We start from the raw sequence: 72,089 nt of genomic DNA, 5'->3' as shown, positions 1-72,089 counted from the left end.
CCTTTATTGGTCCTTCTGAACAACTCATTTTTTATTCAAATATCAATTTCCATTTATTAGTTTCAATTTTGTATCATATTTGATACATCGGGTCTCAATGCTCAAATATTATTATTTTTGAACAAACAAAAACATAATATAACACAAACATGTCCAACTAATTGGTAATTTCTTTTCAAAATTGGCAAAGTTCTGCCTCCTTTCTCATTAATGACAGTCTTATACTGTCACTGGAAAGGCCTCTAGTGAACAGATTCCTCCCCCCTGGTGGATTATCTGTGTATTGCATGTATCTAATTGTATACATCAGGTTTAAAAAAATATATATATATCACACTGATCATGTAGAGGACTTAGGAACTCATGTATCAAATATAATGCATTTGGCGTTATAGGGTTAATTTTCAATATCTGGCCATTAATTATCACTTTTATTAATAATAAATCTTAATAACACTGTGTTTTAATAAATAAGAAAAAAGCCAAGTGGAAGTTTTTAGCGTATTTATTAGCAGAAACAACGCCAATTTTTGAGTTTGCAAAAATAAACTTTCAACTAATTTACATCTGCTCAAACATGCTTTTTGGTCTTGAACATTGAGTATCTATATTATGACTTCATATTTTTGTTATTTCCAGGCTTTTTTTTTTTTATCCTGTGTGGAAGTCTCTGAAACAGTTCCTTTCTACTTGTAATGGAGTCCCACATTGCTGCCATAAAGTGTTATATAGTGTTGGAAAGCTCATGATTTCAGCTTGAATATTGTGGATAGCGCAAACGGTTCAGGAGTTACAGTAAATTGAATGCTGTAAAGTGCAAAATGCAGCACTGGAGAGACTGCAGTTGTTAAAGGGTTAATGCAGAAAAGATCAGTCTATTAAGGAAATACTGTTTTCATCACAGATACAGCTGAGTGCTTCTAACAAACACATCCAGACACACTGTGAGTTGCAAGAAATCTCAGTTTTACTTCAGAAATTAACCAACAAAGACCTAAAATGCCATCGACGGCCAAAAGCATCTCCTGATCTAAAATGTTTAATAACTTCTGAACCACTGATCTTATCTATTAATGATATATTTTGCTGAAAAAGTCACTTCATCATTAGTTTAGTTGTGTCTGGTTTGATATCATAACCTTTAAATTTACTCTGAGCTTTTAGAGTATCGACATGATTTTCGCAGAAATCTGATGTTAGAATAAATGGCAATGAATCACCTATCCATCCATCCATTCTCTTCCGCTTATCCGGGGCCGGGTCGCGGGGGTAACAGTCTAAGCAGGGATGCCCAGACTTCCCTCTCCCCAGACACCTCCTCCAGCTCTTCCGGGGGGATCCCGAGGCGTTCCCAGGCCAGCCGAGAGACATAGTCTCTCCAACGTGTCCTGGGTCTTCCCCGAGGTCTCCTCCCGGTGGGACATGCCCGGAACACCTCCCCAGGGAGGCGTCCAGGAGGCATCCGAAACAGATGCCCGAGCCACCTCAGCTGGCCCCTCTCGACGCGGAGGAGCAGCGGCTCTACTCCGAGCTCCTCCCTGGTGACTGAGCTCCTCACCCTATCCCTAAGGGTGCGCCCAGCCACCCGACGGAGGAAACTCATTTCGACCGCTTGTATCCGGGATCTTGTCCTTTCGGTCATGACCCAAAGCTCATGACCATAGGTGAGGGTAGGAACGTAGATTGACCGGTAAATCGAGAGCTTTGCCTCTCGGCTCAGCTCCTTCTTTACCACAACCGACCGGTACAGCGACTGCATCACTGCAGACGCTGCACCAATCCGTCTGTCAATCTCACGCTCCATCCTTCCCTCACTCGTGAACAAGACCCCGAGATACTTAAACTCCTCCACTTGAATCACCTAGTAAAGGTTAAATGTAGAGGGACAAAAATAATTTAAAAGTTGCCGCCGAATAGTTCTAGGTGTTTAGGGGTGAATAGGTCTCAGATATATTGCCAAGATAACACCCACTTTAACTTTTAAAAATGCAGAAATACGTAAACATGCTTTCATCTCCTATTTTATTACCTATTTCTCAAGTTTTAGCTTACCGGCCGACAAGCTGTAAACTATTGTCATCATGCGGTGTCTGTCATCGTCTGTCGTTGTCTGTCATTGTCGTCTGTTGTTGTCGTCATCTGTCGTCCTGCATAAAGAATTAGCAACCCATCTCCGACTGCTAGCATAAACGAATTAGCTTAAACATGCTAATAATACATTGTAATAAACACATCCAAAATAACGTCTTAAACATTTTTCTTTCTCTATAAATGAACTAAGACTTGGTTGAAAAGCAGAACGGCATTAACGGGAGATAAAAAAAAAAATTGTTGGCATTTTTTAATGAATGCGTTAACATGGTAATAATGTGTTAACTTGCCCAGCCCTAATTATAATTAGTAGTAGTAGTAGTAGAACTGTTATTAGTAGTATGATTGTTATTATTATTACAAGTTTGCAGAAAGGATATTAAATGTATAATTTGCAAGGTTATATTAATTCCAATGTTAACTTCTACCATCAGCAGAACAGGGCTGACCACTATTAGTGCACACACTATCTAGTATTTACGCATTAAAATATCCAAAGGTAACCATATCTGAATTCTACCCCTGACTTCCGTACTCATATTTTATCATGTTTGCCAGGATGTTAAACTTGGAGATGTACTAGGTTTACTTGCTTGTTCAACCAATGTCTTCCTCTTTAAATAGATTGATCTAGATTAAGGGTGTCAAACATGCAGCCCGGGGGCCAAATGTGGCCCGCCAAAGGGTCCAGTTCGGCCCCTGGGATGTTTTTGCCAAGTGCAAAAATTCCACAGTCTTGAATTGAATTAAGTAAAAAAGATTTAGCTTGAATTAAAGAAAAAATCTTGAATTAAGACAAAAACAAAAAATCTTAAATTAAGTAAAAAAAAATCTTCAATTAAGCCGAAAAAAATCTCAAATTTAGCAAAAAATCTTGAATTAAGCCAAAAAAATCTATAATTAAGTTAAAAAAAGAAGCTTGAATTAAGCAAAAAAAAAAAAAAAAACTTCAATTAACCTTCATCCTACCAAGCGGGGTCATTTATGACCCCAGACGTTGTTTCATGTGTGTCATTGTGTGTTAAACTGAAACATTTATTCATGGTTTCAGGAGTTTGTTCCTTGGTGTCATCCGGTGTTTGTATTGTACAAAGTTTTGGATCATCACATCAACTGAACTTGTTATGATGGACTGAGTGTCTGGGGTCATGGATGACCCCAACATTTTTTTCCCAAATTGGCAGTATGTGTCTGATGACACATATGTTTTCTAACATACTTACCTGTAATAATCTATCTGTAACATGATATTCTTTTCCTTTACAGTGAAATATGGCTTTGAGAGGTAGACCTGCTCGACATACTGCTGCACAAGCATTTGTCAGATTAGTTGTTTGTTGATTGTTCCATTGACCATTTCACAATAAACATCACTACAAAATGTATTTTTATACTTTGGTTACATTGCTGCATACTAACTATTTGACTAAGTGACATATCATGACAATTTTTTTCAATTCATACTGAATTGCATCCAAAATAAGACTGGGGTCATAAAAGACCCCACTTGGTAAGTTTTGTATGTAAACTGTCATGGTAGGATGAAGGTTAAGTAAAAAAAAAAAAATCTTGAATTAAACCAAAAAAAATCTTCAAATAAGTAAAAAAAAATCTTGAATTAAGTTAAAAAAAAAAAAAATCTCAAATTTAATAAAAAATCTTGAATTAAGCCAAAAAAATCTCAAAATTAATAAAAAATCTTGAATTAAGCCAAGAAAAATCTTCAATTAAGTAAAAAAAAAAAATCTTGAATTAAGCAAAAAAAAAAAAAAAAAAATCTTAAATTAAGTAAAAAAAAAAAATCTTCACTTAAGCCAAAAAAAAATTTCAGCTGAATAAAAAAAATCTTGAATTAAGCCAAAAAAAAAAAAAAGTCTAGAATTAACAACTTAATTTTTTTTTCTGTTTTAGTGCAAAAAAAAACCATTAAATTTTGAAAATCTTTATATTTACAAACTATCCTGTAACAATAAAATATGAACAACCTGAAATGTCTAAAGAAAATTAAGCCCAATTTTAACATTTTTTCTGCCTGTTCCTCAGTGTTTAGTGTCTTTGTAGATCTGATCCATAATGCACATGTAGAAATGAGAAGTTGAGGAATAATATTGTTAAAATTGCACTACATTTTCTTACATTTTTTTAAATTTCAGTTTTTTCTTTTTTCTTTTTGGATAGTTTATAAGAGTAAGTATTTTCATAATTGAATGGGTTTTTTTTTACACTAAAACAAAGACAAAAATGTGGAGTTGTCATTATTTATAGGTTATTATGTTATTATTTTTCTAGTTCAGCCCACTGCAGATCAAATTTAGCTGAATATGGCCCGTGAACTAAAATGAGTTTGACACCCCTGATCTAGATATTTTTGGTGGCTTAATAGCAACAGTAGAGAAAAAGATGTTCCACTGTATTCCAAATATAAAACTGTGCAGTAAACACACTGAGTCTGTCCTGAGTGGTAACAAGGATTGACCAATATTCCATAAAAAAATATTGTGTAATTTGCCTCAAGTTTGTTTGTGGTATTTGTGTCAGGGATGTTTTTGTACAGTGTGGGTCGATGTGATTGGGAGAAAAAATACAAACCTGCACAGACCATGACCAAACCCAAATACCCTGCAGACAGTGAAGAATGGGCTCCAATTTGTTCTATTGTATCAAAGAAAAAGAGAGACGAGAAGAGACGGACAGATTTGGTTGGAGTGTGTATCTCTGAGTGTATCTGGTGCTGACTTGGCTTTTTCCCGGGGCTCGGTTATCCGTGCAGAGGTAATGAATGGAGTCCAGCGGTGGAAAGTTGAGATGAATGGAGATGAGTTCTGGATTCAGCAAAGTGGCCTTATCATCAGTGGACTATGAAGGCGGCCATTAAACAATGCTTGTGCCATACTTTGTACAGGAAATGACCTTTGGAGATTCAACATTAAGAACGATATTTCCATTAATGTTGTACCAAGGAAAGACATTAACACTTATATATTTTATATTCTTGATTTTAATGTTGTAGCTTTGTGCATCTCATGATTTTTGTGATTATGAGAACTAGGGCTGCACGATTAATCGATTTTAAATTGAAATCAGATTTTTTTTTTTTAATGAGGACGATTTTTAAAAAAGGGAAATCGTAAAATCGATTTCATCTCTCTTGTGCCTCCGGGCTGCGTGCTTGCGGACTACCGTAGGCTCTTCCTCCTATCAGTGACAGCAGTCTGTCACAGAAGTCCATGTAACGACCGGACTTTAAATGTGTTAATGAGCCCACAGTACTTATAGCAATGTAAGCCAGGGCTTCACGCACGGATCCCGCAACTGAAATAGAACTGCATATGGATCATTCATCTTCTGTTGTCCCGGATCTGTACCGTACTGTCTTCTTCCGATCCGGGTCCGGGGTTGTGGGGACATCAGCCTAAGCAGAGGAGCCCAGACAGCCCTCTGCCCACACACATCCACCAGCTCCACAGATACAGGGGTTGGACAAAATAATGGAAACACCTTAAAAAATCAGCAAAATATAATTTAATATGGTGTAGGTCCGCCTTTTGCGGCAATTACAGCCTCAATTCTCCGAGGTATTGATTCATACAACTTGTGAATTGTTTCCAAAGGAATTTTAAGCCATTCTTCAGTTAGAATACCCTCCAACTCTTTTAGAGACGATGGCGGTGGAAATCGACGTCTTACTTGAATCTCTAAAACTGACCATAAATGCTCAATAATGTTGAGGACTGGGGACTGTGCCGGCCATACGAGATGTTCAACTTCATTAGAATGTTCCTCATGCCATTCTTTAACAATTCTAGCTGTATGGATTGATGCCAAAATGTTAGGTGTTTCCATTATTTTGTCCAACCCCTGTAGAATCCTTCCAGTGTGTCCTGGGTCAGTCTGTTCCATGCACAGATCCCTCAGTTTAAATAGAACCGCATGGGGATCACTCATATTAACATGGTCCACGCACGCACGACTGATGCCTGTCACTGACTTACATTGGTATCACTTCTGTGGGCCCAGATACCCAGAAAAGAGAGAAAAAAAACAAACATTTTTTTTTTTTTTTAATAATTAATTTAGTTCTCTTACTTGCTAAATTTTTCATTCACAAATGTAAGTTATTTAACACAAAACCAAATATTATTTATTTGAAAGATGTTGAACTTTATTTAAAGCTGTTAGATAAATCTGGAAACAAAAAGGCTATAAAATACCTAAGTACAGTCTACTCTCGTTACACCGCCAACTTCCGTTCACGGCCAAATTGGCGGTATAGCAAAAATGGCGTTACAACGGGTTGCGTCCATAATGTGCATGTCTTTACTATATGATGTATACGCTGCCTCCGTTAACCCGTTCTAATTGCGTTTCTAAATAAATCTTGATTCTGTTATGTTGTAAGGGATCATTTAAAGTGGGGAAACATTTTAAGCATTATTATACCGTGTCAGGAAATGACACCCCATCATCTTGAGGTTTTGGCTTAATCCCACGTCCTCTTCCCGACATCCTGACCTACTGAGTGTTCTGCGATAAATGAATGGTGGCCGTTCCGTAGACCTACTCGTAGCTTGTCGCGATCAGCGTCTGGCACGTTTGTTTCAGTGCATTGTTAAAATTTATGTGTACTCGATGGCAATCACGCTGGCGGTATAACGGTCGGGAAATCAATGGTATAAGTGTTGTTTGTGCATGGAACTGGGCTGGCGGATGGCGATAGGCGGAAATGGCGGTAGCTTATGGAATAATGCATTGGGGATTTTTGTGCAATGGTTTTGGTCGGCGGTGAGCGAAAATGGCGGTATAACGGCGGGCGGTTTAACGAGAGTAGACTGTAGTTCTCTAACTTGATAAATTTTTCATTCACAAATGTAAGTTATTTAACACAAAACCAAATATTATTTATTTGAAAGATGTTAAACTTTATTTAAAGCTGTTTGATAAATCTGGAAACAAAAAGGCTATAAAAAACGTAAGTATTTGCTCTGATTTGGACATTGGATTATAGTGTATTCCCCCTGGCAAACTTATGTTATTTTCTTGTTGTATATATTGTTCGTATACTCTACTTCATTCAATAAAGATTTAATTAAGAAAAAATAAACTTCTGTGGGTTCATCACATGATACCATCACAGATTTAAGGTCAGAGCAGTGCCTTGCATTGTGGGCTGCTCACGAAAATGACATGCTGACTTCTGTTGTCTTTTGTAGTTTTACCCAAAAATCAAAATCAAAATCGAGTTTTTAGAGTCCAGTCCAATTGTCTTTAATTTCATGTTATATTCCACATTTTTCCCGGTCTCACTGTAGTTACTGCTATACTCCGCCATGTTGAGCCGGTTTGTTTTTGCCGCTCAGTCTGACTTAGAGGGGCGTGGCCCAGGGGGAAGTGATGTATGTGCATTCCCTCTTGTGTTTTTAAGTTTGTGATACTGCTGGAACCTGTAAATTTCCCTATAGGATGAAGAAAGTATCTATCTATCTATCTATCTATCTATCTATCTATCTATCTATCTATCTATCTATCTATCTATCTATCTATCTATCTATCTATCTATCTATCTATCTATCTATCTATCTATCTATCATATGGCTGCTATTTAACCCTTTCATGCATAGTGGTCACTACAGTGGACAGTTATTCTCCAGTTGTTCTCTTGTATAATTATGAGTTTTGTTGTTTTAGTTCCATATCAGCCAACACAGTGGACGCTTGTGCATCATCCCATACACTGACATTTATACAATTACTGTAACTGTGCTTTTCTTGAGAAATCTGATCTGCACTAACATGTTTTAGAGTAAATCAAATGCGATTTCCTAACTGTAATTAACAGTTTTCTGAAACAATTTTTTTTTTTTTTTTTTTTTAATATGTCCATGAAGTGAGTAATCACTTGTTTTAGAGTATGCTAAAATGTGAGAAAACATTAGATTAGCTGCATTATTATTATTATTATTTTTTTTTAAATCATAGTTTTCACACAGTATATCACTTTCTGATATTGCGTTTTAAATACATGTTTCTTTTCTTCAAAAATTAAACGCATGGTGTCCAGCTGAGTAGACATTTTTGAAACCCCATAAAAAACCGGTCCATAAAAAATTTCAATCACATTGTTTTTTTTGGGGGGGGGGTTTAATGCCTAAAGAAGAATAAAAACACTCAGGAAAAAAATCTTGACTAAGGTTCTCATAATTCATGCATCAAAGGGTTAATTTTAGAAGCAAAGAAACATGTATTTAAAACCTAATTTAAGAAAATGATGTGGAAAACTATGCAATATAAACATTTTTAATGCTGCTAATCAGATGTTTTCTCACATTTGAACATATTCTAATACTAGTTATTACTCACTTCATGGAGATAACATGCAAAAAAAAAATAAAATAAAATAAAAAAAATACCTCTTAATTACAGTCTAATAACAATTAGCAATTGATTTACACTAAAACATGTCACTGCAGATTAAGAACAGCATAGTTACAGTAACGGTATGAATTGCAGTGTATGAGATGATGCATAAGTGTTCACTGTGTTGGCTGATATGGAACTAAAACAACAAAACCCATGAATATAACCATGTAGAATTTGAAAAGCTCCAGGCTAGTGATCAGGAAGAACCCCAAGATTACAACACATTTGATTTGTCTTGCTTAGTCCTTTTAAAGGAGATACGACAGGTGTGTTTTCTGTATGAACATCACAGTCAGTGCAACAGAAACCAGGCTTTCATCTGACAAGACCAACTGCGCGTGCAATCAATTAGGATCCTAAAATAATCAGCGGTTTTCATGCACGGCTCTGTGATGGAACAGTAGTTTCTGATAATTGGGCGACTGTCCTCCCATTGATATGATAAATAACTGCAGCGTTCCTCTAAAAGCGAGTCTCTAATATTTACCCAAAGTGCAATCAGCAGCACTTCAAATGAAACTGAAGAGCGCGTTTATGAGACAGAGAGGTAGGTGGAAAGAGATGGAGGAGAAAGAGAGTGAAATGTATAGCGAGGGAGGGAGGATGTTCCATGTGTGGCTCATTAACTCTGGTGGAGGGAGGGAGAAATTTTTTTGTTTTCGACTAATGAACAGCAAGCGTAGTGTGGTGGAGAATGTGGTGTGTATGTGCACTGACTGGACTCTGCCGCTCATAAACATGCTCTGGGCTCAAATACGAGTGTACGACGTGTCGCAACCGCATTCACACTAAAAATACAGACGGTAATATTCATCGCCTGTATGTATGAAATTAAAAGGTTCTTTAAATTATGTACAATGGTCACATGTAAAATGGTTAATATCTCACATTAAACACAGCATTTACCCATAATCTCGCCAAATGACTTGATTGATTAAATATTTAATAAATGAGTTTGTGTGTGCCGTTTCACAGGTAATAAACCAGAACTACTTTACTTATGCAGATTTGGGTTTTACATTATTTGTGATTCTGTCATATGTGAAAAGCTGTTATACATTGGGTGCACATGTAATATTCCAGCAGATAAGATAAGATAAGATAAGATAAGATAAGATAAGATAAGATAAGATAAAATAAGATAAGATAAGATAAGATCATTAGTCACATGTACAGTTATGCATAGTGCAATGCATAGTGAAATGTATTGTAACCCCGCCCCCAAAGGGGAGTCAAGGGGTATTGTTTTTGGTTTGTTTGCATGTTTGTTTGAATGTTAACACTCTAGCAGCAAAACTATTGGTTGAATTCATACCAAATTGGGTTTGTAGATTGCCAGTGACCCAAAATAGATCTGACTCCATTTTGGGAAAAGTAGGTCAAAGTAAAATTTTTTAATAAATTTTTAAAATCTTTTGTTTTCCTAATTTACTTATAATGGGTGAAATTTCACATGTGTGTTGCAGCGAAACTATTGGTTGACTTCATACCAAAGTGGGTTTAGAGATTGCCAGTGACCCAGAATAGATATCATAAAATTTTGGGAAAAGTAGGTCAAAGTTTACATTTTTAATGAATTTTTCAAAAAAAATAAAAAATTGCCATTTACTTAAAATGGGCGAAATTTCACAAGTCTGTTGCAGCGAAACTATTGGTTGACTTCATACCAGAGTGGGTTTAGAGATTGCCAGTGACCCAGAATAGATGTCATAAAATTTTGGGAAAAGTAGGACAAAGTTTAAATTTTTATGAATTTAAAAAAAAAAATGTTTTCCCATTTACTTAAAATTGGCAAAATTTCACATCTGTTGCAGTGAACCTATTGGTTGACTTCATACCAAAGTGGGTTTAGAGATTGCCAGTGACCCAGAATAGATGTTATAGAATTTTGGGAAAAGTAGGTCAGAGTTTAAATTTTTTATGAATTTAAAAAAAAATAAAAATTCCCCATTTACTTATAATGGGCAAAATTTCACATGTCTGTTGCAGTGAAACCATTGATTGAATTCATACCAAATTGGGAATATAGATTGCCAGTGGCGCAGAATAGACCACATAAAATTTTGGGAAAAGTAGGTCAAACTTTACATTTTTTATGAATTTTTAAAATCTTTTTTTCCCCATTTACTTATAATGGGTGAAATTTCACACGTCTGTTGCAGCGAAACTATTGGTTGAATTCATACCAAATTGTGTTTATATATTGCCAGTGACCAAGAATAGATCTCATAAAATTGTAGGAAAAGTAGGTCAAAGTTGAATTTTTTATGGATTTTTATTTATTTATTTATTTATTTGTTTGTTTGTTTGTTTCCCATTTACTTATAATAGCCGAAATTTCAAATGTCTATAAAAAACATCAATTTTGTTTCAGTTTACTTCAAACTTGGCACATATATAGAGGCAATTCATATGCTGACATCAGCACATGCATAGACATGATGACATCAGCTGGATTGATGCCAAAATAAGCTACAGTACATGTGGGGGGCGGGGTTTGTTGTGCCTGGCACCAGTTGTTGTACTTGCAACCAACAGTAAAATAGAAAAAAAAGACATATAGCACACAACATTTGGAAGAACTGACAGTATTGCAGATGTGGATAAGGTTGCACATAGTGTTTTTCCTTGTACAAGTCCTGCTAACACTGTGTTTACCAAACGGATGGCTTGGGGTGTAAAAAAAAAAAAAAAAAAAAAAGGACTTTAGCCTCTCAGGTTTTGTTCCCAGACTGAAAACGCCAGCCTGATGGCAGAAGGGAGAGAAAACAGTGCATTCATACATATACAGGTCAGCTATGTGAGCACCAACGAACCCCCAGACCATCACAGATACTTGCTTCTTTGTCGACACATAGATCCCTTTTTTTTTTTTTTTTTTTGCCCAAAAACATGCTGAAGGTGGAGTCATGAGTCATGGAGTCTGAGTGTTGCAGAAAAGTAAATACAGATTCTAGTGGTTCTGGGAGACCTACCCCCCACCCCCGATGAAGGTGTTATCATAAGACCAGGCTGCTCTAAAGGTAGACCTGGTGACCTTCATACCTTCATGGAATAATATGTGACCAATCAGCAAATGAATACAACTGTCTACTGTTACTGTATTTGAGTCCGACCACACGACAAAACCATGGTCTACAAACTAAAACATGAGGCAGCTTCACTTCCAAAATATTCTGTTTTTGAAGATTAAAATTTAATTTCAACAGTAACCGCAGCAATTTAGAACTGTACGATATTATCAACATGTCTCAGGTGTATGATACTTTTTGCTATTTTCCCCTCTTCTAGTTTTCTTACTACTATTATTATTGTTTTTTTGTTTTTTTTAATTATTATTTTATGAGTCGCTTTTCCATTGACCCTCAAATTGCGCGAATATAACTTGCGCATAAAAATTTACCTAATGGAAGAATGAAAATTTCACCAAAAGTCTCATTTTTTTATTAGAAGTTTTTGCGCTGGCAAAAGGTGGTTTTTTGGGCATAGCGCAAATGATATATCATGCAAAACTGCAATGGAAAGACCTTTTTTTTTTTGCAACCCTTTCATGCATAAGTCACTCCAGTGGACAGTTATTCTCCAGCTGTTCTTTTGTATATTAATGGGTTTAGTTGTTTTAGTTCCATATCAGCCAACACAGTGGACGCTTATGCACCATCCCATATCCTGATATTCATACCATTACTGTCACTTTGCTGTTCTTGATAAACCTGATCTGCACGAACATGTTTGGGTGTAAATCAGTTGTTATTTGTGAGACAAGAAGGTTTTTTTTGCACATTATCTCGATGAAGTGAGGAATTAATAGCGTTAGAATATGCTAAAATGTGAGAAGACATCAGATTAGCAGCATTAAACATGTTTTTATTTCATTGTTTTCATATCCCTCTCTGATATTGGGTTTTAAACACATTTCTTTACTTCAAAAATTAAATGCATGGATATTTTTGTAACTCCACAGAAAAAAAAAAGCCTTGATCGCATTGTTTTTTTCATGCCTAAGGAGGAATAAAAACACTGAAGAAAACAATCTTGATTAAGGTTCTCACAATTAATGTATGAAAGGGTTAAAAAAAAACAGGTGTTGACATATGTTACAACAAGCGAAGAAGATGAAGAAACATGTCACAGTGTGTGTGGACACACCAGGAAACCCAATCATTTTTAATTTAGTACGAGATAGAGGGGGAATATATATTAATAATGAATATATCTGTAAATCAACAGCATATTTACGTTCGTCGCCAAGTTTATGGAATGACTTCTCATGTCATCTTGTGATAATAAATAAACAAATCATCGCATTTGTGATTTAATGGAAAAACCGACATTACGCACTTCTGGTTTTTCGACATTTAGCAAATATCGGTAAAGTTTTGCGCAGATGTCCAATGGAAAAGCGATTAGTGTTTGCTTTTGCACTATTCTTACACATGTACACTTTTTTCTCATGCTCATTCTGTTGCTGCCTGGACCGTTGGATTTCCCCGTTGTGGGATCAATAAAATCTAATTTAATCTAATCGAATACTGGAGTAGATTGTACACACGGCCTATGTTACACCTTGAATATTGGAAAAATTCATCATAGAAAATCGTGCTAAAACATTTGTGAAGTGGGTGTAAACTCATTATGGTATTGTCTATTATTTTATTTTATTTATTTATTTTTATTATTTTATTTTTTATTATTTATTTTGGTATTGTTTATTATTGAGTGTGTTGAAGGCATTATTATTTAACCTCCTACGACCCACTGTCCACATTTGTGGACAAGAGTTTCACAACTTCATACAAAAAAAAAAAAAAAAAACAAAAAAAAAAGAAGAAAAGAAAACTGTCCACCACAAAGGACATTCCATAAAAATTTTAAAAACTGCATCTGAAAAAACTGTTGCATCGTGATGTTTCCAATATAAGGACTTATTTAATAAAAAACAAAAAAGCTTGTACTTTGCTGACATTTTCTGGGTCTTAGGAGGTTAAATCTATTTACATTTACAAAATATCAATGAGATATTCAGTAAAAACAGTGAAATTAATCTATTTTCTTTAATATTTGTTTGTTAAAATTTTTATGCATTTATACCGACTTCTGCAGAAATGGAATTGTATTTAGATCTATGCAAATTGAAGGATAATCACACTGCAAATTATTTGGTTCTTACCAAGATATATATATATATATATATATATAAAAAAAAAAAAAAAACACTTAGATGTAGAAGTGTTAGATAATTTATCTTGTTTTAAGAGTTAATTTCTTATTTTAAGTGTTCGTACATTTGTAGACATGCTTATTTCTAGATTTAACACTCTTGTCAAGTGAAAATATCTTAGTGTATGGACAGATATTTCACTTGTTTTTTATACCTTTTTCCTCAGATTTAGTGTTTTTATCTTGTTTTTAGACACCCTCTATAACAGGGGTGTCAAACATGCGGCCCGGGGGCAAAATCCAGCCCGCCAAAGGGTCCAGTTCGGCCCTTGGGATGAATTTGCGAAATGCAAAAATTACACTAAGATATTAAAAATCCTTTTAGTTCAGGTTCCGCATTCAGACCAATTCAATCTCAAGTGGGCAGGACCAGTAAAATACTATCATAATAACATAAAAATAATGACAGCTCAAAATTTTTCTCTTTGTAAATGTAAATATTTTCATGTATTTACACTAAAACAATCTATAATTTCACCAAAAAAATGTGAATCACCTGAACAAATATGAACAACCTGAAATTTCTGAACAGAATTAAGTACAATTTTAACAATATTCTGCCTGTTACTCAATGTTTTGTGTATTTGTAGATCCACTGTGAGCTGTAAGTTATAATGTACGTGTATAAATGTTAAACTGAGGCAGAATATTGTTAAAATTACACTTATTTTTTCAGTTTGTTCACATTATTCACATCTTTTGAAAGGATAGTTTGTAGATGTAAACCTTTTCATAATGTAAATTTATTTTTTTCGTTCTAAACCAGCCGTGTCAAACTCATTTTAGTTCAGGGGCCACATTCAGCTAAATTTGATCCGTAGTGGGCCGAACAAGTAAAATTATAATTTAATAATATATAAATAATGTCAACTCCAAACTTTTCTCTGTTTTAGAGTGAATAAAGTAAAATTACATTATGAAGATGATTGCATCTACAAACTAGCCTCTCAAACAATGTGAATAATATGAATAAACTGAAGGAAAAAAAATGTAATTTTAACGATATTATGCTTCATTTTATCATTTGCACATGTACATTACTAGTTACAGTTCACAGTGGATCTACAAATACACAAAACATTTTGTAACAGGTGGAATATTATTAAAATTGCACTTACTTCTCTTAAGATATTTCAGGTTGTTCATATTTGTTCAGGTTATTCAGATATTTTTGCAATATTATACTTTGTTTTAGTGTAAATATATGAAAACATTTACAAAGAGAAAAATTTGGAGTTGTGAGTATTTATCTTTTATTATGACCTACCTGAGATTGAATTGGTCTGAATGTGGAACCTGAACTAAAATGATTAACATCTTAGTGTAATTTTTGCATTTCACAAATTCATCCCAAGGGCCAGACTGGACCCTTTGGCGGGCCGGATTTGGCCCCCGGGCCACATGTCTGACACCTGTGTTCTAAACCATAGAGAAAAGTTTGGAGTTGACATTATTTATATGTTACAGACCTGATCAAAATCTTAAGACCAGTTGAAAAATAGCTAGAATTTACCTTTTGCACATTTGGATCTTAATGAGGTTTTAAGGAGAGCTACAATATACAAAAGCTAGAAGGGGGAGTGAGACAAAAAGCACTTTGAAAAAGTCATTTATTGAAAACAACAAGTAAACTGAAATAGGCTGTTTATCAGCTGATCAAAAGTTTAAGACCGCAGGCTATAAAAGCCAAAATCTGCTCAAAATTCTCATTTTCTGTCAGGCATTCACACGGTCATGCCCTCCTGATGGCTAAAGCTAAGAAGCTTTCTCTTCTTGAACGTGGTCGGATCGTCGAGCTGCATAAGCGAGGCCTCTCGCAGCGTGCCATTGCTGCTGAGGTTGGACGCAGTAAGACAGTCATTCTAAATTTTTTGACAGAGCCTGAGCATTATGGAACAAAAAAGTCAAGTGGTAGACCCAAAAAAATTACACCTGCGCTGAGCCGGAGGTTTCCATTGACTGTCCGTCAAGACACAGGGCGGTCCTCGACCCAAATTAAGGCCCTTACTGGTGCCAACTGCAGCGCAATAACCATCAGACGGCATCTGCGGGAAAAGGGTTTCAAAAACAAAAAACAAATTCAAAGACCTCGTCTCCTACAACTCCACAAAACTGCCCGTTTAGACTTTGCCAGGGAGCATCAAACATGGGACACTGAAAGGTGGAAAAAAGTTTTATTCTCTGATGAGAAAAAATTGAACCTTGACGGTCCAGATGGCTTCCAACGTTACTGGCATGACAAGGAGATCCCACCTGAGATGTTTTCTACCCGGCACAGTGGAGGGGGGTCCATCATGATCTGGGGTGCTTTTTCATTCAGTGGAACACTGGAGCTTCAGGTGGTGCAGGGTCGTCAAACGGCGGCTGGTTACGTGCAGATGTTGCAGCGGGCATCCCTCATGACTGAGGGCCCTCGTCTGTGTGGTAACAGCTGGGTTTAAAAACAGGACAACGCTGCAGTTCACAATGCTCGCTTGACAAAGGACTTCTTCAGGGAGAATAACATCACTCTTTTGGACCATCCCACATGTTCCCCTGGTTTAAATCCCATAGAGAACATTTGGGGATGGATGGCAAGGGAAGTTTATAAAAATGGCCATCAGTTCCAGACAGTTGATGCCCTTCGTGAAGCCATCTTCACCACTTGGAGCAATGTTCCCACCAGCCTCCTGGAAACACTCGCATCAAGCATGCCCAAACAAATTTTTGAAGTGATTAATAAGAACGGTGGAGCTACTCATTACTGAGTCCTACTGAGAAAATGTTTTGTTCTGGTTTGGAGAGTTTTTTGTAATTTTTTGAGCGATGGTCTTAAACTTTTGATCAGCTGATAAACAGCCTATTTCAGTTTACTTGTTGTTTTCAATAAATGACTTTTTCAAAGTGCTTTTTGTCTCACTCCCCCGTCTCACTTTTGTATATTGTAGCTCTACTTAAAACCTCATTAAGATCCAAATGTGCAAAAGGTAAATTCTAGCTATTTTTCAACTGGTCTTCAGATTTTGATCAGGTCTGTATTATGTTATTATTTAACTGGTCCGGCCCACTTCAGATCAAATTTAGCTGAATCTGGCCCCTGAACTAAAATGAGTTTGACACCCCTGCTTTATTACATACATGAGGATAAAAGAATTTAATTAAAAATATTGCTTGAAATCTGTTGCCTCTGTTGTATTAATTGAATATGGTATGTATTTTTTTGTATTTAATTTAGTTTTACTGCAATATTAAATTAAATCTACAGGGGTTGGACAAAATAATGGAAACACCTTCACCTCAAGATGATAATGCCCCAATCCATACAGCTAGAATTGTTAAAGAATGGCATGAGGAACATTCTAATGAAGTTGAGCATCTCATATGGCCGGCACAGTCCCCAGACCTCAACATTATTGAGCATTTATGGTCAGTTTTGGAGATTCAAGTAAGATGTCGATTTCCACCGCCATCGTCTCTAAAAGAGTTGGAGGGTATTCTAACTGAAGAATGGCTTAAAATTCCTTTGGAAACAATTCACAAGTTGTATGAATCAATACCTCGGAGAATTGAGGCTGTAATTGCCGCAAAAGGCGGACCTACACCATATTAAATTATATTTTGTTGATTTTTTAAGGTGTTTCCATTATTTTGTCCAACCCCTGTATATGCATATGCTCTGTAAAAAATGATCAGCCTAAATCATGCAGTGTGTTCGTGTATGGACGGTGTGTATGTGTGGCGGAGAGGAGCCATATGGGACACATTATGGGTTCACCACATGGTGTCGTCAAACTGACAGGACACGGTGATTTAGCCTTGGTGGAGCTGGATGGATCCACGCTTACCTTCAAAGTCATCAGTCTCGTGGCCCTGTGAGAGTAAAAGCCCTCAGGGACACGGTAGAACATGTTGGCCATTCAACTACGTCTCAATTACTGCTTTTAATTTTCCTTCTAGAGCAGCTCCTTCTCCATTAACTCTGACGTTTCTCTGAGATGTGAACTGGAGAGACACCAGTCCCAGCCGTCTGCTCTGACGGTTTAGGCCAACTGTGGGAGATGGATGAAGTATGGAGGCAGGGTTAGGTTTCTCCATCAAGTTACTGGGATGAAGGCTTTTTATGTGTTATCTGATGGATCCCATGCATTTATTAGAGGTGATGTTTTCATCTGGGTTTGTCTATTTGTTTGTCTGTCTGTTAGCAAGATAACTCCAAAAGTTATGGAAGGATTTGGATGAAATTTTCAGGAAATGTTGATACTGGCACAAGGAACAAATGATGAAATTTTGGTGGTGATCGAGGGGGAGGGGGGGTTGACGAAATTTTCAGGACAAGTTGATGCTGGTACAAAGAGCAAAAGATAAAATTTTGGTGGTGATCGGGGTGGGGGGTGGGGGTGTCTGTTAGCAAGATAACTCAAAAAGTAATGGAATGATTTGGATGAAATTTTCAGGAAATGTTGATACTGGCACAAGGAAGAAATGATGAAATTTTGGTAGGTGATGGGGGAGTGGACAGAATTTTCAGGAAATGTTGATACAGCTACAAGGAACAAATGATACAGTTTTGGTAGTGATTGGGGTGGGGGGGGGGGGTTGACGAAATTTTCAGGACAAGTTGATGCTGGTACAAGGAACAATAGATTAAATTTTTGTTGTAATCAGGGGCGGGGGTGGGGTCTTTTGATTGTTTGCCTGTCTGTTAGCAAGATAACTCAAAAAGTAATGGAAGGATTTGGATGAAATTTTCAGGAAATGTTGATACTGGCAGAAGGAACAAATGACAAAAAAATTTTGGTGGTGATGTTGGGGGGGGGGGGGGGGGGGGGGGGGGGGGGTTGATGACATTTTCAGGAAATGTTGATACTGGCACAAGGAACAAATGATTAAATTTTGGTGGTGATCGGGGGGTGGGGGGTCTGTTAGCAATATAACAAAAAGTTATGGAAGGATTTGGATGAAATTTTCAGGAAATGTTGATACTGGCACAAGGAACAAATGATTACATTTTACTGGTGATCCGGGGGGGAGGGGGTTGTTCGTCTGTCAACAAGGTAACTTGAAAAGTTATGGACAGATTTTGATTAAATTTTGGTGGTGGTGATGGTGGTGGTGATGGTGGTGGTGGTGGGGGGGGGGAGTTGATAAACTTTTCAGGAAATGTTGATACTGGCACAAGGACCAAATGATTAAAGTTTGATGGTGATGGTGGGGGGGTGTTCAGGAAATGTTGTTACTGGTACAAGGAACAAATGATTACATTTTGGTGGTGATTGTGGGGGGGGTTCACAAAATTTTCAGGACATGTTGATACTGGTACAAAGAACAAAAGATTAAATTTGGTGGTGATGGGGGGGGGGTGTCTGTTAGCAAGATAACTCAAAAAGTTATGGAAGGATTTAGATGAAATTTTCAGGAAATGTTGATACTGGCACAAGGAAAAAATGATTAAATTTTGGTGGTGATTGGGGGGGGGGGGGGGGGGGGGGGGTGTTTGTTTGCCTGTCTGTTAGCAAGATAACTCAAAAAGTTATGGAAGAAATTTTCAGAAAACATTGATACCGGCACAAGGAACAAATGATTAAATTTTGGTGGTGGTGGTGGTGGAGGGGGGGGGAGGGGGTAGTTTGATGACATTTTCAGGAAATGTTGATTCTGGCACAAGGAACAAATGATTAAATTTTGGTGGTGATTGGGGGGTGGGGGTAGGGGTGTCTGTTAGCAAGATAACTCAAAAAGTTATGGAAGGATTTGGATGAAATTTTCAGGAAATGTTGATACTGGCACAGGGAAAAAATGATTACATTTTGGTGGTGATGGGGGGGGGGGTGATGACATTTTCAGGAAATGTTGATACTGGCACAAGGAACAAATGATGAAATTTTGGTAGTTGGGGGGGTTGATGAAATTTTCAGGAAATGTTGATTCTGGCACAAGGAACAAATGATTAAATTTTGGTGGTGATTTGGGGGGGGGGGGTTGTTTGTTTGCCTGTTAACAAGATAACTCAAAAAGTTATGGAAGGATTTGGATGAAATTTTCAGGAAACGTTGATACTGGCACAAGGAACAAATGATTAAATTTTGTTGGTGATTTGGTGGGGGGGGGGGGGGGTTGATGAAATTTTCATGCATAGCTACATAGCTGTTGTATTCCTCCTCCAATCATTTCCCATTGCTTTTTATGTTGCACTTCATTGTTTCCCTTGACTATTTCTTCGTATGTTTAGCTGCTCTCTTTTTGGGTTGGACTGTAACCAGGGTTCCTACAGGTTTCTACAAGTTAAATTTAAGACTTTTTAAGACCCATTAATGCCCATTTCACAGCTTATTTTACGGCCATACTGGCAAAAAAATTTGTGACTCAGAATTTAGGAAAATGTGTTTATTTACTCCAGCGCTGTGAGTCATTTATCACCTGGGGCTGCAAAGTTAGCGATAATTGGTTCCTAAGTTCAGTATAAATTGTCAGGTTGTAACTGGTGGAACTGAGTAGACTAATGTTGCTTTCTTTCCAGACACACACAATACAGCCAACAAGTTTATGGAAATGTAAATTAAGACCTACCATATCAAATTTAATACCTTTTTAAGACTGTTTTAACAACTTTATTTATCATTTTTCTATAACATTGACATCATTAAAGCATTTCTTACACAATTTGTTAACTGCCCCCCCATCCAGGCACCATCCCCACAATACATCCATATAAACACGCACATTTCAAATGGGCCTTTTTAAGACCCCGCAGGAACCCTGTGTAACGTCTTAATATCTCTCAAAAGAGGGGAAAAAAAGCTAACTTCTTATTTATAGAAGAAAAAGAAGAAATTAGTAGCTTAAATTCAAAAATTATCTTTTTTTTTTTGTTTGCTTTTGTTTTCTTTTTAACCCATTGAAACCCAAACACTCACTGGAGACCAAAATCATCTAGTGATCTAAAATGTTTAATACCTGTTGATCCATTAAGCCATGTAAATAATTGGTGTAAAATACAGTTTATTATCTTTTCATGGTCATCAGATGTGACCCATTTGGACGTTCAAAGGCTCCATAGTTACCGTGGAAACACCATCATTGTCTACAACAGTGATTCACCAGTAAAAACCCATGGAGTTTGGCAAATGGAGATACTAGGTTTATGTTCAGTTAACGATATATTTTATTGAAAAGTCACTTTCTCTTCAGTTTTCTCTGTTTTTTTTAATAAAATAATCTTTGAACTTACTCTAATCTTTGATGAACATCTACATGATCAGTGAATTAAATATAGGAAAATATATTATTTTTCACTTAATAATGCAAAGTACAGAGGATAATATTATAATAAATGGTGATAAATTACTTAATAGGGGTTAAATAGAGAGAAAAATGAATTTGGGAGCTGCCACAAAAGTACCACTGGGTCATTTTGGGGTAATGGCAGTAAATTTGAGACCGTTTTCATCTTTCTGGTGAAAATATCTCCGTAACTATCTTATAAAATCTGTAATGTTATTATTTAGTAGATTTATCTTAGATTTACCTTTCTGTGACCTTCTGCTATTTCAGAAATTTTGTTCTGTATTTTAGAGAGCAACGCATAAAAACCTATCAGGTAAAATACTGATATTGCAACATTCTCAGAGGGCTGCAGCAACACTGCATCTACAACATCTTTTTCAGCCTAAAATAATAACTGTACTTTTGTTTCAGGGCTTGACAGTATACAACTACCACATATTACTTTGTAGGGTTTAAACAAGACAGAAGGTGTTAGTGAGCTGTAGGGGTAAAAACACTAGAACTGAGGCATATTTAAGTAGATCCAGGCTAGACGTTAACATTTGTCTCTAAGCAAATGAGCTGCCTCCCTTTTCATATGAACTCCTTTATATATTGCTGTGCTCACGCTATGACAGTGAAGTTTGTATGTTATAATAGAGTTCAAACTACTTTACTATAGCATCAGTAAAGTATTTTAGTAGTTGCTGTGTACCTAATTTTAAGATGACAATAATGTACCTGTGAAAAACTTCAAGAAGGCAAAGATGTCTTTGTTTATAACCCTACATGTTGAGCAAAATAGGTCATAAAACCTCAAAAACCAACTGTTCAATTATAGTACTATACCATTATATAACATCATTATTATTTTGATGTAATTTAAGTTTTTAAATAGGGGTTAATTAATATTCTAGAGATAAATAGACATAATATATATATTATTTTTTCAATTAATGAATTATTTGAGAGATTTTTACCCTCATTTTTTTTAATAACATAACATAGTATAGCATAGCATAACATAGCATAGCATAACATAGTGTAGCATAATATAACATTGCATAACAAGACATAGCATAACATGGCATAGCATAACATAGTATACCACAACATAATATAGCATAACATAGTATATTATAACATAACATAGCATAACAAGACATAGCATAGCATAACATGACATTGTATAGCATAATATAACATGACATAGCATAACATGGCATAGCATAACATAGTATACCACAACATAGCATAGCATATCATAGTATAGCATAACAAAGCATAGTATAACATAACATAGCATAACATGGCATAGCATGGCATAATATAACATGACATAGCATAGCATAGCATAATATAACATGGCATAGCATAAGAAGACAGTATAGCATAACATAGCATAACAAGACATAGCATAACATGACATTGCATAGCATAATATAACATGACATAGCATAACAAGACATAGTATAGTATAAGATAGCATAGCGTAAAAAGACATAGCACAGCATAACATAACATAACATTGCATAGCATAATATAACATGACATAGCATAACATCACATAGCATAACATTGTATGCCACAACATAGCATAGTATATCATAGTATAGCATAACAAAGCATAGCATAACATAACATAGCATAACAAGACATAGCATAGCATAACATGACATAGCATTGCATAATATAACATGACATAGCATAGCATAACATGAGATAGCATGACATAGCATAACATGGCATAGCATATCATAACATACCATACCATAGCATAACGTTGTATACATAACACAGCATAGCATAACATAGCATAGCATTGCATAACATGAGATAGCATAACATAGCATAACATGGCATAGCATAGCATATCATAGCATATCATAACATACCATACCATAGCATAACATTGTATACCATAACATAGCATAGCATAGCATAACATAGCATAACATATCATAACATAACATAGCATAGCATAACATGACATAGCATAGCATAACATAACATAGCATAACATGACATAGATTAATATAGCATAGCATAACATGGCATAGCATAACATGAAATAGCATAACATAGCATAACATGGCATAGCATATCATAACATAACATACCATAGCATGACGTTGTATACCATAACACAGCACAGCATAGCATAACATAGCACACCATAACATGACATAGCATAGCATAACATGAGATAGCATAACATAGCATATCATAATATACCATAGCATAACATTGTATACCATAACACAGCATAGCATAACATAACATAGCATAACATAGCATAGCATAACATGACATAGCATAGCATAACATAACATAGCATAATATAGCATAGCATAACATGGCATAGCATAGCATTATATAGCATAGCATAACATGGCATAACATAACATAGCATAACATGACATAACATAACATAGCATAGCATAACATGACATAGCATAACATAACATAGCATAACATGACATAGCATAATATAGCATAGCATAACATGGCATAGCATAGCATAATATAGCATAGCATAACATGACATAGCATAGCATAACATAACATAGCATAACATGACAGCATAATATAGCATAACTGACATAGCATAGCATTATATAGCATAGCATAGCATGGCATAGCATAACATGACATGTTATGACATGACCTAATGTAACATAACACAGTGCAATATAACGTACTGCAACACACTGTAACATAACAAAACAATACGTCAGTTTTAACAAAATGTTGTCACAAATGAAAGATTAAACTGTCAGACCTGAATGTAAATGCTCTATTAACTCTTTTAGCTGCCTAAATGCATGTTACTAACTAAATAGGCAGAGGAGATCAGGGTTGTTTGTGTCTCTTTTTAACTATTTTCACCTTTTTCTCTTGTGGTCAATTTATCTAGTATTGTAAATTTACATGTCTAACATCTCTTATCTCTTTCTCCTCCGTAAAGTGCAATTCAAGGCATACTTCAGATGATCAAGGTCAAAAATAGTAAAAAAAAAAAAAAAAAAAAAATGAACACACTTGAGATATTCAATGATTTCCCATTCATAGTAAGAGATGACGAGAGAGAAAACCAGCAAAATCCTCCTTCCAGTTTTTCATCATTACTTTGTAGCATGTCTGAAACGGCTGCTCATGAATTTGGAAATAAGGTTTTCTTCAGAGAAATTGACTTAAGCTGCTCATGAGATCAATGGAATCATGAAAAATGAGGGAAATAAGATCCCCTTCCCCTTCCCCTTCCTCTCTTCCCGTCGGCCCTGTGGGTTTCTGGGACGCTGCGTTTAGCCGTACGTCTCTGCAAAAACACACACACGCAGACGACACAAACACTTAGAAATGTCTAAACACAAGCTCTCCAACACACAGAACAATCGCATTAGGTTTAGTCAGGCCGTCGGAGGCTGCAGCGCGTTCGCCGCTTCTTGTTAAGAGAACGCGTACGATTATCGGGACAGCTCTGTTTTCACTTTCTTTGGTCTCGATATGCCCTTGAGCTGATTTGGCAGCAGAATGAGGATGTCCGTCCTATTAGGAGTCATCCGTAGGGTATTTGGACCTTTTCTGACGACACGATTTTCCACACGAAGGAGAAAGGAGACAAGTACTAGAAAAGGATTACGGTTTAAGAACACTTCCCTGTCCTGTCAACATGGACTACGTGTTTATACAGTATATATGTGTATGTTTATTTTGCCGCCTTAGTGGTTTAGTGGCAGCGATCCACTCAGTTTTAATCTGTCACTTTTTTTGTGCTGGCGTCTTCTCCGGTTGTGAGCCCCGTCACACACACGTACACAAGCACTTACCCACTTTCACATGCCGTATCTCTAGCCCTCAGCGTTGTGCCATTTGGTGAACGGTCACACAGCGTAGACACAAGACGCAGCCAACTGTGTCACTCATGTTTGGGCGTCACAGTCGATGAGTTCACGTGCAACTACTGCTTACAAGCTGCTGATGTGCAGAGGTAAACAGGTGGAGGGGTCCATCCACAACCTGCTCCCACTGCTGATGGGAAATTAACCTGAGAGAAAAAAAAAAAAAAAAAAAAAACACCACACGCTACTATTTCAGGAACAGCGTAGAAGATGGCAGCCGATTGGAAACTGTATCGAACCGGAAAATTTATGTGGATTTCTTTTTTTTTTTTTTTTTTTTTTTCACTTCGCCGCTGCTCACAAATTCATAGTTTTATTCGGTTTAACACACAGTTTAACAGTTAACTTGGCTTCTTGGTTGCTGTGCACAACCATCTATGTCTGAAAGTTGCTGAGATCTAACCCCTCAAACAGTTTTTCAATCTGATCTTGTGAAATTGCTTGGAGGGCACAGTGTACTGACCCATTCTAACATCATAACAACATCAATTTTTAAATACAGGGTGGGTGAAAAGTAACTAGGCATTAAAAATTGGTCATAAAATCCGTATTTGTTTTACAAATTTATTAAAACAAATGATGCATGTTGTGTATTACATGGGAAAATAAGAGTAAATCTTCGTATTTCAAGGAACTTTGTGGAACACTCTAGAGCAGGGGTGTCAAACTCATTTTCTCTCAGGGGCCACATTAAGCCCAAATTGATCTTAAGTGGGCCGGACCAGTAAAACAATAGCATAATAACCTGTAAATAATGACCATTCCAAATTTTTCCTCTTTGTTTTAGTGCAATCAAAATTAAATTCTAAAAATATGTACATTTGCAAACTATCCAAACAAAAATGATGTGAATAACCTGAAAAAATATATATATTTTTTTGAGAAAAATAAATGCAATTTTAACAAAATTACACCTCAACTTACAATTTATACATGCATATTACAGATTGGATCTACAAAGGCACCAAGTATTTAATAACAGGAAGAATAATGTTAAAATTTCACTTTGAAAAATTCCAGGTTTTTCGCATTTTATTGTTAAAGGATAGTTTGTAAATGTTAATATTTTCATCATTTAATTTAGGTTTTTACACTAAAACAAAGAGAAAAATTTGGAGTTGTCATTACTTATTTATAGATGTAATGTAATATTATGTTTTTCACATTAAACTAAGAAAATTTGGAGTCATTATTTATAGGTTATTATGCTATTATTTTAGTTGAGATCAAATTGGTCTGTATGTGGAACCTGAACTAAAACGACTTCGACATCCTTGATTGTTAATATCTTAAGTGTTATTTTTGCGCTTTGTACATTCATCCCACGGGCCGGATTGGACCCTTTGGCGGGCCGGTTTTGGCCCCCGGGCCGCATGTTTGACACCTGTGCTCTAGAGCAATAGATAACAGAAAGTACAAACATAAATATATTTAAAAAGAGGTATAAAAAATTGTTTCTATATAGGCACATGGAAGATGAGGGATTGTAGAAGCCAATGATGTAATAACAACCGATAACGTAGTAACGGCTGATAATGTAATAAATTTGCCATTTTTAAAATGTAATAGGCCAATAACGTAATAACAGTCCTGAACCGATAACGTAACAGCTTTTGGCCAATAACATTATAACATTATAACTTATTACATTTGCAAAGAATTTTTTATTTATTTTTTTTACCAGGAAAATATCGTAATAACCAGCCAAGAAGTTAGAATGTTATTGGCCAAAAGTTATTATGTTATCGGTTCAGGACTTTTATTACATTGTTGGCCAGATATTATATTAGTGGATTACTACGTTTTAAAAATGTCGAATTTCTTACATTATCGGCCGTTAATATGTTATTGGCTGTTATTACATTATTGGCTTCTACAGGGATACAAATATTATTGTCCCAAATACCATTCGTTGTTTCTTGGAATTAAGAGAGAGTAATTATAATTTCACAGATTTTCTTATTTGTGAGTGGACTTGAAGTGAGGACAAATGTGAAGTCTAGATGGACTGGGGTTGTGGGTGTGAAAATATGGAATGGACCTGATGATGCATTTAAGTTATTCACTCCTTTGACGAAGTTTAAAAAAAAAAAAAAAAGCCTTAAGTTTAAAATTATTTAGGAATATTGAATTGAGATGGTAGACATGTTTTTGTTGTTGATTTTTTTTTTTTTTTTTATGGTGTGAATGTTCGATGCTGTACTTATTTAAGTTGCTGTAAGGAGTGTATTAGGTGAAAAGCATAGGCAAAAAAATAAGCTTTTGCTTCTAGCCTATCCCTTTTTTGGTTTTTATGTTTATTGCAATTGATGTACTGAGTGGAATGATTGATGTACAAGCCAAAATAAATTCATTCATTCATTCATTCATTCATTCATATTTCAACGTAAGCACCGGTGGTGTTAACCGGTTTCCTCAAATGACCAGGGATGGAATGAACAACTTTCTGAAGGACGTCACCTGGGATATCATTGACAACCTCCTGAATCCGTGAATAACAAATGACACTAAGAAAAATAAGAAATTAAGCAATTCCCATTTGTGTTGTCTGTTTTAAAAAGGTTTTGACTTCAGTGTTACTAAAAATTCTATAAGCAATTTCTAATACCTCGTTACATTTCACCCACCCCGTAGACCTGGTTCATAGGTATACATGCTGTTTTACATAGATATACATCCTGTTTCTATAGGAAATTGTTAGGTGCTGTGCACTATTTTTTCTAGTCTTTTTCGTCTTTTGACTTTGTTTGGTCTATTTTTAACTGATGATTTTGGAGATATTTTGCCTAGTTGATTGCGTCTTTCTAGGTTGACTATTTTTCGTCCTTTGTGGTATTTGCTCTGTTTTTATAAGTTTAAACTTAATTAAAGCTGCAAGCAGCATTGGGCGGGACCTCGCACCGGGCATTCCACCTCCCACGCGATCTGCCTCCCGTGACCGTCGACACCTCAGCTCCACTCACACCTCTCCGGCCCCATACCAGTTCCCACCCTTTAGTGTATGTCCTCCTTACATCTGTACAGAACACCAGCGACCCTCTGCTGAAACCACCATCACCTTTAAATGAGACTTTTATTTTGGAAACCCTACTGTGTGTATGTGCATTTGTTTTGTATGTGAGAGAAAGAATCAGTTTGAAAAATGAATTGAAATTGTATGAATAATTGAGTATAAAAGTGATGATTTATCCTATTTAAGGCTATTATTCTTAAAAACCCTATTGTGTGAGCATGTGTGTCTGTGAGAAAGAGTACTTTTGAATCAAGAAACATTGTACAAACATTTGAGCGTTTGGTCATAAAAACGAAAAGAAGTTATTTAATAGACATTATGTATTATTTTTAATAGGGGTTTTATTTTGAAAAAATGTACTCCGTGTACTTTGTAATGTGTGCAAAATGTCCAATATCCACAATACAATGCAGTAAAACCTGTTTTAAAATGAATGGAGAAGAGGAAAAAAAAAAAATCTTGAACTATCTGGGACTTGAACCAGGGTCCTCCTGTTGAAAAGGCAGTAGCTCTAAGCACTGCACTATTGACAGACGTGCATGCATGCACCAGCAAGACTTTTATAGGGATTTTGTCATTGTGAAAAGTGAAAGTAAACATACTCTTCAAAAAATCGCCATTATTCCATAACCGTAGGTCGTATCTGAAAAATTCTTTCACTTTTGGATTCTGCAGACTTGTGGGAATTTAATGAGGTATAACGTTTTTGTCAAAAGTCTGAAATGAATAAGCAGTAATTGTAGAAACGTAGAGTAACTTTCAAAGGTAGATTGCCAACTTCCTGTTGGAGTTAGCTCATGAGTGTCAGTGTATGATTTGTCGGACTCAATCAGACCAACATTTTGGCATTTGTTTCATGTTTCTGTGACATTCCTACTGGCTACTAGGGCAGATTTTGTGTGTTTTTTAGTACATAGGTGGCGCTACAGAGTCCATTTTGGCACCCAAGGGGTTAATTTTGACATTGGATGAAAGTGTTCACCAGTCATGACATACATGGCAAATTTGGTGAGTTTTGGAGCATGTTAAGGGGGTCAAATGGCAGTCTAAAGAGGAAAAAGTATAAAAATAAACAAATTGTTATAAATCAATAACTGTACATCATATCTCCAAAATTTTTGGATGTGAGTGTTGTGCTGAGTCCCGTGAACGTGTAGATATGTCAGAAGTGGGGAAAAACTGCAAAGTGAAAAATGAGTTCCAAACATCGCAACTTTGCGGGCTTCTAAAAAAAAAACTAAGACAGTTAAGACTAAGTTACAAGATCGCTTTTTTGAGGAGGGTTCACTCTATCTTTTGGTGCTATTTAGAAGTCAATACGACAAACGGTGTAATCGGAGTTAGTTTTAAAAATTTTATTTTGAAAGGCATATTGCAAACTTCCTGTTGGAGATAGCTCACAGGTGTCAAAGCGTGATTTGTTGGGCTCGATTAAACGAAGGTTTTGGCGTTGGTTTCGTGTGTCTATGAGATTCCTACTGGAAGTTTGCAATTTGAGCATTTTGTTTTGAAAGGCAAATTCTGAACTTCCTGTTGGAGTTAGGTCATGAGTGTCAGCACGTGATTTGTCGGGCTCAATGAGACTAAAATTTTGGCGTTTGTTTCATGTTTCTATGACATTCCTACTGGGCGCTAGGGCTGTTTTTGTGTATCTAGGGGGCACTAGAGAGCACATTTTGGCACCTATGGGGTAAATTTTTACATTTTATCAAATTTTTTGCCAAGCCTGACATGTGTGCCAAATTTGGTGAGTTTTTGAGCATGTTTAGGGGGTCAAAATCCAGGTCAAAGTGGTGTGTGAATAATATCATAACGAACGAAAAACAATAGGGCCTTGTTTGCAGGCAAGGCCCTCTCACACAGTGAGAGGGCCTTACCTTTCAGCTCGGTCCCTAATTAGTTTGGCTCCACTTGCGCTATTCAGGTGAGCACCCGTGGGGGTAATACATACTGTTAATACTGTCAATACTGTTAATTGTGCCTACTCATATTTTATCCAGTCTTATTTTTTTGTTGTTTTATTCTACTAAGCTCTATGCTTATGTTACTTTGTTAAATTCTACATTTTTATCTTTATTATATTTTCTTATCATCTTTTTTAATTTTTGTAATTTTATATTCACTCTATTCTTATTTCTGTAACACTGATGTTTGTAAATATCACTAAAGAAATTCACCGCTTTCACAGCTTTACTGAATTTTTCAAACATTTTGATGTGTGGTTTACTTGGGTTTTCTCAAAGCTGTAAGACAAGCTTTTTAATAGAAAACGAAGACTTAGAAGAAGCAACAGAATAATAAATTTGATGAATATTAATACTTAAAAGGAGCTATATGCAGGGTGCGATTTGTCAGAAAAAACAGAGGGGTGGGGGGTTTAAAAAACAAGCAATCAGGTCTAATTCTTTTTTAAGTTAACAGTGGGCTTTATTACATGTCCAACAGTTGAACATTCATCTTTAAAGCCAACTGAACTCTGTACTAGTGATAAGTGGATCAGCAGGTTACCTGGGGGTCAAGTTGGGGCGGGTCAACAAAAATGTCACTTTTAGTCACAGAGAGAGAGACACTGATACAGATAGAAAAAGGTAAGGTAGACAATGTATTTATATGCATGGGGACGTTTGCGAATTCCAAAAGGTATTATGTGATGTTATTATCTTTGCTAAATTAGGCATTTGCTGATTCATTGATTCATAGTTCAAACTAAATTATGACAGTTCTGACCTTGTTGGAACAATTCCGAACAGACTATTAGTGCAACTACTGACAAAACATAAGAAAACGGACGTTTAAAGTGCTAAGCTAACAGAGCTATAATGTAAACTATCAGCTGATGCAGTACGTGGAGAATACAGGGCATACAATTTTTTTCACTGACTGTCAGATGCGGTTAATACAGATGTGTGTAAACAATAAGCTTTAAATTTTATTTTTATTCAGTGAATGATACAGTCTTTGGAGATTTAGTGTTAAATTGCTGGTGGTTTTGGTAACCATATGTGCGCTCTTGTACGTAACTTCCCCCTGTTGGTGATAGTTTAGAATATTAATTATACAAAACTGCTTTAACCCATAAAGATGCAAACATCCACCATCTACCAAAATCATCTACTGATTTAAACAGTTTGATCCCTGTTGATCCACTAACTTAAGTAAATAATTGGTGTAAAAGTGGAAAATTCTGGAACTTCCCCTTGTGGGACTAATAAAGGCAAAATCTTATCTCAAAATGCAGTTGTTCATCTTTTCATGGTCATCAGATATGACCCATTTAGACGTCCAGAGGCTCTGTAGTAAATGTGGAAACACCGTCATCTTCTACAACATTAATTCACCGGTAAAACCCATAGAGGTGGATCAATGACAGTGGATGGACACACTGGGTTTATGTTCACTTAATGATAGATTTTGCTGAAAAAGTCACTTTTTCTTCAGTTTTCTCTGTTTCTGATACAATAATCCTCAACTTCACTCTAAGCTTTTATGAACATCGACATGATCAGTGAATAAAATGTTGGAAAATACCCGATTTTCACTGAAAAAAACACAAAATACGGAAGATTATTACAATAAATGGTGATAAACCACTTAAGGATGGTTAAATATAGAGACAAATTCATTTGAGAACTGCCACAAATGTCACACTGGGTCCTTATGGGTTAAATATATATTTTACAGGGTGGGGAAGCAAAATTTACAATGAACATTTAGTTGTTTTTTTCTCAGCAGGCACTACGTCAATTGTTTTGAAACCAAACATATATTGATGTCATAATCATACCTAACACTATTATCCATACCTTTTCACAAACTTTTGCCCATATGAGTAATCAGGAAAGCAAACGTCAAAGAGTGTGTGATTTGCTGAACGCACTCGTCACACCAAAGGAGATTTCAAAAATAGTTGGAGTGTCCATAAAGACTGTTTATAATGGAAAGAAGAGAATGACTATGAGCAAAACTATTACGAGAAAGTCTGGAAGATACTATTAAAGAAGAATGGGAGAAGTTGTCACCCGAATATTTGAGGAACACTTGCGCAAGTTTCAGGAAGTGTGTGAAGGCAGTTATTGAGAAAGGAGGAGGACACATAGAATAAAAACATTTTCTATTATGTACATTTTCTTGTGGCAAATAAATTCTCATGACTTTCAATAAACTAATTGGTCATACACTGTCTTTCAATCCCTGCCTCAAAATATTGTAAATTTCGCTTCCCCACCCTGCCTATGTAGTGTTTATATTCAGAAACTGTATTCCAGAGTAGCAGAGGACTATATTGTTTACTGTAACTTGTTCCATGAAGGAGTCACAGAAGAGTTTTCCTGAATAAACAGTGTTGCGTATTGATTTTTATCTGAGTCAAAACTGCAAATAATTGAGTGGCTCCAGCTTCTAAATATATCATTGAATTAGACCCAAAGCTACCCTGGTGTCATACTTAACCTCCTAAGACCCAGCTATGGGTTTTCTGTCCACATTTGTGGACAAGAGTTTCACAACTTTATACAAAAAAAAAAAAAAAAGAAAAGAAAACTGTCCACCACAAAGGACATTCCATACAAATTTTAAAAATAGGACCAATGGCCCTGTAGCTTAGCGGCCAAATTAAAAGCTTTGGGAAATGTATCCAGATGCCATTTATTATCACCCAGTTCTGTGTATTTATTATATTACAGAAATAGCCCATGTTTTGGTCATATTCCAATCAGATCTGTAAAAAATTCAAATTCCAACTTAATATTATTGATACTTACTGATTTATTGGATCAATCCACTTCCTATCTCTTATAATAGGAAAATTTTTCAAAGTCGCACCAAATTCAGAATCAGATCTGGATCCAAATAATTTCAATACCTTGTGTTGACATCATCCTACAGAAGCTGTATACCAAGTTTGAAATCAATCAGAACTGGAGTTTGGGAGAAGAAGACAATTGAAATTTTTTCCCCATAACAGCCCATGTTAAATTTTCCGTAAGTTCCCGGATCCAGAAGAAAATCCTGATCAGCATGTGGCCGTTATGTTTTGGTCATCTCCCCATCAGGGCTGGACTGTAGAAATTTACACTGGATATCATTTATATTTACTGACTTATTGCATTGATCCACTTCCTATCTCTTATAATGGGGAAATTTTTCAAAGTCGCACCAAATCCAGAATCAGATCCAAATAATTTCACTGACTTTTGTTGACATCATCATAAAGAAGCTGTATACCAAGTTTGAAGTAAATCGGAATTGTAGTTTCAGCGAAGAAGACGATTGAAATTTTGTAACAGACGACGACAAACAATGACGACAGACGCCGCTGCACGCCACATGACGACAATAGCTCACGGCCTGTCGGCTGGTAAGCTAAAAAATAGGGAAGAGCTGTTGTGCGATTAATTGTACAAACAGGTTTGAGAAGCAGTCGAAGCTATCGTTTTACAGGCACCGAAAGCCAAAGAAAAGAGAAGTAGATGGATCCACAAATCCAGGAAACCAAACCTGGATTTGTGGATCCCGTTTCATGTCAGGTAACATTAATTTATGCTGTATTTTCAGGTAAAATCATACCTTAAATTACATATTGTTATTGCTAATGTTACTTCTTTGTAAAGCTCTTGTTAGCATCTTTGATGGTTGTTGTCTTCATTTGTGCGATTATGAACCTTGTGCTCCTACATGATTAGTAAACGAGCTCAAACTGAGGCTAACCTAGTGTTTCAGATAAGGGGGTACTCAAGCATAAAGCTACGACGGTGTATGAGGGCCATGTAAGAAAATTAAAACACTTGTCATTACGAGAATAAAGTCATAATATTATGAGAATGAGTTATTGCATCGATCCGCTTCTTATCTCTTATAAAGGGGAAATTTTTTAAAGTCGCACCAAATCCAGAATCAGATCTAAATAATTTCACTGACTTTTGTTGACATCATCATAAAGAAGCTGTGTACCAAGTTTGAAGTTAATCGGAATTGTAGTTTCGGAGAAGACGATTGAAAGTTTTGTTATGGACACCAGATGCCAGACGCCGCATGACGACAATAGCTTACAGCCTATCGGTCGGTATGTTAATAAAAACTGCATCTGAAAAAGCTGTTGCATCATGATGTTTCCTATATAGGCACTTATTTAATAAAGAACCAAAAAAAAAAAGCTTGTACTTTGCTAACATTTTCTGGGTCTCAGGAGGTTAACATACAGGGTGAGTCAGAAAAAAACGCTCTTTCCATTTAAAGAAATTGTACTGCTAAAACGGAAACACTGATTTTTCTTTTGACCGTACAGTCATATTGATGTGGTTATTGAGCATGTCTGGTGATGTAGTCATAGATTTATTGCATTGCATAAGAGAGAGAAGGTCCATTGTTTATTGGGCACTGAAATACCTGCCAACACAATGTATGCCACAGTGAACAAACTTGAAATTGACAATAATTACAGGAGTCGGGGCTTTGCTTTCACACTCAGGACATAGGCCTACATGACAGTGCCCAGGGAGTTTTCATCATGGCAAGACCACAGCGATTGCAGGTATTATTTCCTCATCGAGTTGTCTGTTTGGGTCAGGAGAGAGAGTGGCCACCTAGATCCCCGGACTTGACCCCCCTTGATTTTTTCTTGTGGGGGTATCTTAAAAACCGTGTGTATCAGACTGTTCCACAAACTCTTCAGGAACTCCGAAATCGCATCACGGCTGAAATCCAAGCCCTGCGACGAACACGAATGGCGAGAAGAGCTGTGTTAGAGATGCGACAATGAGCACAGATTTGCATCAATCTGAATGGTAGCCAGGTTGAAGGTCGTGCCGGACGACTTCGTTGAGACAAAATATTTTGATGGCGAGTAAACATGCTGTAATGGTTGACAATTTCAATTTCATTCACGGTGGCATAAACTGTGTTGGCAGATATTTCGGTGCACAATAAACAATGGACATTCCCTCTGTTATGCTATGCCATAAATCAATGATTCAATCGCCAGACATGCTCAATAACCACATCAATATGACTGTATGATCAAAAGAAAAATAAGCATTTCCATTTCAGTGGTACAATTTCTTTAAATGAAAAGAGCGTTTTTTCTGACTCACCCTGTACAGTAGAGCCAAAACAAGTTCTGATCAAACTCTGAATCTGCAGCGAGCTGATAACTGATAACAATGATTCAACCTATTAAGTATATCCCTCATTTTAATACGATAATAATGTGAGGAATCATTATAAAGTAATTAGATTTGTAAATTACACTGGAATTTGTTTAGAGGCAACACTTATAGTAATATTATTAGCCAATAGAAATATGAGACAATACATCAATATTTAGGAAAGTGTTACCCTGAGTATTTATCAGATTGATATCTCATTTATCATCATAAATTAAGTGAACGTCTTTAGCCTATAACTATTATTAGATTGCACTCCGACGTGATTTAAGATGATTCTTCATTATAGATTTAATATAATGTAAACTGGGAACAGATAAGCTGAGTTCCCAATTTACTGTTAATTGTTTGTGTTAAATGCTCCAAGGCTGCAAATTACAAGAAAACAATCCTATTAAGCTCAGGCCAAATGAAAAACAATTTGTTTGGATTTTCACCTTTAAAATGCTGATAATGAGTCTGAAATGATTAATGTTTGCAATTTAGCCACCGTGCTGAATAGAACGGCTCGGTGCTCTGTAGAGAATGAGAACTGAGGGGCTAAAAGTACAAAAAAATAAATAAATAAAAAAGGTACAATAAAATGAAATGGCTTAAATTGGAAATTTCCAGAGAGGGAAAGAGAGAGAGGAGAGAAGTATACAACTGAGAGCTGAAGCAATTAACAGAATCAGAGGAAAGTCTCCATGGTTTCTCATTCTGATTAAATGTTCTGATTGCCAAAGAGATCGCTCGCTAAGAGGGGAATCTATAGCTGTCTGTACAGTAAAGTGGCCCATAAACAGAGAGGTTTTTAAACAAACACAATTAAAGACAGTGGTAAAGATCAAATGCTGGGATTCTACAAATGCGACAAGCTGCGGGAGTGATCCAGGGTCAGCAGCTGCTCCAGGCTTTTTAGTTTGTGTGTTTGTTTCCTCCATCAGCGTCACTGAACAAACACTGTCTAACCTCATTGGAAGATTTTGTGAACAAGGTTAAAATAATTAGTGCGTAATTACCTCATTGTGTCATTTGGTGACCTCTTGTGGTTGCATGAATATGGGTGCTTCTATGAAACTGGGGTCATTTTGGTTTTACCAGCTTTTTACACCCAATAATAAAAGAGAAATTTAGACATATTTTCCCCCAGGATGTACCTAATGATGACCTCAGATGAATGCCAAAAAAAAAAATGTATTCTTGCTCTGAGCCATCCGAAAATTCATGAATTTTTAATAAAATATTGAGTCCAAAAATAGGACTAAAATTGGGACAGAAAACCTACCTCGGTGTCAGTGCATTTGATTTGGAAAACATGGCATGAAATAGTCTAATATAGCACTATAAATAAAGACACTGTTAAATTTGTCAATCCTAGTGGTTTTTCTAATCTAGACATGTGGGTTTTTCATGAATCTCAGTCTCATTCCAAGTTTTGTGTGTAACTCATCGTGTCCACTTGCATTACATGCGGAACCTGCCCATTTAAACATACATAAATCGCAAATGATTTTGCAACAGCAGTCATTTTTGTGAAACACTCTGCCTTGCATAATTAGTTCAAGTCCCAAAATAGACCTGTGAGAGAATAGAGATATTTTTAAAAAACAGTAGCGTGTAATTTTTGTGTCCTTTTGACCGTGTTACAGGCAGATTTTTGTATGAAATATAATGTAAAATAATGTAGAAATGTGTTTTATCTGAAAAATAGTTTCTCTTTTATGTCAGTATTTATTTTTAAAGTAGACCCAAAGTGCTTCCAAACTTGCTTCATAACATTAGTCTACATCTGGTTTGAATGTTTAACCCCTCCTGTTTTTAGGGACCAGTTTCATAGAAGCACCCATATGTGAAAAAAAAAAAAAAAAAAGAAAAAAAAAAGAAAAAATGAAATGAAGTAGGTCAGGGGATGTTATTAAATATGGACACACCTTAGAAGGAGTTGGTTGTGGAAGGATATGGAACTAGGGTTTCCTTTTTCAGGGTTCTAGTAGGGCTGTGCAATTAATCGAAATTCAATTACGATTTCGATTATTACACGCAACGATTACAAAAATTATGTAATCGAGAAAAAACGATTATTAATTTTGAGTTGTTTCATTCACGCAAGCTACCATGAGCTGCTCTGCCCCGCCCCCCCCTAAGCTACTGCTGCCAGCTAGCCGGCAGGTCCACCCCAAGAGGAAAGCTGTACCTAGCGGTCTGGAAAAATAGCAGGAGAATCGCAGCAGAAGTGCTTGGTAAACAAAAAAGGCAAGTCAAATTCAATTGTATGGAATCACTTTGGGTTTGATGAAGAGCAAAAACCCATTACGTGCAAAAAGTGTTTCGTAGGTGTGTCCGCACCGACCGGTAACACAGCAAACCTTTTTAACCATCTAAAGTTTAACCACCGTGACCTTTATCATAATCTTATGAAAAACTAAAACACATAAAAAAACTCCGTCTACAACTTCGTCCGCAATGCAGTCTTCAGTCTCCGAATCTCTTTACGCTGCAACTCCCGTATTAACCTAACTGAAACCTCACGGCATGCCACTGAATTTACTATGTTTCATACTACATTGAACATACTTGAATTTATAATTTGCACTTTACGTGAGGTTTTTTTTTTTTCATTGCTACAGTTCTATGGTAAGTCTAGAGCAGTTTAATTCCAGTGTACTATTTGTTTACAAAAGGAAACATACTTGAATTTACAGTATACTTATTTGCATTCAAAGATTTTTTTGTTTCGTACAAAAGTGAACATACTTTGTTTTAATGGTTAAAAGCTTTATTTATATTTAAAGAGTATATCTTACATTGTTTTGCAAGAAAAAAATAAACAACTTTAAGGTTAACAAATAATCGTTTTTAATAATCGTGATTTCAATTATTGCTAAAATAATCGTGATTTTTTTTTTTTTTTCTGTAATCGAGCAGCCCTAGGTTCTAGTGCTTCACCAGTCATTGAAGTGAATCATCAAAGCTATCATGTGACTCATGTGAATTGGATTTTTTTTTTTGGTAAGATTTACACCCCATTAAGAGTGACACATAATTTTAAAAATATGCACACTTTAACTATTTGCAGGATCGTACTCATCCCAACACCTCAGTACACTCACAACCTCTACAGTCCAACAAGCAATGAAATAATGCATAACATATAATGAACAGTAAACGTATAACAGGACGCCACGTAACATGGCAAAATTAGCATTATTTCCAAAACGGCTTCTTGAGATCCATATTCACTATAGGTCAGACGTCTACTCACGAGCATCAGCAGTCAAATGTCAGACAAACATGTTTAAGTCCTTCATCCTAACTTGCCACTAGTCGCTTTTCCATTGACCCTCAAATTGCGCGAATATAACTTCTGCATAAAAATTTACCTAATGGAAAAACGGCAATTTCACCAAAACTCTTGTTTTTCGATGAAAAGTTTTTGAGCAGCCAAGAGTGGGTTTTTCAGGCATAGCGCAATTGATATATCACACAAAACTGCAATGAAAAGACCTTTTTCCGGAACTAGAGTTGAATAAAAAAAAACGGATGTTGAAGGACATTACAACAAGCGAAGAGGAGAAGTTTTAAAAGAAACATGGTGCTGTATGTGTGGACATACCAGGAAATGGAATCATTTTTTTAATTTAGTACGGGATAGAGGGGCAATATATAATAATAATGAATATATCTGTAAATCAACACCATATTTACGTTCGTCGCCATGTTTAAGGAATGACTTTTCGTGTCATTTCGTGATAATAAATAAACAAATCATCGCATTTGTGATTTAATGCAAAAACCGACATTACGCACTTGTTTTTTTTGACATTTAGTAAATATCGGTAAAGTTTTGCGCATATGTCCAATGGAAAAGTGGCTGCTGTAACCAAAAACTTCACATAAAATTCTGCAGGATAAAGTGAACAAACCAAACAGTTTTATTGTTGACAGACTGTAAACCAGTGTATCTCAACGGGAACGGTGCCGCATTTGGCGGGTGTTTGGACCAAGAAAACTGAGAGAGGGTTATCCCCCCTAAGGTTTTACAGAGTGCTATAACCCAACCCCCCCACCTGTCACATTTTTTTCAGGGGGTTCAGGAGATGTAAAGGGGCGTTCGTTCAAAAAAGGTTGAGAAACACTGCTCTATCACTTGAAATATACTGAAAGAAGTGTGCTAGCCTAGCCGCAGTAATACTAGGCTACTGGGCTGAAGATAACTTTCCATTTTAGATTAGATTAGATAAGATTAAAAGAGACTTTATTGATCCCACAATGGGGAAATTCAGAAGACAAAAAAACAAGATCCAACCAAAACAAATCATATAAAACAAAAAATAATGATAGTAATGAAAAAGCTATACAGACTATATACATATTTACAACAGAGAAGAACTGCAAAAAGTCAGATAGTGTAAATGAGACACATATAGGACAGGGTTATACTGTTGTGTTGAAAAGAATAGAGTTTGATGCATAACAACAAAGATAGATGCTTCTACAAGACAGTCATACTATTCACTTCTTAAAAATTAATAAAGCAAAAGTCCGACTAATGTATTGTACTAACAATGATTGTAAATACTGCCCATCCCATGAATTCTTCCTAATACTAACCAAGTTCTCCAATGCCCAAACCTAACCAGCTCTTATCTATGACATTGTCAGAGCCTGAAATGAAAAGTTATGTGGCAATTTTGACACTAACAGCAACATTTTGTGTCAGCACATGTTGTACACACGTGTCACAGCAGGATTGATTGGTTATCGACCAATTCCTGATGTGATGGGCTGAGGATATGTTGGACAAACCGTGTAGCAATGCACCTTTTCCAGCCAAATGTCCATCTTTCTGTGTTTCAAGCAATCATTCTTGCAGGAGCTGTTGTCCCACGGGGCTTCTACCCGAATGCGTCCTTGAACTAACAATGGATACAGGCTGATGAAACTTTCATGACCCAGCAAATGTAGGAAATGGACAGTGGTGTGTTTTGAGTGACCAGGGAGAGGTCTGATGGTTGGAAGTAGAGGAGAAAAAAAAAAAAAAAAAAAAGAGAAGCAGAACACTTCTAATATGTGCCTGAAGTGAAACACTCAGAGCAGGAAGGCCCAATTAAATATCATTTCTTTACTTTCTCTCAGAGTGAGAAAGCTTTGAACCTTGTGTGAAATCCCATTTGGCTCCACTGCATCGACCGGCAAATGTGCAGTCCAGTATGCACTAAATGTACTACAGGATTATGATGCAATCCCTGCCTTTATATTAGTTGCAAGCAGTGGAAGGCAACAGGAAGGTCGGCATTATTAAACAGTTCTTGGAGTCCTGGTCAGATATGTTAGCTTATTTAGCAACAATGAAAAGAAAAAAAAAGAACATATCGGTATATGATTAATTTTCTGCATCATGGTAATTGTTCTTATGGATCCAAGAGATAGGATACAGGGGTTGGACAAAATAATGGAAACACCTTCACCTCAAGATGATAATGCCCCAATCCATACAGCTAGAATTGTTAAAGAATGGCATGAGGAACATTCTAATGAAGTTGAGCATCTCGTATGGCCGGCACAGTCCCCAGACCTCAACATTATTGAGCATTTATGGTCAGTTTTAGAGATTCAAGTAAGACGTCGATTTCCACCGCCATCGTCTCTAAAAGAGTTGGAGGGTATTCTAACTGAAGATTTCCTTTGGAAACAATTCACAAGTTGTATGAATCAATACCTCGGAGAATTGAGGCTGTAATTGCCGCAAAAGGCGGACCTACACCATATTAAATTATATTTTGTTGATTTTTTTAAGGTGTTTCCATTATTTTGTCTAACCCCTGTATATCCCAGTGGAAGGCAGGGATCCAGCTGGGGCCAGATGTAGAAAAATGTGCATAAAGGCAGAAATCATCCAGAGCGTTGTTTATGATTCGGTTTTATAAATACCAATCGTTAGGGAATTGTGCATACTTCGAACGGTGTCTTTTCCACTTCTATCCTTAAAGGCGGGGTATGAGATCTCTGAAAAATGGTTTGAGCGAGCTACATTTTGAAAATTTTGAGATAACCTTGTTGTGATATTGGGCTATACAAATAAAATTGAATTGAATTGAATTGAAATTGAAAATACTCAATTCAAAACTCCAAACCCTTTTCTTCAGACATCCCCCCAAAGCCACGCCTCCACCAGGCACGCACAAAGCTTGTTCACGAGGGTTCGCGAGCACTGCACAGGAACAATTCACCCGGCTCCGGTCCATGCATACCTTTATTCAGTCTCCTCCAACACCCCCGCTCTTACAGAACAGCCCCAGTTCATACCTATCTGGCTAACGCTACATTTCTTAGTGATTTATGTTGGTGACAAAACAGTTTGCCAGTGAACTTTCCATCCTAATATAACTAATATAGCCAAGCTCTGGCTCTGGCTTCGTTTCCTGTACAAGTGCTCCAAACCTCTGAGAACGCATGTTTCATGCACAAAGAGGGGTACACACAGAGGGGGGGGGCAAATGGCAGTTGAGTTTAATAGACATATCACTGTTCAATCATTTCGAGTGGGCGCTTAAAATGATTGGATGGTGTTTTTCCAGTCCTGTGTGTTCCACAGGTGACTACATTTTTTAAATTTTTTGTGTTAGAGCAGTTATTTAATTGGTTGTAACTGGGGTGTGAAGGGGATTTTAAGCAATATAGTAAAAAAAAAAAATGCTCCAGGAAAACATCTTGCACCCCACCTTTAAAGCCTGACCACACCAGAAACATAAAACAATGCTGGTCAGTAGTTTGAGGGGGTTGAAATGACATTGTTATGTATAAACAACTAAGCACCTGAACCACTCAGGTGATTTGTTGAGAGACAAAACAGCAACAGAGTCACCAGAAGCTCCTCAAACCTAAATTGCAAAATCCCATTCTGCAGGACAACTTTTGGACAGCCATGCTTCTCCTGTGAGAGTATCTGACTCTGGAACTCACTGCCATCAGAAATAAAATCCATCTCAGAGTTTAAGATGTTCACCACCAGAACCAAAACCTGGTTAAAGACAAAACACAACTGTTCTCATCTGTAAATTGTGTATATTGTGTGGAAGAGTGAGTGAATGAATGCTTCATATCATATAAATGCAACACTGGATGATTGAATTGTATGGCATGATTGTTTTAAATGATGTATATTTTATATTGTACTGCAATGTTGTGGAAGAGCCCAACCAGGGACTGGAGTTGAGAATTAGCGCTAGCTATAAACTCTATATGCATCACATCAGCTGCAACTATGTTTAACTGCATTGTCCCTGTCAAATAAATAAACTAGAAAAGCACTGACAGAGTGCAGACCTCCGCCAAGGGATCCCCCCCCCCCAAATGTAATAATTTCTTCCTTGTGCCAGAATCAACATTTCCTGAAAATTTCATCAAAATCCTTCGATAACTTCTTGAGTTATCATGCTAAAAGAGAGACAAACAAACAAACAATGTCCCCCCCCACCCCGGATCACCACTGAAGTTTAATCATTTGTTCCTTGTTCCAGTATCAACATTTCCTGAAAATTTCATGAAAACCTTTCCATAACTTTTTGAGTTATCTTGCTAACAGACAAACCCAGATGAAAACATAAACTCCTTGGTGGAGGTAATAGATAAATACCTAGCTTGCCTATTGTTCCATTATATTTACATTTATGGGACAAACTGATTAATAGATGGTAAATCAGAGGTCTCAAACTTGCAGCCCGGGGGCCAATTGCAGCCCGCGGAATGATATTTTGTGGCCATGTAGTTCCCAAACACACCTTTTTGCTGAGTCTTGCCACGCTTTTATTTTACTCATTTTTATCACTTACAGGCTACCACAGATAGTCTCGTGACAGCTTCTGGTGGCATTTGTTGTCAATGGTTTTCAAGCTAGCCAACAGCGAAGTACCTGGGGAAGTATAAACGTTAGTCACTTAGTTGAAACATATTCCACAGAGACACCTACTGGACGGAAAATATCTGCCATCACCCAGTTCAATCATGTCTCTGTCAAAACGTCATTGACGTCATTATTCAAGTAGACATGCTGAGGAGCTTACAAAATACCAGGGAGATGAGAGAAAGACCCGGGTCGCCAATCTGAAAAAATGTCGAGTGAGGCAACAAGATTTATTCAAGAAAGCGACTATAGAGAATGAAACAGCAGTCGAAGCAGCTACGTGGTGAGTAAGATGACTGCTAGGGCCGGAAAGACATTCAAAGAAGGCCAGTTCATCAAAAAGTGCATGTTACTAGCTGCAAGGAAAGAAACCCTTTTTTTGTGGACTACTTAATGTGGTCCAGCCTGACCCAGACTCTACCTCCAGTGGCCCCCAGATAAGTTGAGTTTGAGACCCCTGTGGTAAATGGTCAGTACTTAGTGTTTTTCCACACTTTTATGGTGCCCAAAGCGCTTTACAAAGCCTCACATTCACACTCATACACCAGTAGGCAGCTGCTGCCATGCAAGGCGCTGCCAGGGAGCAATTTAGGGTTCAGTGTCTTACCCAAGGACGCTTCGACATGTGAAGAGTCGGAGGCAGGATTCGAACCACCGACCCCTCGGTCATTGGATGACCTGCTCTACCAACTGAGTCACAGACCCCCAGTCTAGGAGCAAGACTTCAGGATGATTATGACTGAATCAGTAATTTGTGGCTTTAAACACGGCAGAGCAGTGTTTACGTCCTATTTCAGACATTTCCTGTGTCCAGAGGGGCATTCTTCACACTACTGCCCAAAAAATAGAACATATTGTCTGAAAATAGTGGAAATGTGCTGTATTCGATCCTGAGAACAAATTTCTCAATATGCTATTTGAGCTTCCTCTGTGATATACTACCACCCACCATACATGACGCTCAACCTCTTCTTCTTCTTCTGGCTAATGGCTGCTGTTTTTGACTGAGGACAAAGCATTTTTCTATGCAACTCACTGACTGTCCAGTAATAGTGTTTTTCAATAAGAAGACAAAGCAATCTAAAGAACGAATCAGCTGTAGAGTAGTCATTTGTAAACAATTTATAGAGTAGCTTTACAAAAAAAATGGTTAGTGACATGTTAATGATGTTTTTTCCCAGGTTGTCTTGAAATACAAAGCAAACACTGAACAACATTTATGACATGTTCTGTCTGTACTGCTTAGAGGTTAAGAGTGCAATATAACATCTCTTTACTGATTGGTGTTTATAACCTTTTATTCATCACCTCTTTAGTGTAACATTTGGATGGAAGAATTGCACCAGCAATTATCCAAAATATTTCGTTTAAACTGCATTAAAATGATCACAAAAATTATTTGCCTGTAGTGGTGAAAATAAAATCCTAAACATCTAACTAATCCATTCCAGCACCAACCCATTATTGTGCTCTCATCTGAGGTAAGAAATAGTGACTGTGAGTCTGAATTGGAGTTATTTTAGATCTGTGAAAATGTGCCCTCTGTTGGAATTGAGTTCAACTGCAGTACAAACCAGATTCTTTACAAAAAAAACCCACTATTTTATTGATTATGTAAGGGTCTTTTTTCCTCCCTTGGGAGCATTGCAGGTCACAGTAGTTGCTTTTCCATTGGACATCTGCACAAAACTTTACTGATATTTACTAAATGTCGAAAAAACAGAAGTGCGTAATGTCAGTTTTCCATTAAACCACAAATGCAATGATTTTTTTATTTATTATCGTGAGATGACACGAGGAGTCACTCCATAAACATGGCGACGAATGTAAATATGGTGTTGATTTACAAATATATTCATTATTATTATATATTACCTTTCTATCTCGTACTAAATTAAAAATAATTGGGTTTCCTGGTGTGTCCACACATACCGCAACATGTTTCTTCTTCTTCTTCGCTTGTTGTACGTCAACATCCGTTTTTTTTTTTTAAATTCACCTGACTAGTTGCGAAAAAAGGTCTTTCCATTGCAGTTTTACGTGATATACCATTTGCGCTAAGCCTGAAAAACCACCTCTTGCAAGCGCATAAACTTTTAATCGAAAAATGAGACTTTTGGCAAAATTGTTTTTCCATTAGGTAAATTTTTATGTGCAAGTTATATTTGCGCAATTTGAGGGTTGATGGAAATGCAACTAGTGGGACAGCCTGTGTAGACCAGTGCATTTCAGATCAAGGGAAGAACCTGACTTTGGTCTGAATTTTATTATTTTTATTTTTAATTTTTTTTATTTCTTCAGATCCCTGACAAATGGGTAAAGTTGTGCAAGAATCACCTACTATATATCAACTGTATATATTGAAATTTTGTAGTAAATTGCTGTGACTCAACTATTTTTGCTCATATACAGGGTGTCCCAAAAAATGTATACACACTTTAAATAATTGTAAAGTAGGTGTTTATTCAAATTCAATACAACAGCTTTATTGTTTCGTCACCACCGCCTGTTCTCAAACTGACGTCCGTTTTTGGCCAGACACCGCTGACAACGCGAAACAATGGAATCGCACACATCGCGAAACAATTCCCTCGGTATTTGCGTGCATTCATGTTCATTGGCTGCTCTCAATTCAGCGACTGTTGCAGGTCTTGTAGCATAGACTTTGTCTTTTAGGGATGTCAGTTTGAGAACAGTCAGTGACAAAACAATAAAATGATGTAAATTCTTTTACGTTTCGAAAATTAAATGAATTTTAATAAACGTCTACTTTACAGTTATTTAAAGTGTGTATACATTTTTTGGGACACCCTGTACATTTATAAGTAATTCATGACTGTAGCATTTGTTAAAAAAAAAAAAAAATCTCCAAATCCTACAAAATTCTGGTACATTTGTCATTCGAAGTCGCTGCTTTTTCATCTCACAGGGTCATACAGTCGTCCTCAAAATTATTCATACCCCTGCCATTTTTTGTAACTTTTTGTTTTTGTGATGAAATGAATGACTTTTGTCAAGTTTGTTTGTGACTTATATGTGATACACAAGTGAGGAAATAAGAACAAATGATACTTGGAGAAATACTTTATTTCAGGAGTATTTTATTAGAGGATTTCTAAAAAAAACGCCATGTTCAAAATTATTCATACCCTAGGTTTACTAAGTCCAAAGTCTTTTCTTAATAGTCAGTAGAATAGCCTTTTTTCTTGATAATGGTTCCTGTAAGTGTCCATAAGTTCTCTTCTGTCTCCTGTGGGGTTTTGGTCCACTCTTCCTGGACCAAAGCCTCCAGCTGGGTCCAGTTGGATGGTCTCCTACCCATCACTCTGGTCTTTAGCTCCCTCCACAGATCCTCTAAATGATTTAGGTTTGGACTTTGACTGGGTCATGTCCTTGAACCACTACTGCACTACCTTGGTGGTATGCTTGGGGTCAGTGTCCTGCTGGGACATCCAATCAGGACCAGTCTAGAGTTTCTCAGCACTTTCACGCTGTCATCCAGGACGTAGATATAATTATGTTAAATTCATGATGCCTTGTAACTTCATGAGGTTTCCAGTGCCACTAGCAGAGAAGCATCCTAGCATTATAGGTTATAACCATAGCATTATGTTGCCACCAAAATAACCGAGGTATGAAGGTATCACAGACAACCATCCAGCCAGTATTGCACAAAGGAGTTCTCCATGGATGCAGACACAGGAAGATGGCATGACTCAGGATGAAAAATCAGGAGGCTCATCTGGCATTTCCTAGAGCTCTTCTTAACCAAGATCCAAGCTTTTGGTCATCAATCCAGTGATTTGAGGAAACAAAGATGGAGTTGTTTGGCCACATGGATGTTGACTGCATCTGAAGGAAGCAAGGAGAAGAACGCAAGCTGAACACAGCCCCAACCATCAAGCATGGTGGTGGCAACATAATGCTATGGGGTTGCTTTTCTGCTAGTGGCACCGAGAACCTCATCAAGATACAGGACATCATGAAAAAGGAGGATTATATCAACATCCTGGATGACAATGTGGAAGTGTCTGCTGAGAAACTCTAGATTGGTCCTGACTGGATGTCCCAGCAGGACACTGACCCCAAGCATACCATCAAGGTAGTGCAGTAGTGGTTCAAGGACATGACCCAGTCAAAGCTCTGACCTAAATCATATGGAGAATCTGTGGAGGGAGCCAAAGACTAGCGTGATGGGTAGGAAACCATCCAACCGGACCCAGCTAGAGGCTTTGGTCCTGGAAGAGTGGACCAAAACCCCACAGGAGACAGAAGAGAACCTGTGGACACTTACAGGAACCATTATCAAGAAAAAAGGCTATTCTACTGACTATTAAGAAAAGACTTTGGACTTAGTAAACCTAGGGTATGAATAATTTTGAACGTGGCATTTTTTGGAAATCCTCTAATAAAATACTCCTGAAATAAAGTATTTCTCCAAGTATCATTTGTTCTTATTTCCTCACTTGTGTATCACATATAAGTCACAAACAAACTTGACAAAAGTCATTCATTTCATCACAAAAACAAAAAGTTACAAAAAAATGGCAGGGGTATGAATAATTTTGAGGACGACTGTATCTGTAGGGGAACTGCGATGCGTGTAATGTACTCCCCCTTGAAGCCAGTCTTTAGAAAATGAACGGTCTTATGTGACTTATGGATTGTTTTACATACTGCACAGCGAGTGACATTTCCCTTCCAATTTCAATTGTTTCACCAAATAGAAAAAAAAAAGGTTTTCCCTGACCATCCATTTTGTCAGTAAATAATGACTCCATTCACTTTTGTTCACTTCAGAACCCAAAGAAAAAAAATCTGCATAAGGAATAATTTGGAGTGAAAGGTCTTTGCTCGCTTTCTTCCCTCTAACATTGACATTTCGGTTCAGTTGGCCATGTGGACTGCAGGTTGACCTTTTCCACAGACTACCACTGCTGATGGAATGGCTTTGGTTGTCACGGCTCCCATTAACCCATGGTCCCTGACTTCACAGGGCCACGGCTCTGTTATGTCAAGATAAAGTAAAAGATCATTCAAAGCCTTGCATGGGCCTTGCTTTACTTTTAATCAAACAAGCGTGGAGGGTTCATGCAGTGAGCACGGACATGCATACCAGAGATTAGACTGGAGAAGAATGAAGAGGAGCGATGTGCACCAGTCCTGAATTACAGCAGTTATGCACAGGAGTGAAAGCATCCTGGCCGCTATGTTAATATGTTCAGCGGAGCGTTTATGAAACCAAGAGATGGAGGTATAAGTCGGTGACATTTTCATTAATTTGTTGTCAGGTAGATCCTCTCCTCGCTGCTCAGTTTGACATATATGGCTATTTGCCCACACATATCACATGAATTGTTCGACATAGAAGAGCAGGGCTTGACAAGACAGAGAAAGAGAGGTGGTGAGAGCAACAAACTGGTGTTGAATAGATATGAATTACTCAAATACTTACCGAGTCTGTATTAGTTAAGTCAAAGCCATTGATTTATGAGCCTTAGAAAGATGATGGTTAAACAAAAAATACTGGACAACAAGGGATGGATGTTACAATAATGTTACACAGTATTAAGAGATAGTTGAAATAGTTGTTAAAGCCAAAACTGGATGGATGGATGGATGGATGGATGGATGGATGGATTTGTTTGTATGTATGGATGGATGGATGGATGGATTTGTTTGGATGGATGGATGGATGGATGGGTTTGTTTGTATGGATGGATGGATGGATAGGTTTGTTTGTATGGATGATAGATGGATGGGTTTGTTTGTTTGGATGGATGGATGGATGGATGGATGGATGGATGGATGGATGGGTTTAGATGGATAGATGGATGGGTCGGTGGGCTGGTTAGTTGGTTTGGATGGATGCATGGGTTTAGATGGATGGATGTATGGATGAATAGGTTTGTATGGATGGATGGATTTGGATGGATGGATTTGGATGGATGGATGGATGGATGGAAATACTTCCTTTATTTATTAGGGACCATTTACAATTTTAAATATAAATGTTGCCATTTGATGCATCGAGTTAGCCTTTAGCTAATTTATATCTCAGTCCCCTTGCAGGGCGCAATAAAAAAAAAATAGATAGATAGATAGATAGATAGATAGATAGATAGATAGATAGATAGATAGATAGATAGATAGATAGATAGATAGATAGATAGATAGATAGATAGATAGATAGATAGATAGATAGATAGACTGACTTTAGCCTCATTCCATTATACAATGAAGACAAAGAAGTCTTAATTTCTCTCCAGCTATAAATGCATAGGGAGGATCCTATTGATTTCATTTCTGCTCCTCCTTCCTGACATTATTCACTTGTTCTTTTATAGATATATTCATCTTTTACATGGCCTCCTCCCTGTACGTCTTCTACCAAACCATTAATCTTTATTCTTAATCATCCCCTCATTCATACCTCTCTCCATTTTTTTCTCTCTGCCGCTGCCGTAACCACACTGCTTTAATAATCGTTCATCCACACTGTAAGAAATGTGCACATGTCGTTTTTCTTCAGGTCCAATGTTCAATACATGAACAGTTGTACACTTCTGTCATGCTCAGGAAGACAAGCCCTAAATAGACAATCCCCATTCCTATGTTTTTGGTTTTCAGACAGTTGGATCTTCCACTGACGTAGGGAATTCTTCATTATTTTGTTCCTACTCATACTTGAAGGTCGCATGTCCTTACATTGAACATCTTTTCTCAGTGCGTCTCACTTTCTGTTATCTTTTTGTTCTTCCCACAAAAATGACCAAATGACCATAGCTGTATACGACATGGCCCAATCCCAATTCACCCCTTGGTCCTCGCCCTTACCCTTCCCCCTTGGCCCTTGCACTTGGCACTACCCATTGAAACAAAGCTGCAAGGGGTAGGGGTTGAAATATTCCCCTATGAAATGGGACAACCCTTTGCAACCTGTTACATCATCCGCAATCATCGAGGCCGCTACTAACAGATGCAACAATTTTGTTTCCGAAAGTATTCCCCATGCTGTCAACAGCTGTAATTATCTCTGTTGCATGGGCTTTGGTTGTCTTTTTGTGGCGATCAACTAGAAACCGCTGAAATGCGATCCATAACACAATGAAACAACATTAAACAGTCAATCAAATTATTAAGTTGTTTACGAAGAAAATACGTACATTTGTGTTTCTTTCCTCACACTGCTGCGCTTTTTGGCTATGTTTACCTCCATCTTGCCCACGATTCGAACAGAATTATGGGAAATTTCTCCGACCACTCCGTTCGTGGTGTGGTCCTGAAATATCTCCGTTTCGAGGCCTATACAGCCATCCGCCTTAGCCCTTCCCCTCCGTCTAATTGAGAACTGGGACAACACTACCCTTTCACGTTTATGCGCAAATCTGAGGGGTAGGTGTAAGGGATGAATTGGGATTCAACCCACAACTATTGCACTTAGAAAATCCCTTTATGGTTGGTTTGGTATAGGGTAGTGGTCCCTAACCTTTTTTGGCTCATGAACCCATTTTAGCATCACAAATTTCTGGCAACCCCAGACATTCAAAATTGACATATTTTTGCTAAAATTAATTTGTTTTCTGATCATGTCATAGTTTACTATACTATGTTGCAAATAAAGGTTAATTTTAGATCATATTTAGTCTATATAATGTATATTATTATGGACGGAGGCAGTAAAACCAGGTGTAGATTACTACACAAAGTGAGAATTTTATTTTCCATGGTCAGGATATGTACAGTCAGTCCAGCTTGGATTTACAAGGCTGACAATTAATACTGAACAAACAAGAACTCAAACTATGAATTATGAAAGAGCTGCAGCATCTGAAACTGACTACAATGAACATTTGACAGATCAACAGTACAGTGCTTCAGTTTCAGCTTCAAAGTTTGTCATGTTTTTTTTATGTACTGGGATTGTCTCTCTCAACACACCATATATTTTTTATTAGTAAGTTTTTATTTTTATTTCTATCAATTAGTAGAAATTTTTTACTTTACGAGGAAAGATGTTTTTAGTTCCCACCCCGATAAGGGAGAAAAAGCCAAAGTTTAGGGTTAGAAATCTGATTCATTTTTGCAAAAATCAAAGCAAAACCAACAATTACAGTGACCATTTGTCAGCATTCTTCCACTGGCTTTAGTTAAGATATTAGTCCAGCGGTTCCCAACCTTTTTTGTCTTGTGACCCCATTTTAACATCACAAATTTCAGGCGACCCCAGACATTCAAAATGGAGAAAGTTTTTTTTTTAATTTTTTTTTGGCTAAAATTAATTTGTTCTTCATCATGTAATAGTTTGCTATAATATGTTGCAAATAAAGGTTAATTTTAGATAATATTTAGTCTATATAATGTATATTATTATGGACGGAGGCAGAAAAGCCAGGTGTAGATTACTACACAAAGTGAGAATTTTATTTTCCATGGTCAGGATATGTACAGTCAGTCCAGCTTGGATTTACAAGGCTGACAATTAATACTGAACAAACAAGAACTCAAACTATGAATTATGAAAGAGCTGCAGCATCTGAAACCGACCACAATGAACATTTGACAGATCAACAGCACAGTGCTTCAGTTTCAGCTTCAAAGTTTGTCATGTTTTTTTATGTATTGGGATTGTCTCTCTCAACACACCATATATTTTTTATTAGTAAGTTTTTATTTTTATTTTTTTATCAATTAGTAGAAATTTTTTACTTTACTAGGAAAGGTGTTTTTAGTTCCCTCCCCAATAAGGGAGAAAAAGCCAAAGTTTAGGGTTAGAAATCTGATTCATTTTCGCAAAAATCAAAGCAAAACCAACAATTACAGTGACCATTTGTCAGCATTCTTCCACTGGCTTTAGTTAAGATATTAGTCCAGTGGTTCCCAACCTTTTTTGTCTCGTGAATTATGAAAGAGCTGCAGCATCTGAAACTGACCACAATGAACATTTGACAGATAAACAGTACCACAGTGCTTCAGTTTCAGCTTCACAGTTTTTCATGTCTGTTATGGATTGGGATTGTCTCCCTCAACTCACCATATATTTTTTATTAGTAAGTTTTTTTTTTGTTGTTGTTTTTATTTGTCAATAACTATAAATTTCAGGTGACCCCATTTGAATTCCAGGGGACGCCACGTGGGGTCCCGACCACAAGGTTGAAAACACTGGTATAGGGTTATTTACATTTATCACATTTAGGCCCCACTTCATCTGTTTTACCATAATTCTCGACTTGACTACATTTTCATGTCCCTCTGTAAGGGGGCATTTTCAGATAAACACCTGAAACAGATAATAACAACAGCCACCACACACAGCCTGAGCCTCCAGAAACCAGAGAAAACCAGGGAAAAGATGAGGAAAATGTATATTTTGATTTTAACTTTTATAAGGGGTGCGAAATTTGTGGTTCAGATTGTTGATCATGATTCTACCTTAAAATTTCTTATATGATATTTTTCACAAGATTGCACAGCCCCACTGTAATTTATGTCAGTCTAAAGGAACATGTATTTGGAGAATTATGAAGAGCTTGTCAACAGAACTTCATGTAAAAATGACATGATGTTTGATAGACAGTACTGTTATTTTTATGTGCTGAGTATGAAGCTGGGAAAAATACTGCATTTTCCCATTTATCTGATGTCAACACAAGGCAGAAAATGACTTTGGGTAAAACAACAGTGAAATAAATGAATCCCAATTAATCCATCATGTATCTATTCAGCAAATTTCTTCAGATTTGTCCCAATAATGAAGACACAGCAGAGGTAGGAGATGTGTCATTGGAACATAGAACACAAAATGTAAATGTGTATGAAGGACTCAGGTGTTTATCAAGGTGGTAGTGTCCCTATAGTTAATAAATGATGTTTTTTTGTGCCTCAGATTTGTTTCTGGTTATATTTTTGCTATTTATGAACACTGATGACTGATTACGGTAAGGGTCGCCTTTTGGTTCAATACTATAACAGTAGATTCTGGTGTCAGGCAGTGTGTTTTCATACATAATATATAGTACTATAGTATGATCATATTAGTATAACGACTCACAGCAAACCTATTGTCTCTCCCCAGATAGAGGATGGTCCTGTGACAATACCAACTCTATTTACACCCATCGTAATAGTCCATTTTACACATTAGTCAGCCCAATTGAAAGGACTTCAAGAAACATTTTGAATCAATCTTTCATAATCGAAAATATTAGTACCTTGGAACCATGTAAATATCTCTAACGGGGAAAATAAAAAAGTTCAACTCGGTGATTCAAAGGCTTCAAATGAGTTCTTTCTTGTGCAAGTTGAAACAGAAATCGTTTTTTTTTTTTGTTATATTTCTGACAGATTAGATGTTTCACAGTTGGTGGAACCACTTTGGTGAAGTCTAACAAGTAGTGTTTGGATTACAAGGCTTTTGGGGATTATTGGGACATTATTGAATGACTTTATGTGGATTTTATGTAGTATGAGTCATCAACAACATAAAATAAATTATACCAAATACGTATCCAAATATAAAAATAACATACCATAAAAGGTAGAACTGTTTCTCTTGCCTAATGTGCCCTTTTTACTCCTCTGTTTCCCTCAAATAACCAAGGAGCAAGCAGCTTTGGCGATAGAAATGATTGTAAATGAGTATAACGTACAGTCCACCATGCTGGTTTGTTTACATCTAGCTACCACACTTCTTGCACTCAGGCAGTTTGGCGTGACTTGCCTGGAACGCTACAAAGTCGTGAGTCGTGGTTTGAAGTTGTGACTTACGGGCTCAAAAAACGGCCTGGAACGCAGCATTAGTACTTGATTGCATAACCACTGTTTTTGATGACTTTTGATGGTCTTTTAATTTTTTTCTGTGACTGTATTTAACCCTTTCATGCATACTGGTCACTACAGTGGACAGCTATTCTGTAGCTGTTCTCTTGTATATTCATGGATTTTGTTGTTCTTTTTTTTTTTTTTTTTTTTTTTTTTTTTTTTTTACACATATCTTTACTAAAGTTTTAAGACACTACATATCTTTTCTGACATGAATTGGTAACATTATGTAGATCTCTCCTGAGTATAAACCCCCAGAATCACAAGCCCTCCCCATAGTTTTCACACAATTTATCACTAAATTCATGTTTCTGTGCATCGCAAATTAAACGCGTGGTGTCTAGCGGAGTGGACATTTTTGCAACTTAATGAAAAATAGGTTCATAAGAATTTTTGTTTTTCATCATTATTTTTTTTTTTTTTATGTATTTTTTTTTTAATATTTATTTATTTTTCAGAAGAAATTTTTCAATTGCATTGTTTTTTTCATGTGTAAAGAGCAATAAAAACACTCAGGAAAAAATTTTGATTAAGGTTCTCATAATTCGTGCATGAAAGGGTTAAAAAAAAAAAAAAAATACAAGTAAAAAATAGTTTTGTGTGGTAGGGAACCTTTACAGAAACAACTTTTGAATGTGGTAGGGGGAAATTGCGTATTTCTCCGCACATACGTCTGTAAATAATGACACATAGCTGCATTTGTTAGCTCTTATCAGGAACTAAGTATGTTACCGTGATTCGTCTCATCTCTGATGCTTCCCGGGAGAAAACAAACTCATTCCTGACTTCCAGATGTATGAATGAAAACCTTTATTTGCCTGAATCCTTTGGTTCCTGTTTTGTCCCTGTGTTATTCTGTCATTCGTTTCCAGTCATTACTCTCTCGGATCAACCCCCATCCTAATTCCCATTGCTCTTTTCCCTATTTCTCTTCATTCTCTTGCATCCATTCATACCAGGTCCTATCCATAATTCTTCCTACTTCAATATCTCCCTTGTCGCCAATATTCAATCATACATCCAGCGTATGTCATAGCTTTCCCTCTATCTTATTCCTTTCTTTCATTATCTTCTTCTTCTCCTACATCTTCCTCTGTCAGCACTATAGAATTCCCTCCTCTGCTTCCCATCCTATTCTTCTCCCACCTTTTCTTCCCATTTCCCTCATCGCTCTCGCTCTCACCTGCTATGGAGGGGTTTGTAGTGTTGTCCTGTGGCAAAGCGGATGATTCATGATTGACTGGCATGGGAGAAGGAGACGTATTAATCAAGAGGCGTCACTAGAGCTCTGCCATAATGCAAATGGAGTGTTAATTGAGTGCTGGATGGCTTTGAATAATGTCTCGGGCTTTTCACTTCAATCAATGCACATCACAACAATGGGCTGACAGTGCGCTTTTACAATGGAGGATACATCCCATAATGCTATAATGCGTTTTTCAGTTCTTTGTTTAACCATAACAGTAAAGCGTGAGCTGTTTATGCATCAGTACTAGAGAGTAAATGTAGAGAAAATTAAGGAAATATCAGAGATTATTCAAGAGAGTCTGGATAATGTTTGCCATCTGTTTTGATACGCAAGTGGAGAAGACTGGCAGTGGTTTCTATTTTATATGCAGCAATGTTTTTGTTTTGTTTTTTTAACTCATAAAGACCCAAACAGCCACCGGAAACCAAATTTATCTACTGATGTGAAATGATTAACCCTTTCATGCATTAATTACGAGAACCTTTGTCAAGTTTTTTTTTTTTTTCTTGAGTGTTTTTATTCCTCCTTAGGCATGAAAAAAAAAATTGTGATTGAGTGTTTTTTTTTTCATGTAGTTACAAAAATGTCCATGCATTTAATTTTTGAAGTAAAGAAATGTGTTTAAAACCCAATATCAGAAAGTGAGATAAAAACAATGAAATAAAAACATTTTAATCCTGTTAATCTGATGTTTTCTCACATTTTAACATATTCTAATGCTAGTTATTACTCACTTCATGGAGATAATATGCAAAAAAAAAACAAAAAAACTTTTTGTCTTACAAATAACAATTGATTTACACTCAAACATGTTAGTGCAGATCAGGTTTATCTAGAAGAGCAAAGTTACAGTAATGGTCTGAATGTCAGTGTATGGGATGGTGCAAAAGTGTCCACTGTGTTGGCTGATATGGAACTAAAACAACAAAACCTGTGAATATACAAGAGAACAGCTGGAGAATAACTGTCCACTGGAGTGACCACTATGCATGAAAGGGTTAAAATCTGTTGATCCATTAATCCTGTCAATCCATATAAATAAGTGGTATAAAATGTAGTTTGTCATATTTGTCAATTTAAGTGCCTCAGATTTGTTTCTGATTGTATCTTTGCTCTTTATGAACCAAGGTAATTATCGTTAACGAAAACTAAGTAGAATTGAAAAAAACATTTTCGTTAACTGAAATAAATAAAAACTATAATTAAAAGAAAAAAATGATAACTAACTGAAACTGTATTGTGTGCTTACAAAACTAACAAACACGTATAAAAATTATGGATAAAATTCCCTTCGTTTTCGTCTTTGTCAATGTCGGATTGATACAAAAGTGATTTATTTCGCTCTAGCAATTTTAGCTAGAGGCACCATATGGTACTTCACGGTCCGTCACTTCTCGTCACTTGTCGTTTAGAGTTGGTTTCTCGTTCCCACTCTACCTGGAAACATGGAGAGTAACGTTGGGAGAAAGCAGCAGAGTCCTGTAGGGGATTTATTTGAATATGATAGCGAGGAAAATAAAACATATGAAAAAAACTAAAACTAAGCATTTAGGAAAAAAAACGAAAACTAAAAAAACTAGCAAACCTGCACTAAAACCTAACTAAAACTGAATTAGCGAAAAAAAAAAAAAAGTCACTGAAAAGTCACTGTACAACAGTAGAAAAGGGCGATGGAGAAGTTGTGTTTATTCTCTCCTTAAATTCTTCCAACAAAACACAGTTGTGTTGTGTGTATATGATTAGTTCTTGAACTGAATCCACTAATGAGTTCGATAAGTGGGCAAATCGGTTTGCACTGCAGTGCACCGATTGCCTTGTTCTCGCAGCCCTTCCGTTAGCTTAGCTTAGCCTAGTTTACCATAATCGTTTCATTCCTATGGTCAGACGTAGCCAGGCTTTTATGGGTGATTTTGTGAAATTCAGTTCTCCCTAATCATTAATTTAGTCCAGTGGGGTCAATATGAACACAAATTGAGGCTCAAATCATGGCGATGTGACTTACTGCAGTAATAAAATCTTGGGAAATACAAACTAATCCAAAGCTAAAACGGTAACGGAAGGGCTGCGAGAACAAGGCAACGTGAGCACTGCAGCACAAACCCTTTTACTCACTTGTCTACCTCATTAATACCTCATGTAAACCTTTATTCGGGTTTAATATTTCCATGTAAACAGAAGAGAAAATACTTTAATTCCGAATTAATTTCTTCTGGAAAAATAAATTGGATTTAAAAAACATCATGTAACCGTACCCAATGTGGTGGTTTGTTTACAATGGATGGTTTTTAATAAGTTGTACAGATAAATGGCCATGCGGCCATTGGGGGCCCTCTTCAGTGAGGGGGCCCTAGGCAGCTGCCTACCTTGCCTACATCATCCCGGCGGCTCTGGGCACGGGAGCTTTGACGGAAGAAGTTTGCGAGTTGTTTTGTTGATACTCGGGCATTTAAATATGTCATCCCACGACACGAAACGGAGGAAAGCTAAAGACTCCCTCTTACTAATTTTTTCGAGAAAATCCCCTGATAAATTGTCATCATGTACCAGTGGTTAACACCGTCATATTACAATTACAAGTTTCTGGGTTCAGTTTCTGGTTGCATTTTCAATCCAAGCCCCCTAACAAAATGTTTCATCCTTGTACTTCAGCAATTGAGATGTGTTCAAATCATCATAGCAACTGTCTCTAAGTAAGTAGCTTGCTTACCTCATACATAGATATCTCCCTCATCACCCTTCCCACACAAAGACATGCAAACACCCACTTCAGCTCATGTCAACAAACATCTGCTGTACCCCCACCACCACCACCACAGCCACTCCCTCACAGGAGACTAATAGACTCATTAGCAGTCTCTCCAATAGAAAACAGACTGCAGGAACTAACTGGGCACCGGTAATGCTATCCAGCGCTACTCTTAATTACAACACATCAGGCTGCTAAATGAGTTCTGCTGAGGGACCCTGTGGGGAAAACAGATCGGCAAACACAGGATCTCACCTGCTGCAGAGAGGCGCTTCATCGTTATTACGCTGGAATCCACAGGATTAAGAGGAGCTCAGTGGCCTTGGAGGAAAACCAAGCTCTGCTATCGGCAGAGTGGGTGTGATGACCACTTTCTGAGAGAGGAGCTGAGAATGTTCAAAAGTGATTATGTAGTGAATGGAACTGAGAGCACTTAACATATTGACAAAAAGTATTTATTAGTAGTTATTTATTTGCTTGAAAAGAATCGTCTCTTTTTGGCATTCTGATTTACATACTTTGGTATGTTAAAATGTATGCGGTGAAATGTAGCGGACATTCACTGGGATGACAAGACATAGGGATGAGATTTTAGTGGTCAGAGGTCAAGGTTGTTGCAGTCTCTATGCACTCTTATGAAAGCAATATCTCTGAAATGATATGAAGGATTTCATTTATTCATTTAGTTATTTATTTTTTGGCGATCATATTCAGTTGGATTTTAGAAACATTATAGTGACTGAAGTCAAGGATGTTGACTCCCTTACAAAGCACATGAGGCATTAAGGGTTTTGTAATTCAGATATGACTGTATGAACAGACTAGGGTGCAACGGAAGTAGACACATCTCATTAAAGTTAGAGTTACCCCGCCCCCCTCGAAGGGGAAACGAGGGGTGTTGTTTTTGGTTCGGTTTGTTTGTTTGTTTACACTCCAGCAGCAAAACTATTGGTTGAATTCATACCAAATTTAGTTTACAGATTTCCATTGATGCAGAATAGATCTGGTTACATTTTGGGAACAGTAGGTCAAAGTTGAATTTTTTTATGATTTTTTAAAATCTTATTTCTTCTCCCATTTACTTATAATGGGCGAAATTTCAGATATCTATAACAGCAAAACTATTTATTCAATTCATACCAAATTGGGTTTATAGATTGCCAGTGACCCAGAATAGATGACATTGCATTTTGGGGAAAATAGGTCAAAATGAATTTTTTAAAATCGTATTTCTTCTCCCATTTACTTATAATGGCCGAAATTTCATATGTCTATAAAAACATCAGTTTTCTTTCAATTTATCTCAAACTTGACACATATATAGAGCCAATTGATATGCTGACATCGGCACATGCATAGACATGATGACATCAGCTGGATTGATGCCAAATTAACCCTTTCATGCACGAATTACGAGAACTTTAATCAAAATTTTTTTCTTGAGTGTTTTTATTCCTCTTTAGGCATGAAAAAAACAATGCGATTAAAAATTTTCTTATGAAAAATAAATGAAAAATAAATACATAAATAAATAAATAAATAAAAATTATTCAATTAAAAAAAAAAAAAAACATACAAAAAATAATCATGAAAAAAAAAAAAAAAAAATCTTATGAACCTATTTTTCATGAAGTTGCAAAAATGTCCACTCAGCCGGACACCATATGTTTAATTTTTGACGCACAGAAACATGTATTTACTGATAAATTGTGTGCAAACAATGGAGAGGGCTTGTGATTCTGGGGGTTTATGGTCAGGAGAGATCTACATAATGTTACCAATTCATGTCAGAAAAGATATGTAGTGTCTTAAAACTTAAATAAAGATATGTGTAAAAAAAAAAAAAAAAAAACAATGAAAAGAACAACAAAACCCATGAATATACAAGAGAACAGCTGTAGAAGAGCTGTCCACCGGAGTGACCACTGTGCATGAAAGGGTTAAGCTACAGTACGTGCACAGGGCGGGGTTCGTTGTGCCTGGCACCGCTTGTTATTTTTATTTTACTGCCTTATGTAACATTTGGGTGTTTATCCCTAGGCATATTACCAGTGTTAAACACAAACCCTTTTAACAGATTTCTTTTTTTTTTTTTTTTTTTTATCGTAAGAATGGTCACACTGGTAATTGACTAAACACAGTAACACATACATGATGCTTACACTAAATAATATTATAGTGGCATTTTCAAGAATTTACCATGGTGGTCACTGAAACTTGCGTGATTCTAGAGCAAACATGCATGTGCGATGGAGCTTTGTGGTTATCCAGATTGGCACGAAAGTCAGTTCTAGTCACAAATCCTTTTTTATGCGTAATCATTCATAACTTCAGCCTGTCCCATCCCAATTAGAGTGTTTTATAACTGAGAAATGTGCACTCAGCCTGTTCCACACTCTGCACACCACTCTACTCATCAACCTACACATCTGTGAGAGAATCATCTTTAACTTCCTGCTGCATTAAACAAGAAATTATTTCTTTTGGCAGATGTATTTATTTGTACATACTTTGTTCAAGGGTTGTGAATCTCATCCTGTGCTGGGGCTTTTTGTGAAGTCAGGGACTGTGAATGTGGAGATGTGCAGATGTGCAGTGACAAACAAAAGTTGTTTATCATTCTTTTATAAATGGATAAATCTGTTAAATTTCTTGCCTGAATTAGGAACAGTTGTTAACAAAGCTGTGGAGTCTGTGATTTTATGCCTGTTTTAGGGTGTATTCATACCAAGAAAGTCTGATAGTTCACTTGCTTTGAGCCGGAACAAATTAGTATTTTATTTATTTTTTTTAATTTTAGTGCGGTTCGCTTTCACGTTGTACATTTTTGTAAGTGGACCAAAATCTGTTAACAAAACCACGTGTGCTGAGGTCGTTCAGCCATTGGACAGAAATGAGCAGTGTCGATTAAAATTAAAGCGCTCAGTCCAAAGTGAAAGGAGAGACTCATGGAAATTTTGCGTGCTGTTTTTGTTATCGTCAGAGCGGTATGGTTTTTACAGATGCAGACGTTTGCACAAATGTTTGAGCAGCAAGAGCGTTGGATGCAACGTCAGGTTTTGCAATATTGTAAAATTCATTTCTCAACGACGAAGACACAGGGCAAGACGTCTGTGGAGGACAGAGCTCATGTGCGCACATCATGTTGTGACTGTTGCTCTTATTCATGCAAGACGTAACAGGTCTGTAGTATATCAAAAGACTGTTCTCCAAAAACATTAGTGCTACGTACTGCTTATCTATGTGTAGCTATCCTATATCACCATTAAGATTAGCCAGGGACAGAATTCCTTAACGCAGGTAAAGTTTGCTGGGGGTGATGAAGCCATTTATAATTTTTTCTTTTCAAGCACAACAGACAAATCTAACCGGAGTTCTGAATATGAAATGTCCACATGTTACTCTTTTGCGGAATCCAACTCATACCCACACTGAAGCTCAATTACCAGGAACACAAACGAAAATGATACTGGCTTTGACCTCTGCCTGTCTACAGTGCGAATATGAACTTAAAATGCAGCATACTATTCCACAATAGTAACAAAAAAAACTGTGTCGGATCGGGTCCGGGCTGCTTTCACACCTCAAACGAACCGCACCAGGGTTCGTATGCAATCGCGCCGAGACCACCTCTTCAGCTGGGTCTGGGTTCGCTTGTTTGGTCCGGAACAGAGTTCGGTGGTTTTTATTCACACCAGCCCAAAAGGTCCGAACCAAGGGAGCAAACGAACTCTGGTTTGCTTTAAGGCGGCCATACACTGTGCGATTATTTAGATCGTTGCACGCAGCTTCATCTCAAACTGTGCGAATCAATCGTAAAGTCAGACTCACGATTCATGTTCTCACACTGTACGGACCGATGCTCGTACGCGACCTGACCGCTCACACTGTAGGACCATACATCAGAGGACGCACGACACGTTCGAGTGTTGTATCCGGAAATACAACGTTAAAATACCAAGGAATCTGAAAGTGCATAGACGATTGAGTATTGGCGTGAGTCACCAAATGGTAGTGCTAAACAAAAACCAACGAGCTGCTTTGGCAATATGTGCCATTATCTGTGGGGAATCAAAACAGAAGAAAAGACAATGACGTGTTTGGTGCAGGAATTGGTTGTCCAGATGTGAACAGTATGGGCTGTCAGTCCTACAGCGGAACAAGAGGTAAGCTGCAAAAGCTAAACTGCACTAGGCCAATAGCCAGCTACTGTTAGCTTAGAATTAGCTTACAGTAGCTGGATATTATAGTATTTGCGCATGCACAGTGTGAGAATTTGAGGCCCATCGGCTCGTGGCACTGCTTTGACAGTGCGATACCCTCACGAGGAGCTAGCAGGATTTCAAACAGCTCCGTTTTCCTTGCGAACACACGATTGCTGGTCGTGAGGTGGTCGTGAGGTGCTAATCGCTTCTCTTTACCCCATGTACACTGTACGAAGCACGACACACGATTAGAGGCACATCGGGCCCGATCCCAGAAAGAGTCGCACGAGTGAGAAATCGTCTCTAAACTCGCACAGTGTAAGGCCACCTTTAAACGAACCAAACAAGGCAGGTGTGAAAATACACCCTTAGTATCAGCTAGAGGTGAATGTAAAGTTTTACTGTTAGTCTGAAGTATGACTATTTTCACTGTATTTGCTGATGATACTTTGAAAGTGAGAACGACAAGGAACAGGTTTCCTACAGGTTTCTACAAATTAAATTTTAGACTTTTTAAGACCTTTTTAAGACTACTTAGAATTTAATTTAATGACTATTTCACAGCCATACTGGCAAAAAATCATGACTCCGAGAATTTACTAGAGTGTATTTATTTACTTTGACGCCTTGATTTCCACCATTCGGAGTCATTTCTCAATGGAGGCTGTAAAGTTTGCAATAACTGGTTCTTAATTTCAATATAAATTGTCGGGTTGGAACGTGTGAAACTGAGTCGACTAGCGTTAATTTCTTTTCATCTTGGACATTTAACAGACATATTTAAACACAATACAGTCAACAAGTTTATGGCAACATAAATTAAGACCTACCATATCAATTTTAATACCTTTTAAAGACTTTTTAAAGGTATTAAATGCAGATTTGTAAATTCAAGACTTTTAAGACCCAGTGGGAACCCTGTTTAACGTCTTAATATCACTCAAAAGAGGGAAGAAATGCTGGCTCTTTATTTACAGAAGAAATTAGTAGCTTGAAAACAATTTTTTTTCTTCTTTTTTTTTTGTTTTCTTTTGTTTTCCTTTTAACCCATAGAGACTCAAATTTCCACTGGAGAACCTGAAGGAAAAATTTTTGTGTTTCAGTATGTGGAGTAAAATTAAGGAATAGATTGAAGGTGGCGCTCAAAAAATGTCCAAATATCAGCCAATTTCAAAAGAGGTTTAAAGAGATGGTTTATACAAGTTATAAAACTATACAGGTCCATGTGATCTCAAGGAAAATAATAGCATAATAACCTATAAATAATGGCAACTACAATTTTTCTTCTTGAAAAATTATGTGAAAAAATGTAAGTGAAAAAAATAACAAACCAAAAAAAAAATTTACATTTACAAAATATCCTTTCACAATAAAATGCAAGTACATCAATAAAAACAAATATGAAAAACCTGAAATATGCTATTTTAACAATATTATACCTGCTACAAAATGTTTTGTCCATTTGTAGATTCACTGTGATCTGTAAGTTGTGTTAATAATAAGCTGAGATGTAATATTGAAGAATTTTTTTTTAATTTTAGTTCCAAACTCCACAATTTTAACAATATTATGCCTTTTACTAAATGTTTGTGTAACATTGTGTGTAATGTACATGTATAAATAATAAATTGAGGCATAATATTGTAAAAATAACACTTATTTTTAAAAATGAAATTTCAGTTTTTTCAGGTTATTCACATCAATTCTGTAAAATGTAAGTATTTTCATTATTATTATTTTTTTTTTTTGGTACTAAAACAAAGAGAAAAACTTGGACTTGTCATTATTTACAGGTTGTTATGTTATTTTTTTACTGGTCCGGCCCACTTAAGATCAAGTTGGGCTAAATGTGGCACCTGAAGCAAAATGAGTTTGACACCCATGTTCTAGACACGATCTACCATGGAGCTCTGAGCTTTATTACAGACTTTACAAACCTCACTCATCATTGTTTGTTGTCGATCATGTCGGACGGTCTGTTTTGTCCACATACAGACTGAAGCTTTTGTTTTGTTCTCATCTCTTCAGTCTCAGGATTAATGCTGCCTTCACATGCTATCAGGAAGATGATCCTTTCCACTTGTGATTCTGAAATTACAAGTGCGTTGTGTTCAAGTGCTTTTGTTGTGGCGAAATGAAAAAATGGCTGACACACAATTTATCATGACCTGCTACTTGGGTAAAAAAGATCTGGACATGTTAATTCATCTGCTACAGGATTTTTTTATTTATAGTTTTTTTTTATTATTTTTTTTTTTATATTGTTTTATTACTGATTATTATTGATTTTTATATGCTTTGATTTTATTGGAAAACACTTTGATCACTTTAAAGGAGTGATGTTTTGCTTTCTTTTAAATGGAATTATGCATTTTAAAACATTTCCCTGTGGTCTACATAAACTGTAAAAGCTATTCTTGGGTCTGAATTCTTCATTAATTCAACTCCACAGGTCCATCTTCAACCGTATTTCTGACTAATGACACCAGAAAGGTCGTTTTGAAGATACTGTAGTTATTTAAAAAAAAAAAAAAAAAAAAAAAAAAAAAAGTTTATTTGCCTAAAATCTTTTTCCTGTATTTTATCATAATCACAATCAGCTAGCTAAAGGCAAAATCACAAAATGATTCAATCATCATGACATTTCAAGTAAAAAGTATCGGTAACACCGATACTAGCCCTGTATTTACTTGGTATCAGATCGAAACCAAAATTCCCAGTATCGCCCACCCTTAGTGCATATGTATGATTAGTTACAACTCTGTGCAACCTAGTTATCGTGCTGCTGTCTCCTTTTGCCAGCACGCACTTGTAAAAGAGATTTTTAATCTCAATAGTCGCTTTTCCATTGACCCTCAAATTGCGCAAATATAACTTGCGCATAAAAATTTACTTAATGCAAAAAATGACAGTTTTGCCAAAAGTCTCATTTTTCGATTAAAAGTTTTTGTGCTGGCAAAACGTGGCTTTTCGGGTGTAGTGTAACTGGTATATCACGCAAAACTGCAATGGAAAAACTTTTTTTTGCAACTAGCGTCAGTTGAAATTTTAAAAAAAATGATTATGGACGTTACAACAAGCGAAGAAAAGGAAACATGTCGCGGTATGTGTGGACACACCAGGAAAGCCAGTCATTTTTTAATTTAGTACGGGATAGAGGGGTAATCCTACTATATAATGCATGTTTCGGCCCTGCCCCGTGTCCAGTGTCTGTGCCATCGATGTCTGATTGATGTTCCAAACACGGGACACGGGAGGGCATTTGGATGCAATGCTGCTGTTGCACCACGGGAGGGCGATATTGTAAAAGGAACCATGGGTACAATGCCGCTAGTATACAGGGTGGGGAAGCAAAATTTACAATATTTTGAGGCAGGGATTGAAAGACAGTGTATGACCAATTAGTTTATTGAAGTCATGAGAATTTATTTGCTACAAGAAAACTGACATAATAGGAAATGTTTTTATTCTATGTGTCCTCCTTCTTTCTCAATAACTGCCTTCACACGCTTCCTGAAACTTGCGCAAGTGTTCTTCAAATATTCGGGTGACAACTTCTCCCATTCTTCTTTAATAGTATCTTCCAGACTTTCCCGTAATAGTTTTGCTCATAGTCATTCTCTTCTTTCCATTATAAACAGTCTTTATGGACACTCCAACTATTTTTGAAATCTCCTTTGGTGTGATGAGTGCATTCAGCAAATCACACACTCTTTGACGTTTGCTTTTCTGATTACTCATATGGGCAAAAGTTTCTGAAAAGGTATGGATAATAGTGTTAGGTATGATTATGACATCAATATATGTTTGGTTTCAAAACAATTGACGAAGTGCCTGCTGAGAAAAAACAACTAAATGTTCATTGTAAATTTTGCTTCCCCACCCTGTATAATAATAATAATGAATATATCTGTAAATCAACACCATATTTACATTTGTTGCCATGTTTACGGAATGACTTCTCATGTCATCTTGCAATAATAAATAAACAAATCATCACATTTGTGATTTAATGGAAAAACTGACATTATGCACTTCTGTTTTTTCGACATTTAGTAAATATGGGTAAAGTTTTGCACCGATGTCCAATGGAAAAACAACTAATGACTATTTCCTGAGTGAATAAATGTTAAATAAATACAAATAAATAAATAAAAAAAAACATCTGATTGGTGCTGCTTTGCCGTTAGCTCATGGGCAGGATTTCAGTTTGTGATTGTAATGTTAACTGGGGAGGATGCAATCTGAAGCCTTTACATAGTACAATGATTTTGGCAGATAAACTGTTATGTTTCCAATACGCAAAAGACCAAATAACCTCTCAATATTTCAAATACCTCAAATTAATTAATTAGCTAGTGTGTTCATGTGCTTGTTTTGGTTAGCAGAAAACACTGATCAGTTATCATAACACATCCACGGTGATTAATGGCGGCTGACTTTAAATAAAACTCACACTGCTCTAAGAAGACAGCAGTTTGGATGCAGCAGGCAGCGAAAGATGAATGCAGCATGGCAGAGTAATAAAAGAGAAAGAGACATATACATATTGCTGAAGTGCAGGATCCATTAATCTTTTCTACATTTTCTACAACCTTCTTTAATTACATTGAATCTACTTTGAAAGATGTGAGTCTCAAACACTAATCATCCTGACTGGACCATGGAAAGACATCAACTAAAACCACTAATCTGTTGGACGGCTGATTCCTGTTACACGGCTGTTTCACCAAATCTCAATGCAACTTCTTAAATCAGATTTACAAGACATTACCCCATGTGAGTGTGATCTGAAGTTGTTCTGATGTGCATTAAAAGGCATTTTTCATCATCTGATACATTTAGGCCCAATCCCAATTCACCCTTTACCCCTCCCCCTTGGCCCTTGCACTTGGCACTACTCCTTGAAATGGAGCTGCAAGGGTTAGGGGTTGAAACATTCCCCTATGAAATGAGACAACCCTTCAAGACCTATCACGTCATCAGCAGTCATCGATGCTGCTATAAACAGATACGACAACTTTTTTTCTGAAATTATTCACCATGCCGTCAGCAGCTGTAACCATCTCTGTTGCATGGACTTTGGTCACCCTTTTACGGCTATCAACCACAAACCGCAGAAATGCGATCTACAGGGGTTGGACAAAATAATGGAAACACCTTCACCTCAAGATGATAATGCCCCAATCCATACAGCTAGAATTGTTAAAGCATGGCATGAGGAACATTCTAATGAAGTTGAGCATCTCGTATGGCCGGCACAGTCCCCAGACCTCAACATTAATGAGCATTTATGGTCAGTTTTAGAGATTCAAGTAAGACGTCAATTTCCACCGCCATCGTCTCTAAAAGAGTTGGAGGGTATTCTAACTGAAGAATGGCTTAAAATTCCTTTGGAAACAATTCACAAGTTGTATGAATCAATACCTCGGAGAATTGAGGCTGTAATTGCCGCAAAAGGCGGACCTACACCATATTAAATTATATTTTGTTGATTTTTTTAAGGTGTTTCCATTATTTTGTCCAACCCCTGTATAACACATTGAGGGCAAGATCTACTAAAGGTTTGCATGTATTAAAACGTGTGCAAACTCTTTGCACACGCAAGAAAATGAACAAACTGATATACTAACAGTGCGCAATAAGGGTTGCATCTTTCCAAGGTGCAAAATAGCGCGTCTGCATCCAATTAGTATGTTTGACACAATGAATATGCAATATGGGGCGTTTACATGCAGTTGTACATGTGCTGGGAGGAGAAAATGTAAATATATTAATTTAGCACAAGCAAAGTGATTTATCAAACCCGAAAGCAGTTTTGCTTTGGGTTCGATTCCAGCACCAGTTGATGAGGGTGGGACCTTTCTGTGTAGAGTTTGTATGTTCTCCCCATCCTAACCACTTCCATGTGTGCGCAATTACGCATCCAAACCGTATGCACCTCCTTTTGAGACGTGTTAAATACAGAGGTCGTGTTAACCAAAAATATTCCGCCATTGACGGATTTTTTTTTTTAAATGACGGAAAATTCCGAAGGCCGTCCATCATTTTGACAGATTAAAATACTGAGGGTAATTGTTGTTTAGCTGACTTTAGCCAAAATTAGATGCTACTTTGCTAGCGCAAACTGTGAAGATAGCCGAGTCTCCTTAGTTATTTTTAAAAGCCCAGTAAATGTGATGGCACTGATAAACATGGTGAAAAAAGAGGGACTGATGTGGTGAAGGATGAAGGACAAGCAAGTTATATGCCAGTTCTTATGGCATTTGGTGTGTTATATGTACGCATTTTCTACCTTTCATGTGTTATGGCACGTCAGTTTGTGCCCAGATCTGTGGTTCATTTAACCTGAACCCTAGTCCTCAGTGCATGGGATTGACACTGTGTGAACAAACACAAGGAAAGCTTAGAATGTCCACAGATAACACACCAATTAAAAGTGGTGTATATACAGGGTGGGGAAGCAAAATTTACAATGAACATTTAGTTGTTTTTTCTCAGCAGGCACTACGTCAATTGTTTTGAAACCAAACATATACTGATGTCATAATCATACCTAACACTATTATCCATACCTTTTCAGAAACTTTTGCCCATATGAGTAATCAGGAAAGCAAACGTCAAAGAGTGTGTGATTTGCTGAATGCACTTGTCACACCAAAGGAGATTTCAAAAATAGTTGGAGTGTCCATAAAGACTGTTTATTACGAGAAAGTCTGGAAGATACTATTAAAGAAGAATGGGAGAAGTTGTCACCCGAATATTTGAAGAACACTTGCGCAAGTTTCAGGAAGCGTGTGAAGGCAGTTATTGAGAAAGAAGGAGGACACATAGAATAAAAACATTTTCTATTATGTCAATTTTCTTGTGGCAAATAAATTCTCATGACTTTCAATAAACTAATTGGTCATACACTGTCTTTCAATCCCTGCCTCAAAATATTATAAATTTTGCTTCCCCACCCTGTAATTATGCGAGCAGTGATATCACGTTGGTTTATCAGCCAGCAGCAACTACAGCTGCTGCATCACTGAGATGTTTTTGAACATTAAATACTACTAAACATATCTCATTATCATTAAAAAATAAACATTTGAAATGACAGATAATATGTTATGACGGAATTTTTACAACCCTGTCTGTCAAAATGACGGACTATAAAAATGTCTAGTGCAACCTTTGGTTAGATATAGATGCAGTTTCTATGAGCAAAATTGCTTTCGGGTTTGATAAGTCACTTTGCTTGTGCTAAATTAATATAGTTACATTTTCTCTTCCCAGCACATGTACAACTGTGTGTAAACGCCCAATATTTCACATTCATTGTGGCAAATGTACTAACTCAGGCATGTCCAAAGTCCGGCCCGGGGGCCAATCACAGCCCGCGGTCAGATTTTATACGGCCCACAGCTTGGGTTTTATATTATATTATTTATGGCCCGGGCAACACGGTGGTGCAGTGGTTAGCACTCGTGCCTCACAGCAAGAAGGTCCTGGGTTCGATTCCAACACCAGTTGACGGGGGGTGGGACCTTTCTGTGTGGAGTTTGCATGTTCTCCCCGTGTCTGCGTGGGTTCTCTCCGGGTACTCCGGCTTCCCCCCACCATCCAAACACATGCACTGATAGGTTAATTGGTTAATCTAAATTGCCCATGGGTGTGAATGTGAGAGTGATTGTTTGTCTCTATATGTTCAGCCCTGTGATGAACTGGCGACTTGTCCAGGGTGTACCCCGCCTTCGCCCCTATGTAGCTGGGATAGGCTCCAAGCGACCCCCGTGACCCTAGTGAGGATAAAGCGGGTTCAGAAAAATGAATGAATATTTATGGCCCACTTGGACTGTTGAACTGAGTACATGAATCATAAAAGGTTCAAAATGCAGTTTCTCCTTTCACCTCATGGTGGCAGCACCACTCTAACTCTATCTGGCTCTGTGACTTTGCCGTGAACCTTTTTCACAAATTTCTAACCACGGCGCCTGTAAATAAAAAAACGAAAGTTGACAGTGAGGGCCGCCGCTTCCAGGAGAGATGGGAATTACAATTTTTTTTTCACTGAAAATCAAGGCAATTATGTTTGCCTAATTTGTCAACAGACTGTTGCCTTGTTTAAGGAATTCAATGTAAAGAGACACAAGCAGACAAAACATGCTAACGCATACGACAAGCCAGCAGGGAGTGAGCGTTCCGAAAAAGTGAAGCAAATTCAAGCTGCTTTAAACTCAACAGTGACTCTTCATGTGAACCTGAGTTCAGTGAATTCACCACCAAGGCAGGCTACCAAGTTGCCAGGTTAGTTGCCTGTAACTGCTGGTGTTATGTACTTGTAGATGTGACACAAAATATTACTTTCTGAATGATTTTGTGAAAGACAAGAGTAAGAGTCATATGTTTTCATCTTAAACGTTAACAGACTTTACATTACTGAGTAATATATGAGTAATGATTACTCATATAAGTCATGTTTAAAATAAATGTGGGGTTAAGATTTTTATCAACTTGGAAGTTTAAGATACTCCACACAGTTTGTTCTATGTTATCTGACTCCAGATGTTTTTTGTTTGTTTTTTTTGTTTTTTAATTTGTTCACACCTGAGTGGCTTAGATTTGGTTACATTGCCATTTAAAAAAAATGATATTGTGACAATGAAAAAAAAAAAATTGTTGTAGACCAGCGCATTTATATGTAATTTTTACTGTTTAAAAAATGTCTGAAGGGACCACTGGCCCCTGGCAATGTCCACATTATCAGATCTGGCCCTCTTGAAAAAAAGTTTGGACACCCCTGTACTAACTGGATGCACACACGCTATTTTGCACCTTTGATAGACGCAGCCCTTACTGCGCACTGTTAGTAAATCAGTTTGTACATTTTTTTGCATGTGCAATGAGTTTGCACACGTTTTAATACACGCAAACCTTTGATAGATCCGGCCCACAGTGCGCACTGAGGGTTGCGTCATTGCATCTTTGGGGGCAGCCATGGTTCAGGTGGTAGAGCGGGTCGGCCAATAACTGAAGGGTTGGCGGTTTGAATCCCGCTCTATCCGTCGTGTCCTTGGGCAAGACACTTCACCCTCCTTGCCTCCAGTGCCACTCACACTGGTGTATGAATGCGTATGAATGTTTGGTGGTGGTCAGAGGGGCCGTAGGTGCAAATTGGCAGCCACACTTCTGTCAGTCTGCCCCAGGGCAACTGTGGCTACATATGTAGTTTACCACCACCAGAGGGAGAATGTGAGAGCGAATGAATAATGGGTCAATAATGTAAAGGGCTTTGGGTGTCTAGAAAAGCACAATATAAAAAAAAAAAAAATCCAATCCACTTGCGGGCTAAAGTGTCACATGATGGTCAAACGTCACTGTCAGGATGAAGCTAAGCTGAGGGGGAGAATAGGATCTCTTATACAATGAGGATGGAGTGGAACGTCTCTGCTTAGGAACTGGAACAGGTGTCAAGTGCACAGCTGTTGACACATCTGACTGTATCATAATTAGTTTATTATCTCGCTGAAGACAAGTCCACAGATCCACTGATTGAAATACTGCAGGGCTGACACTGCATTTTCCACTTCACCACTCCTCTCCTTCAATCTGTCTGTCTTTGCAACACTCACACACACACACACACACACACACACACACACACACACACACACACACAAATCCCACATAATTGACAGAATTAAATTAGCAAATTAATAACCTCAAGTTCTTCAAACTAATTCCTTTAATTAACCCAAAATGAGATGTTTAATTTCCTTTTGCTGTTACAGTTGCACTACCTTACATGTTGAATAGTGCCAGAATGTCAGGTTGGAGGGTAGGGATGAACAACATGACAGAAAAATACATTAAAACATAGTCTCTGTTTATGCATGTGAGCTGTTTGACATTTCTTAGTGAAATATGGAAATGCGAAACCGCAAAGTGACACTGAAAATAATGTTTTACTTCTTTTTTGTTCACATGACTCCAGTGTTTCTGCAAATAAGGTGCATATCACACAAAAAGTTAAGCTTCAAATAACTTTTATTAGTTTATTATCAGATTTGTGGTGTGGTGTAGCTAGCATCATTAGCCTTCTTAGTAAAATTAGCTGTTTTGGACTAGATTTCATCAAACTTTTACTCAGACT

The sequence above is a fragment of the Sphaeramia orbicularis genome, chromosome 4 (assembly GCF_902148855.1).
Source record: "Sphaeramia orbicularis chromosome 4, fSphaOr1.1, whole genome shotgun sequence".
Taxonomy (NCBI): Eukaryota; Metazoa; Chordata; class Actinopteri; order Kurtiformes; family Apogonidae; genus Sphaeramia; species Sphaeramia orbicularis.
This window is presented reverse-complemented; position numbering follows the sequence as displayed.